This window comes from Falco biarmicus, chromosome 14 (assembly GCF_023638135.1).
Source record: "Falco biarmicus isolate bFalBia1 chromosome 14, bFalBia1.pri, whole genome shotgun sequence".
In the NCBI taxonomy this organism is placed as follows: domain Eukaryota; kingdom Metazoa; phylum Chordata; class Aves; order Falconiformes; family Falconidae; genus Falco; species Falco biarmicus.
Window position 1 is genome coordinate 8,472,083 of NC_079301.1, and position 70,590 is coordinate 8,542,672.

General features: G+C 40.8%; 5 protein-coding genes across 6 annotated transcripts; all 5 read right to left on the reverse strand.

Moving 5' to 3' along the window:
• Positions 1-1,841: 1,841 nt before the first annotated feature.
• On the reverse strand, positions 1,842-12,047 carry VGLL1 (vestigial like family member 1). Of its 2 annotated transcripts, XM_056359725.1 has the most exons (6): positions 10,387-12,047; positions 7,743-7,806; positions 6,679-6,908; positions 5,685-6,101; positions 3,508-3,567; positions 1,842-2,836 (listed from the first exon to the last, which is right to left on the reverse strand). In XM_056359725.1, the coding sequence occupies exons 3-6, from the start codon at positions 6,887-6,889 to the stop codon at positions 2,796-2,798; spliced, it is 729 nt and encodes a 242-aa protein (XP_056215700.1). In that variant the 5' UTR covers positions 6,890-6,908; positions 7,743-7,806; positions 10,387-12,047; the 3' UTR covers positions 1,842-2,795. The 2 variants fall into 2 exon arrangements, with proteins under 2 accessions (XP_056215700.1, XP_056215701.1); XM_056359726.1 differs by lacking the exon at positions 10,387-12,047 and having other exon boundaries at positions 7,743-9,040.
• Positions 12,048-14,022: 1,975 nt separating this feature from the next.
• Positions 14,023-27,173, reverse strand: HTATSF1 (HIV-1 Tat specific factor 1). The gene is made up of 9 exons (XM_056359724.1): positions 26,766-27,173; positions 22,744-22,948; positions 22,373-22,420; positions 20,981-21,135; positions 20,053-20,216; positions 18,307-18,406; positions 17,703-17,792; positions 17,109-17,246; positions 14,023-16,723 (listed from the first exon to the last, which is right to left on the reverse strand). Exons 1-9 carry the CDS (start codon positions 26,931-26,933, stop codon positions 16,439-16,441), a joined length of 1,353 nt encoding a protein of 450 aa, XP_056215699.1. The 5' UTR covers positions 26,934-27,173; the 3' UTR covers positions 14,023-16,438.
• Positions 27,174-32,973: 5,800 nt separating this feature from the next.
• On the reverse strand, positions 32,974-36,920 carry BRS3 (bombesin receptor subtype 3). Its single transcript, XM_056360021.1, has 3 exons — positions 36,490-36,920; positions 33,947-34,298; positions 32,974-33,381 (listed from the first exon to the last, which is right to left on the reverse strand). The coding sequence occupies exons 1-3, from the start codon at positions 36,918-36,920 to the stop codon at positions 32,974-32,976; spliced, it is 1,191 nt and encodes a 396-aa protein (XP_056215996.1).
• A 12,923-nt stretch (positions 36,921-49,843) lies between these two features.
• LOC130158802 (adhesion G-protein coupled receptor G2-like) lies at positions 49,844-54,809 on the reverse strand. Its single transcript, XM_056359845.1, has 5 exons — positions 54,769-54,809; positions 53,792-53,895; positions 52,272-52,393; positions 51,221-51,489; positions 49,844-50,494 (listed from the first exon to the last, which is right to left on the reverse strand). Exons 2-5 carry the CDS (start codon positions 53,858-53,860, stop codon positions 50,397-50,399), a joined length of 558 nt encoding a protein of 185 aa, XP_056215820.1. The 5' UTR covers positions 53,861-53,895; positions 54,769-54,809; the 3' UTR covers positions 49,844-50,396.
• Positions 54,810-57,427: 2,618 nt separating this feature from the next.
• On the reverse strand, positions 57,428-60,510 carry LOC130158903 (adhesion G-protein coupled receptor G4-like). The gene is made up of 3 exons (XM_056360009.1): positions 60,330-60,510; positions 57,746-57,911; positions 57,428-57,638 (listed from the first exon to the last, which is right to left on the reverse strand). Exons 1-3 carry the CDS (start codon positions 60,476-60,478, stop codon positions 57,462-57,464), a joined length of 492 nt encoding a protein of 163 aa, XP_056215984.1. The 5' UTR covers positions 60,479-60,510; the 3' UTR covers positions 57,428-57,461.
• Positions 60,511-70,590: the final 10,080 nt, after the last annotated feature.

Here is a 70,590-nt window from a genome sequence, read left to right on the forward strand (position 1 = left end):
ATCACCACCACGACTGCTGCATTCACAGGAGGAACCGAAAATAACCGTGGGAAGTACCAGATGGCGGCTGCTGAAGGCAGCGTGCCGTCTGCCAAGTCCCGAGCGAAAGAGCGCAGGCACTGAATGGGAATGAAGACCCCGTCGCTGGAGCGTGACGGCAGCATGGCAGCACGGCGCTAGCCTGGGCAGAAAAGCAAGAAACACTCCCCTCTGGACAAACAATAGCATAGAGGAATATATATGTATATATAATTTTATATATATATATAAAATATACGTATAAAAGCATACCTAACGTAGGGAACTTCTGTGAAATGGTCAAACCTCTATTCATACTAAATCATTAAAGGCAAATTGCACAGGTAGGTTAACTATGTTTATTGCAGAAGAAAATAGAGACGTTGACAAACCCAGGCATGCTCTGGGTGCGTGTTGCTGAGGTGGTGCAAGATAAAACACCAGAGCAGTAAGAGCCTCTGCCCCCTGCCCTCTGCCCCAAAGCCATCATTCTTCTGACAGCTGGGGAGAAGAGCAGGCACCCCTGTGCCTGGTGCGGAGCCCAGACCGTGGCTCGCAGCGCTGACGGGGGGGTCCAGGATAAACCCCCAGCCCTGGGGCTGCCCGGGCACTGGCTCCCTTTCCCAGATGTGACACTCAACCAGGTGGTGAGGACACCTTGCAGCAGTGGCTCAAAGCATTACTGCCTCAAGGCAGAGCTGCCGGTGCTCGGTGTCCTTGCAGTAAGTCATGTGCTTATAAAACCAAGGGGTGTTTTCCCTGCCTCGCACTGCCCGGCCCCACTTGGTCAGCTCACCAGAAACACAGGCTTTTATAAGTCACCTTGAATATTCCCAGCTGTGACACGCACAGGACCAAACCGTTCCAAGAAAACCTTTTAAGAGCATAGAAATATACTGTTATATGTCTTTTCAGACCTTAGAGAGAAATTATTTAAGCATTTTCCTTTAGGAGGAATGGCAGAGGGAGGCAAAAATAATACTCCACTATTTTGAAGCAGTAACTCCACTGGAATCACAGCACACACTAGTAAGACAGATGTACAGAGTATGGCTTGGAAATCTTTGCTTCGGCCCAAAGAGAAAGTCAGATTATATTTCCATGGAGCCTTAAAAATCAGGGAATTAAGTGATCTGGGATGGCAGAAGAAAACTACTTGGGGAGGTATTCCTAAACTTAAAGGAGAAAAAAGGCAATTTGGCAGAAATATTGAGAACAAGTGATTTTCCAGTGCTCATCTATAGGGAGGGCAGGATGTTGCTCTACCTTTTATTAATTTAGTTAAAATAGGTCCACTTGTATGTGATCTCAGGTTGGTCTAACTCATGTATTTGCTAGAGCAAACTTGGAAGGCACAAGATGATATTTTCTCAGTTTTTCTTTTAAGACAGTACCATAAACATCTAAAGTTGCTGAACTCAGATTATTTATAAAATTACACAGGGTATTATAACTGACATAGACCAGTGGCAGCATAGAGATATGTGGTGTAAACGGTCACAAACACTTATACTGGCTAAGGATTTGTCCTACAAAATCACAAGCTCTAGGATCTCAAAGGTCAAATTTCCTTAAGCAATTGCATATAGCTGTCAGAAAAAGTTAATTGTGCTCCTTTATAGTAAATAAATCGATAGATAATGGAGAAGGAAAAGAACAACCGCCCAAATCTTTTTTTATCCTTAGGATTTACCATAAAGGCTAAGCCGTCTCTCTTACTGCAGGGATTACATATACAAACCTAAACATCAGTCACATGAGGTTTTACTCACAGTAGCTTCAACAAACATATTTGCCAAGGGCAAGTGGTGAAGTGAGGTGGGCGGGGGGGGGGGGACGGCGACGGACGGGGGACGAATCTGAACGTGCAGTATCGACATACAGTTCATAGCTGCCACTTCTGCACAGAGGAGCACAGACACCACCCCCAGTCAGCCACTCCGAGGTCTGTGGGATGCAGTTACCACGAAGGGATTGATTTTTCCTTGTTCAGGTGGCCAAGCCTTTCAAACTCAGTAATTTAAAATTCAGCCCCACAAACTTTTTATACCTGCAGAGAGACTGGGAAAATAGACCATTCCCACCTCCAGCTTTTTGGTCAATGGTATTTTAATTGCATCCCATGAGGATCCACATTTCATCCCAGATCTAGTGTCAATTCACCTTTTTTTAGAGGATGATTATATATTATGGGAAGCAAAATAGTCTTTGGGCATATGCATATTATATAGTTACTGAAGAATGTGAGTATGATCACAAATTACTGTATTTCAAAACAAATAGAATAACGTGCTTTGCTGATCTGTAAGTCTCATGGTCTAAATGCCCATGGTCTAAAACTATTTTAAACGATATGGAGATATTAAATTAAGCGAAGAAGCTGCAGCACTGAATTTATGCAAACTGCATCCCTGCACTTATCAGTTATCAACTGCATTGAATAAAAATTGTGCTTCTTATCAAGAGATGGTAAACAAAAACACAGAAGGATGAAAGTGCTAGGAGTTCTTTCAAGAGGGCTACATGAAAAGCCTGAAGTAGACAGTATTTCTTCACAACATACTGTCAGGTTTAATACCACTGCTATTAGAAATTATTTAGTGAGTAGAAAAAGATGATTTTGCATTCCCCGAATAGTAACTAATACACGTATTCTTCCAACTGAGAGAAAAAGCACAGAATAGTTGCAGTTCATTTCTTCTTGATTCACAGTTGCAAATAATAAAAGTTCACAGCAAGAACTTTCTCTTTCAGAATAAAGTAGAAACATCCAGTTGCTAGAAGTACAAATCCTGTCTTCTGTCATGAATCTGAATACCTGAAAGACACAGCAGTATCAGGACAGTCAAACAGCACGGTCCACGCAATCTCTTCAGATGTTGTGAAACAGAATTGCACCTCTGGGTCTGATGCAAGATGGCCCTTACTAGAATAACCAGAATGACCCATCCAAAGTATTCCCAAAACATTGCACGTCAAAGAACCGACATCAGGGTATGACAGTCTCAAAGACTAATAAAAATATGGAAGCCTGAATACTTCAGGAATAATTTCTTAGAACAACTCTTCTAGCAGCGTGGTGGGCTTGCTGGTGAAAACTGCAGTAATCTAGCACACAGGTCCAACAGGGACTTCAGCCTGAAGCTCGGTGCTTGAGATAGAAAGCAAGAGCTGTCCTATTTTTCTGGGATCTGAAACTTTGACATCCAGTGCCAAATAGGCATCGTGAAATGGTTGATGGCAAACCACAAAAACTAAGGCAGATGGGGTTAGAAAATCATGTATCTTATTTTAATAGGATCTTTTCCTTCTTCTCTGTTAATGTAATTACAGGAGATGGTGTATCTATAGGTGGGAAGAAAACAAGGTTTTGAAATACAGTCTGGAAGCAAGCAGGGAAGCATCTTTAATTCCGCATGCTTAAGCAAGGCAGCTATCTGTCATAAGTGAGCACTGTTTTGTTCCAAATCTGCTGGTTTTGTTACTCACCTGCAGTGCCATGGCTTACACTGGGATTTTCTGAGCTTTGGTAAGAGCTTGCTTTCCTCTCTTAAAAAAAAAAAAAACAACAAACCACCATAAAATACTGGAGATGAGCAGAGATTCAACACAGAGCTAAAAGTAGACAGTAGTTCCTAAATAAACCTTGTGCTTTTGCAGCCCAGCCTATAGCACAGGTGCTGGGGAGCTCTGTGCTGTCTGGTACAGCAACATACACTTTCACAAATATAAATATCAGCTGTTCTTAAACATGACACAGCGCAACAAGAAGTATATTTAACAGACAGAGCCAAGAAACAGGGACTCGCACAGCCAGACTAGCTGCACACATCCTAGGGGCTTGCCAAAGCCTCCCTGTGAACATGGGCCAGCTACTTCTTATCTGTTCTTTTTGGTTTGCTTGATTAGCGTGTTTGGCATTATACATGTGGTGTTATGAAGCTCCCCAAATATTCAGAAAGGCCCTGCAAACAGCCTTAAAGAAAAGGCTTTAATTGACGATAGCTGGGGAACATCAAGCTATTTAATTTCCTTTTCAATTCTTCCCCGCTCATTTTCTTGCTGAAGTTTTGCAGAGGGGAAAAGAAAGAAGAAAAAAAAAAAAAAAAAGTCCACTGTTGCTAGCACTGCTCCCCTTTTTTTGATCCCAAGACTAGTTTCATGAAACATCTTTTTTGTTGGAGTTGGCTCCTGGGGCTCTCAAGCCTCGATAGGCCCACATTGCCCCCTTGGGGGAAAAGGGCACCTAACCGTGTTCTTAAATTAAATCCTAGAAGTCCAGACGGTGTCTTTAAAGTAGACTGACATTTAGTAGCTGCACGAAGTCTGGGGTGCGTGCCTGTGCCACACACACAAACAGCCTTAGCTAAATCTACCTATGTACCATGAGCAGAAAGTTTGTATTCCAGCTGAAGACGTACGTACTTGCCCTTTTCTATGCACAGAGACAGGCATTAGACACTCCAGCAGGAAAAAGTTAGCAAAACACCTCAAAAGAGGACTGTGGATAAGACTGCTTGCAGATATAAATACTAGTTTTAGCCCCCATTCTGCCAAATTCCTGCTGATGCAGATTAGAAACGGGGTAACTAGTAGGTATTCCACAGCCGGTTATTTTTCAAAACCTAAGACTCAGGATTGCTTCTTCACGTGCCTGGTCCTTTTTATCTAGAAGCACCAAGTAGGATGTACTGTATTTTTCCAGCAGACTCCCAAAACAATTTCACAACCCTTTTTCTTGGAGACCGGTGCCAAGCTGACTATCTGGGTAATGCCCAGGAACAGCAATGCAGATGTACCCGAACAGGGCACCAGGGCTCTGGCCAGCAGGCTTGATCCCAGAGAGCTTCTCAAAGGCAGAAATTACTCACAGCGGAGCAATTTTATCCAGGACACCTCGATACTATGGAGTCATAAGCTCCTGGGAAATGGCCTGGACTCACCAGCCATCTTTATTGTGTGTGCTGGTAGTACCTAAGGGTTGGGATTCCTACGAATTGTTAATAATAAATAAGCAACAACCATCGCTTCTGCGTGAATTGCATTAGCTCTGGGAAATCCACTGCAGAGAGCAAACACAGCCTTTGACACGCAATTAATAAAAAATTTTTAAAAAAGCAATTAGCTGGGAGAACAGGCAAGGTGGGCCCACCAGCCCCTTTACCCTAATCCTTCCAGCTACAGACAAGAGAGTGGAGAGGGAGAGAAACCCCCGACCTTTCTGGTAAGGGCTGCAGTGTCACATCCTGAATTCAGAGCACCAGTAACGCCCTACACAGTATGATAGGTTGCTCAGGGCTCTTACCTGGCCATCCCTTTCTGGTCATAATACAGGAGCATGTGGTACACACCATACCTTCTACCTCTAAGGTAGAGATCCTGATAGCACTGTGAATAATGGTTATATTCAGTTAAAATACCTCCCTAAGTTAAGCCAGAAGGTAAAATATTGTGCAAGTGGGCAATGCGTATTTTTTGATTAAGCCATACCATACAGTTCATCAATCCAAAGTAACACACTACACACCATGGGTCATCTCTTGAAAAAAAATTTCTATGAGCTGGGCTGAAGATGGCTCCAATTTGAGAGCCTTAGAAACAGATGGTATTATTTTGTCTCTTTACATATGATGCCACCAAAGAATAAAGTGATGGTATTTCCTTACCTCCCCCAGGAGCTGAACTTTGACTTATATTTTGTAACCTAGCAGGTCCAGTCATACAAGCAGAACTTGAGTGTTGCTTCATGGTACATTCTTGCATGGATGTTAGGCACCTTTCCTGTTCCAGAAGTCCAAGAAGAGAACCGTATTTCCTGCCAGAGATCGGTTCATCTACCACGTGCAGGTCAGGCAAGGCATGATGATACGCTGAACTTGTAAGACTGGGAGTCCCAATTGAAGGGAAGGGCCATAAATCCGCAGGTTGCGTTGGATGACTCCGCAGAGCTGATGGCTGGTATTGGCCTGCCATACCAGCAGCAGAAAAATTCAGACCAGAATTTGGCATGCTTGTCGCAGAAGATGATGGATATGGTTTGGAGCAATGTGAAGAGAAATTCCACTGATGGGGAGACATGTTATCTACTTAAAAAGAGAAAGAAAGCATCTGAAGACTCATCAATTCTTACTTTTTTCCAAGGCAAATTCCAATGGATGAGAATGCCACCAGATTGCGTATTCATTTTTACAGAAATATATTTTTACTTTAGTGCTTCTCATCTTAAAAATCAATCACAAATTCATATAAAAAGCAGACTAAAGCACCACCACCAATACTTTAAAATAATATTACATTTGTTTTCTTATAGGCCACTAGCATAGGCAGGTTTTTAACAACTGCAAGCTTAGACAAATATATTTTTGCAAAGATAACAAAGTCAGTCATAAGGCACTTAATGCATCTGACAGCAATGGAGACTTTTATCTGAAAAGTGAGGACCCAGTCCTGCCAACAGGCCTATGAAGAGCTTGAGAAGCAACCCAGCATGCACAGGATTTACCACAAGTCCCAGCTACATAATCCAGGGCTTTGTCAGCACGATTTTCTTGCTTTCTGTTTGTGCAGAGTTCCACATTTAAGCACACTGCATCTTAAATTCCTTAGCGAAAGCTAGTCACCCCCATCTAACACCATGCTCAGACATGGAAAGCAGCTCACCGTTCTTCAGGACAGCAGTCTCGCCCTTGTGCTTTGCGCTCAGGTCTTGTGGGTTCTTGGCATTGCTTAGAGCTCTAGAAAAATGTTCATCTACCACGCTGTTAATATCCCCTTGAAAATACGTAAATACAACACTCTGAGATCCCCATTCTGTTTTCACAGGTTCTTTGCTTTTACATGGCTTTGGAGAGAGCTTCCTTGTCTCTTCCATTTTCAACGACGAACAGTCCCTGCAAAAAAAAGACCCAGACTGGTCAGAGAAATACTATTCAACTTAAAGTGCACAGACAGTGGTGAGCCCATCTCTCTCCTGAAACTAGCAGGGCCAGAAGAACTGTTACTAGGAAGATTAAATTATTTCTCTGGGTTTCTGCTTCTTCCACACACCTTTTCTTTACCCATTTCCCTATTATATACTTCTAATATGAAATACTTTTAAGTATAAAATAGAAGGAGAAACCTTTCAATAAATACATACTACATTTTTCAGAATTGTGATGGGAGTGCACGTCTCCCAATCAGACAAATTGAGTACAATTAGTCTTTAACTCATTCAATGCAGTATCTTTTACTGGTGAGTTCCAAGTTTGATGTAACTGCACAATACGCAGCCTTAGCAAGGGATCCTGTACCTTGAAAGCACTGAATGGTCCAGAGATGCAGAGGGCCTGACGGGTACCAACCTTGTATAAGTTCCCTGTCAACACCATAGCATTTGCTCTAGTGAAGAATAAAATGGGCACATCTATCCACTAGCCATCATTTCTCACCCTGCCTTTATAACCCTGCACTTAGGACCTAGTACCGTGCAAATATGACCTGAGGATGGAACTGCGCTGAAAGAACTGAAGCACTTCGACAAATAATTCAGAGGTGGTGTTAGCTGTGGGTGAAGTTCCAGGTGAACTTATCAAAATGCTTTGCCCAACTCTGTTTTTTGCGTTGTTCAAAAAACATATTGACAGAGTGGGGGGAAAAAAACCCCACCCCAACCAAGAAAACATACTCATTGGAGGTTAAAATAACAACAACAACAACTTTAGATAAGGTAAAGTTTGAAGTACCTTGATCACTGTCAGCACAGACCTCCACAAGGAAAAGACTTCCAAGAGTAATTAGTTGCTCTACCTGTTAGAAAAAGACACTAGATTAAATTATTGGAAACTCAAATTGTGGCAAATTCAAGTAAAAAAACCCAACCCAAACCAAAAAACCTTTTTTCGTTCAAAACAACTTACCTAGCAACATGGTGGGTCTGCCAGTTGCTTATAACTTAGTAGCTAGTCTGCTAAAACACACACTGTAGTTCAACCAGAAGTTAGGGATTTAAGGCAGGAATTACTTGAAAAGAGTTTGCAGGCAACAGAAGACTGTAAGACTTCGCGTTTTCCTTAAAAATCTCTGCTGCCAGATATGGTAAGGGTAGGACAAGGCACATCACTGCTTGCCCTGGAAAAGCATCGTTTTTATGCATTTATGTAGCTTCTATCCGCAGGGGAGCTAGTTCCGCAACCAGAGCTCATATGTTCTGCTGTAATCAGAATCATATTTAGCAATGCTCTGGTTAGGAATGTTGTGAGAAGTGCCTGCTGTTTCTATTAAATTTTCCAGTCTCATTGTCAGCTCATCACACCACATAGCATAACAGCAACATTTACCTTGGTAGCAAAACCAAGGCTGTTGTTTTTCAGAGACCGGGGAAACCTTTGGCCAATAGACAGCTGTATCACACAAAACCTACTGAATCATTAGATCGGTGTTTCCATCCCACTGACTCTACAATACGCAGCGTTGCTTAACCTATTCCAATACATTTATCTGATTTATTTTCTAACACCCCCCACACACACACTAATGCTCAGAAACTTCCCAGTAAACATTGCACTCATCTCAAAGGGCAGCAAAGACGGTCTATTTCTTACACATGAAAGGACTGCTCAGGCTGCAAAGCCCAGTATTCAGATATTCAGAAATATGAGGCTTAAGGTTATTTAGCTGTAATCTAACCCTTTTTATGCTTAAGCCTTCATCTACAAACTTCTTGCCCCTGTTTATCATCTGCTTCTATGTCTGGTTTTGCTTGTTACCTCCACCTCCCCCATGTTCTCTGTTCAGTTCTCCCCCCTTCATGGTCCCTTGCTCAGCTAGCCCTAATCACCTGTTGTCAACTACCAATTCACATTCAAACTCTAGAGTTCCTCAGTCCTCATCTAAGAAATCGTCCTTCTTGCATCCTTTCTGTGGCTCCAGCCTCCGGTCCACCTAAACACAACGGTGGGGATAGGACACATACAGGTTGGTCACCAGTTAGGAAATGCATGGGGATACTCTATAACAGCCTTTTGATTCAGAAGACAATCTTTCAGAACTTTAAAACTGACCAAACTTTCCAAAACACAGAAAACTTAAACCGAAAACCCTTCCTCACAATTTACAGGCACCTTCCAAAGGCCCATGAGGGGAGCAGGAACAAGCACAACCCAGCCAAACAACTGGAAGAACTTCAAGCACAGGAAAAGACACTATATTTTCCCAGTCCTGTTTTAGAAAGCAACCCACGGTTTAGGTGAAGAAACTTTCTGGTTGCTCAGCTGGAGGCCAACACTTGCCATTGAAAATTCCAACCCAAGCAGCAAAAGCTTGGCAAAGTCGTTAGCAGCCATATGGCTTGAGAATGGACTCCATCATGCCACCTCGACGGCAAGCAAGCAAACCAGCTCTTCCTACACTGCTCCACCACTACAGATCAACATACAATTTAAAAAGTGTTACCTCTGGCCCAGAGGTCTCTTTTTCCTGTTCCTCACTCAGTGCAAGCCAGCCATTGTGTCTTTGTGCCACTTTATTAACATGCTTAACTTGCTTCTGACATTAATTGTAAGCTCCTTTATTGGTGTGTAGCAGCTGTTGAACTTGTGTGAATTGTGACCACAATGCTAGAACAATTATAAATAAAAAAATGCTAATACAATTTTTTACAGAAAGAATGGTCATTTATCTATTTTTTTTTCTCATTTCCCTTAAAAACTTCTTATGCCTTCCAACAAGCACTCATAAGAAGGCTGGATATAACGCAGGTTACATCTCAGTCCTTTCAGTGACCATATACACATGAGAAATCTGATGTCCCAGGGCTCAGGACTTAGATTTGGGGCACTGTGGTCTTCATTACCTGAATTTCCCATTCTTCCATCTTCCAGCAGGAAGTCTGCAAAAACCGGCAGAAATCCTTCCAATTTGTGTCTGCCACAAGCTGTTGTCAAAATATAGCAGAAGTGGAGCTCAGGATGAAACAGACTCAGCTCACCTCACACTACTCTCAGAATGGGTTCATCATGGCAATGATGTGTGTAATTGTTAAAAGTTACGTGTCCTTTGGGTGGACAAAGATTCATGCTCAACACAGGTTTAAGAGACGTTGTTGACTGCTCACAAGTGACAGTACTTTACAATATTTTTCACATTCCCCACCCTGGCTAATAGTATTCATCTCCCATCGCTGTATCATCAGACAGAGAACTCTCTGTTCTCTATTTCATGCAGCCCAAACCAGTTTAAATTAAAAAAAAAAAATTAAAAAATCCACTTCCCAAGTATTAAGCAACAATTTAACAAACAGGCGTTTTCTTTTTGCAAGTAGTTTTCAAATGGAGGAACATTTGAGAAAGTCAGTGACCATAGATTGAAATTCTCACTGAATTCTCCTACCTTAACTCACTGTCACGAGCGGTGTTACAACAGTAGGATTTTCCAGACGTGGGACGGTCATGCCGCGTCCGGCAGTTTGGGATCCTTCCCCCAGCAGGCTATGTACACTCTCCAGCGACTGCAGGAGGAGACAAGCAACGTTCATGAACTCCCTACATGCTTTCTAGCCTCTAGCTGCAAGTGAACTAGGCGTTTCCTTCAGCCTATCTGCTAAGAATGCATGAAATGCACTCCAACAAGTCAACCAGGTTAGGAGGTTTCAGGAATGAGGAAAATAGGATTGTAAATAGGTTTTGGGTATGGGTTTTTTTTTTTTTTTTGTATGACAATGTGTACACAATAAAGAAGAGAGCGTCTGGACTTTGGAAAGAGTTTAGAGGAAGATGATAAACAAGTTATGGCGAGAACCAAACATGGCCAGGATCATAAAGGATTTTCCTGTGCCAGACTGTATCATGTTCAGTATTAAGTAGGTAACATCAACAAGAAGGAAAAGATCACCTGTCTCCATCCCTGATAAACTGGGTAAGCAATTCTCTCTCTCCTCTTTGATGGATCTGTTTAAATGACTGAAGAAATCTTCAGAAAATAAAAATACCATTCTTGTTCCGTGTTATAGGAAGAAACAGATAGTTTGGTGTGGGTTTTTTTTGTTTTTGTTTGGTTTTTTGGTAGGAATTTTACCAAATTGCAAGCCATTCCAGAATGCTGAATTGGGGTCAGATTTGCCAGTCGCAGCTGGAAAAACACACTGGGGAACTAGTCATCAAACGGGTGACATTATGACTTTTACACTCTAGCTTGTTTACTCACCCAGAAAGTAGGAGAGCACAATCCAATTCCCTCTGCCTAAATAGCTATGAATCCACCCTCTGCCCTCTCCCAGAACAAATTAACTACCAGGCTGTAAGACTTCCCTGGACCGTGTTTAGTCTTTTTGACACACACTTTGCATAGCACATCCTCACTGTGAGACGGGATTCCGGACTATCAGCAGGGCAAGTGCCCTCAACACCTCCATCATTCGTTGATCTCCTCTTCTAAACCGCTTCATATAGCAGAGGTTTCTTCTGCTAAAGCTTTTCAAGACCTCACTCAAGAATTACCTCTTAAGTTGGCAGTTAAAGCACTCATGAGGTTGTCAGATGGCATCAGTTTAAAGCTCCTAGGTGAACACCTCAAAGAACTACTGGGTAAAAGATCATCCTCCTTGTTCCTTTGTAGTATAGCAACTGAAACAACTGATTTCCAGTGCTTTTTAAGTATTCAAAGTGTCAAGGTTTGAAGAAAAATTTTTCTTAAAAAAAATCTTCATTTCTGAAATTAAAAATTGAAATTCTGCTTGTCCTTAACCAATAAAAATCCTGCTACAATCTCAATTGTAACTATGGTGCCTACAGTCATTACTCCCGCTCTATGCAGGGTCTGTTAGCACACCAAGCCAGAACGAAGTTGGAGGCAAAACCCACAGAGAGGGAACAAATACCACGTCCCACTGCGAACACTTACAGTTCTAGCAACATGTCTACGGGACTCCAGTCGGAAAGCTCCGGCATGTTAACACACGCTTTATAAACTGAAGTCACTGTGCACTGAATGCTATGGTTATCTTTTACTGAGGAAAAAAAGTCAGACAAATAAATTATCTCAAAACTGATCAGAAAAGACTTGTTTTGTTCAGGAGTTTGTTTATTAAAAAGGTAGTATAAAACACAACCCCTTTAAGAAACAAAATTGAAGACAAATCGAGGATTCTCAGATGCTGTCACAGGTCTAGATATTATTCAAATATGATTTATTTTTTTAAATGTTGGTTTTCTAAAGGATAAATGAAAATGATCAATTTAACTTATCGAAAGAAAATAACCTGTCAGAAAAATTCCAAAGTCATCTTACTGAAAAGTTTAATCTAACAATATACTTTCATATTACAGAATGAGCAAAAAACAATTTGCTGCAAAAGATTTCATAATTCTATAAATATTTTACAGAACTTTCAGAGTATCCTGACAGTAAGACTTCAAGCCTTGTATAATGAGCACTAAAATACACACAAGTCAAATCAACACAAGTACACAACTTACATAATTCATTTATCATACTGCAGTATGTTTCCTCCAATTCAGAAATAAAAGTAAGAATTGAAAATCCAATTAAAAGCTATAGGGATGTAATATTTTATTTTTTTCTTAAGGATTTTTGTTAGGTTAAACAGTTCAAGAATTCAGGGTACGGATATCAATTTTACTGGAAAATTTAAAGGCAAGTTCGGGTTACTATGAAGCATCCAATACCTTTAAGTTTTTTTTAAGTGAATTAAGCTAAGGATTTGTAATTGCAAATGGATTAACCTTAACTGAATAATGTCTAGGACATGTTTTAGCCAAAATGCACTGCATTTAACATACTAATGATTTTAAGTGAATTGCAATCCTTATACAAAATGTAAGTTGTACGAGAGACTGAAATTCAATTAAAAAAAGTCATTAAAAAAAGTCAGCAGGAGAAACAGATACACATTTTGATGCAAAATGAAACTAATTCTCTCTTTACAGCTGTGTATGAACATTCGAGAACCTGCTACAACTTATGTGCCTTTCCTTTTGGGGCTTTTTGTTTCCAGATGCCTACCTTAGCCATGCTTCCTCAAACCACGTACTCTCTGACAAATACTTGTAACTCCATACAATTACCTTGCCAGCAAACCACTAAACAGCATTTGATTGTAAAGCAAACTACCAATGTATCTTGAAGCTAAGCAACTGATTTTGTATTGCGTGGTTAAGAAAGCGATTATCTTTGCTGAATCATGCTGAAGTATCGGTTAATACTCTTTCCCCACTGTTATATTTAAGAGGCTTCACATCCATTTCGTTACCCTGTGCAAATTAGTAAAAACAGCTAGAGAAACAACTGAATTAGCTAAAAACAACTAGAGGAATCTAGTTCAAAGTTGAGCAACAAGGATTATCCACAAATTGTTTCAACCTGCTGCTAGTTATTGTTTGCATAATATATGGAGGGAAGGAGACAGCTTTTCTTAAAACAAACCTCTCGCCAAAAGCCTAGGGATGAAGGAACATGCAGTATACTGGGATTGGAACCAAAGAAATACTAGAAACTGAGCAAAAATTTGATTTTGTCACTTCTAATGAGTGACAAACCATTAGAAAGCACTTTTAATTAAAGAACGAATACAGTGAAAACTGCATTAGGGTTTTAACTTCTTACCAATTTATGATGCTGCTCAGTCAGGAAAAAAATGTAAGTTTAAAAGCAACTCAGCTTGTTCAACTTCAGATTTGTTAACATTTGGTATTAAACATTACTGCTTTATATGACAAGATTTTAATAATCATACTTCAAAACAGTGATTTTAACTTTTGTGAAAAAAATTCTGTTCAATTTATAAAATTTTTCATTGTTTAAAAAAATGAAAAAAATCAAAAGAATTCAGTCTCACTGAAAATCCGCTGAAAGGAAAGTCACAGCTGCATTAACCTCTCCACAGACTACTAAATGCCTCAATAACTCAGTAGTTTATAAAAATATATTTTTACATTTTACTGGGGAGTAACAGAGGTAGACAAAAGGAAAAACCAGTCTGAGTGTAATGCCGCACTTCAGAACAACATGTTTGCATGAAAAAACAGCTTTTATTTCCTTAAGAATCCTAGTTAATAGAAAAGCCAGTAATGCATTTGGTCTCAATATATGTCGGTGCTTGACTTCACTGTTTAGAGGAAAAGGTGAAAAGACTTAACATCATGTTTGACTTTTGAAGCAAGCCAATCAAATTTGTACACCAATCGGAGAGAGGAAGGTTACTGCACATATAATGATTATTTTTCAAAGTCTTTTCAAACACTAACACTAACCTTATTTTTTTATATCTGATACCATAAGGGTTCATAGAACTGTACAATTCTTTACATACTTTTAAGTTTCCCTGTATCAGCTGCAATTCCACTGTAAAACATGTGATTTAACTGTGTAGAGTGTTACATGACTAGGCTCTCAAAAAAAAAGTTAACGCTATAGTCTAACAGATCTAACGCCTGGAGTCTAGAAGCTGGAAGAAAAAAAAGGAGCACTGAAAGCAATAACCTCCACACTACATTACACTCTCCATATGCAAAAAATTCCAGCCCTCAAAGGTCTGTGGTGCTTATTACCAGTAAAAATAACCGAGGCAGAACCAACACAACTCAGAGATGTAATCTGAATATGCCACTACATGCAGCCACAAACCAGGCAGTATTTCAGATTCCCCAAATTGTTCAAACACCTGTTTCGCTGAAACGTACAATTCACACACTCATAAAAATGAGAAAATGGTCTTTCTTAGCTGGCAAGAGTTACAGGTCTTCTTTATAATGCCACTCAAAAGTGGAAATCTGTCATTCCAGCTTATAATGAGCCCCCAGAATTCTAAATCCTGAATTCAAATATCATCTCTCTTGTAAGACCAGATATTTTGTCACAAAAATATACCATTTATAACCATGTGCCAAGTGTTAACTTAGATGCTCTGGTTGGCATAGCTGCCCACACATATCAATTACACATGAAAACCAAAACACAACAAAACCAAGCCATACTTAAGAGTACCATACAGATTTCTGGAAAAAATATAGATGGTAATCTCAGAGCACAAAGTTTGAATACACCAATTTTCAGTATATTCTGAATATTTCATGATGGAAATATAAGAACTATCATCTATGGTCTTACAATCCAGTATGAATTAAAAAAAATCAAAAGATCCTCCTTACAAATCAGCACTAGTAACCATCCATATGAACAGCATGCTATGAATTTAGCACCAATATATTAATGGTTTAGTGCCTATATCCATATTCTCCTATCCTTAGGTATCAATAGAATCGGATTCTAAATTAAGAATGACTGTGCCCAAAATGACTCCCCCAGTTATTTTTGAAAGCCTGCCACTTATTAAGTTATCTAAAGTTAGAATGTCTTTTTAAACCCTTGCTTTTGGAAGTATTTCTAAGAGGGCTAGTATCTGCTTTTTCCATATAAAGGAATATTATTTGAAAGCATATTTTCAAGTATTCTAACTTTTGCACAACAAACTGTAGTTCAAGTTGCCAAAAGCCTTTAAATTTTATGAAACATGGGAGATTTTCCCCACTTTGAAGAGCCTGTAAGGCTAAGCTAAAAGTGTTGAAGTGAACTCACACTTACTCTAACAAAGTTAACAAAACCCTTTAATATTAAAGCAAAAACTAAACAAAGTAAACACATCAATCAAAAGCCTATTCTGCATACCTACTGCATACAGACCATGAGAGTTTAAGATCAGTCTTATTTCACTATGGCCTAGAATGTGTGTGCTCATGCATTTCTAGTCTCCTTGACATAATTCCAGCCCCAACAGAAGATCTAAACAGGGGAAAAAAAAATAATTTACTAAGTGATGTGATTTAATAGTCTATCTTCACTCAGCTTGCTTTATGTTGGCTACGTCAATGCCGTTTGTATTCCACCTCCCTTAAGTTTGCATACTACTCTTACCATTTGCTACTTAATGCATAGCAACATATCCAATGCATTCACCCTATAACGTATCACAGCATCTGTTCCATAAAATGATCCAAAGTACTCAGGACAAGAATCATTTTTAAGGATGAGATACCAAGTTCCAAGGCATACAGGAAAATTAACAGTAAAATCCACAAGTTTTGTAATAGCTTTGCATTACTTAAGTTACATATAGTTACAAAAACTTAAGGGTTATAACATATTTCACACTTACATAATGTAACACTAACACGCATAGTTAGAACAAAAGAAGCCTGACGAGTTTCACTGCATTCTTGGCAACTTGAGTTACTTTACCTGAACAGCCAATTAATACAAACTTTTAGAACCTCATTAAATACTGCTTTTAATGAAAACTTCAAAGCACACAGTTGATGACATTCTAATATGCATATGTTCCTATGAATATTGTCTGCAGTCACCCTGAAGAAAGGGATAAACTCAAACATCACCCTAAAACCCATGCTTTCATAAAGCATTAAAGATGTTATGTATCTGCTTCAACATCACTGCCTGCAAGGCTGCTGTCTGTAGATGGAGCACCATCTTCATTAATGCCCTCACCATTATTCTCCCTCTTATGGGCTTCATCATTTACATCCTCCTTAGATGTGTCATTAACTTTTGAAGGTTGTCTGCCTTCAGGCAGTTTAACACTACTTGTTGCAGAATCTGAATCAGCCGTAGTTTGTTGCTCCTTTGCATCAGGATCCTCTAAAAATGATCCCCACACCTTGAGCCTTTCTTCCCTTTCTCTTGCAGTCTCCTCCACCTAGTCAAGATACGTTTATACACATCATTAAGAAGTTATACTTGTAAAAATGAATATTTACACAGATAAAGTTATACATTTATATTGCAGCAATATCTCAAGACTTCAGTAGGCCCTGTTGACTGAGCACTAATGATCTGTACATCCAGTGGCTAATCCTGTAAGCTGGCATCTCCAACACATTATTTTTAACATCAAATGGGTCCTTTAAATATTTGCTAAATTGATTAATTAAGGATGATATTTTGGAAACATCCTAGAAGTTTCTGAGAGGAAGCAACATAGGGCAGGGGTGGGCAGGGAAAGGGGATGGGAACACCAAGCACTTCTTAAATCTGTTTTAACTGGAGGAAATATTTGATGAAATAAGAGCATGAAAGGTTACCTGATAATCTGTTACACCATCCCATGTTTCAGCACTGAGCTGACGGCCACCAAACCACCTTCCATTTAGAGTTAGCTTGCACAGATCTGCTTCTGTTGCTTCTTTAAATGACACAGAAGCCACGCCATCAGGGTGTCGCTGTAAGGAGACACAACTTTCATAGAATCACCAAGTGCAACCATTAACCTGGCTTTTAGTCCAACATCTTTTAGACTGTGTACAAGATCGGTCAGGATATAGCTCCTCTCCAATCATACATGATCATGTTTGAAAAATTCAAATGGCAAATTTACAGATTTTATTCTATTGGTACACAGAACACACTTTTTGAACACAGAAAACAAATGTTTCAGCTAGTTTAGCTACAGATAAATGTATTTTTACATAGTTTGCCTTCACACAGGCTGAAATAGGTGCTTAGAAATTCATTTCAAAAACGTTTGATTTTAAAATACTGAAAAATTACGTTGCGTTTCCATGAAATAAACACATAAACCCAAATAAATGCTCCACTCTTATTTAAAGAATTAAAAATGTTTTGCACATTTACATATTACATCGATTCTGCCAACACAACATGTAAAAAATACCTACATCAAATATGAGAACCTTCTTTACTTGACCAAACTTTTCACACTCTGTCCGCAGATCTTCTCTGATCTCATTTAGCACTAACGGATCCTCCTGCAGTGCAAGCACACAGGTTAAATTAAACAAAAGCACTTCTCTCAGCTTTATTTTTGCTCAATCACCAATGGAGTGCATCTGCTAATCTATTAGAAGTTGATGAATTAAGTGTTGTCACACTGCATTTTCAAAACCACTCAGGAGCTGGCAGACAGCCCTTACCTGAATTTAATAAATGGTACTTACTGATCAGGCTATTTTGTGCTGGTTTCTCCATTCTAACATAGTTACTGTTTACTCCTCTTTCCAGCCCCAAAATTAATACTTTCAGGACGCACACAGAAAAAAAGGCAGATTCAAAAAATACATTCTTACCAACGTCTTTTTCTTGCTTTTTGGAGATAGAGAAATGAATTTTAAGCAGATGCTTGGTACAGAAAAAAACCCTGCCTGAACGGTAAGTTTAATTTTGTTCTCATCTGCTTAGAATTTTGCTAAAATTCTTATAGCAGAGTTCAGACAACATTAACTGTAACAGCACAATCTAGAGTAGCAAAGCGCATCTTCCTACCTCAAAGTCCTTTGGGTGAAACATATTCCTGATAATGACAATGCGTTCATGTCGCATTCGAGTTGTGCCATCTTTCTTCTCAGGCCTCCAATCCAGCTGTCTAATGAAATGAAGCAACAGTAAGAAGATATTGTTGCGGCTCTCTTCAGTTTCTACAAGTATTTGTTGAAAAAAAATGATTAATTTGACATTTCTTGCAATACATCAACTAAAACATTTGTTTTGACACAGAGTTACATTATTCTTTTACAAAATGCAATAAACACCCAGTTTTATCACTTCTACAAAGCAGTTGAGGTTTTCAGGTACTTAAATGCTCGTAGAGGGAATACAAATTATTTTAAAAATCAAAGTATTTCCTTAAAAACGTTAAAAAAAATAATCTTCAATTCCTTCCTAATATCAGCTCAGATACAGGAACCAGCTGATGCCAAGTATAATGAAACTATTGGTATTTTACCATTTTTTCCTAACTTACTTTGTAAAAAAAGGGATCCACTATTCCCCTTGGTAAAATTTAACTGCTTTTATTCAAACAAACATGCAAGAACACCTTCAGTCTTACGCAGGCATTGCTGCAAGATGTATTTTGTTCCACAGTGTACACAGCCACTGCCACAAACTAGCAATGTAACCCAGGGCATCTGTTCTATGACTTTGCCTTCTCACGAAAAATGTTACTTCTCGTAGAAATGCCTACTTCATATCCTATTACAAAAAAAAAAAAAAAAAAAAAAAGGACACATTCACTTACACTTTAAAAACTCACAATCTTATATTGTGGGGGAGGAGGGGAGAAGTGGAATCTTAAGTTCCTTCCTGTACCTGCTACTTTAGCTGAAGAAAACTTGGATTTCCAATTAAGGTAGTTTTGCAAGTAAATTATGCTCTTCCACTCAAAAGGAACACCAGCTGAAGTGAGTTTATTCACACAAATCACTGTCAAATGCAATTTCACTATTTTCATATGTCTCTCTCCACACTGGAGACTTCTTACAGCAGGCACTGCAATGTACCTTCAGGGCAGGTACACTTCAAGCTACTTTTATTTTTAATTAAGATACAAAGTAGCCTTTGCTCCCTTTTAATTTGGCAAAATGCTTCTGCATCACTATTAAAAATGTTTAGTGGAATGCTGCTTTCATTGAAATATTGGGGAGTCCTATATACTCAAACTTCTTTCTTCTTTAGTCCTCATCATCTTGGTTCCAAAAGGCAGAAAAAAAATTTTTAAATGACAAAAACAATGAATCTAGGTACAATTGAAAAAACAGTGTATTTCATACCAGAGAGAGATGTCTCGGGGAATCTACAGAGATACTTCAGTATTTGCTCCTATGGCAGCTAACATCTCTTGCCCTTTGCAACTAGTACAGTAGAAACAATACGTGGACAGCCAGAGTGTTATTACCTTATAAAATTAAGTCTAGATATCGTGACAGGACTTGCGGTCTCACACACTGAGAAAAAGTCTTTTATTTCCCCAGCGTTGTAATACTTTCTTCTACATCTGAAAGGATCTGGGTTCCCTATGTATTATTTTAATGTGTCAATCATAAAGAAGTTCATTATGCCAACATTTAATTTAGAAGTTTCTTCCCTCCAAATGTATGTTAAGAGCTATTTCACTGTCAGATAAAAATTCAACTTTTGCATAACTCTTAGCATTGCATTTGAAAGAAAGCAGCGCTTCACTAACAGCACTTAGAATTCAAGCAATATTTAACTGAAATAAAAAATACAAACTTCTGCTGTTGGGACAACTTCTTCTTGTAGTCTTTACACTTCTTCTTCTTTTTGCTTGCATCATACTCCCCCTTCAGTTGAAACTTTGCAACTTCAACATGCAATTTATAGCCTCTAATTTCTGCCTCATCCAGAAGTCTCAATGCAAGTTGAACTGATTCTCTCTAATTGAAGATAAAACAGAGGACAAGCTTTAAAATACATGGCACAGTCAAATTATTCCAATAAAATTTCATAAAGAATATTCTGCTAAGAATCAATTCTCTGTCACCGAAAACCATAATGCCATCTCTTCCAAGTCTCTTGACACACAGCTGGCACTGCTTTTTTTACCAAACCCCTGTATTTCTTCACCACTGCTATAGCAGATGAATGCTCCCGAAAGCAGCTGCATACATTTCATTCAAGTATTTCAAAGAAACCCACGTGCAATGGTCAAGCAAGCTGAAGAATTTAAAAGACATGAAGGAAATATTACTGCAGCCTAAAATTTTATAGTTTAATACAGAATGCAAGAACAGTCCTGAACCTAACCAGTTCTCAGCTAAAAGCAGTAAGTACAGGACTACAGTATGTTCCTTCCCATCTCATTATTTTGTATTCTTGGCCACACAGTGGCATATTTTAGAACTAAAAGGCAAAGAGGTCACCCTTTTCATGCCGTAACCACCAGCACCCCAGGCAGGAGCATGCAGACACATGTTCAGCAGGTATTACGGACATTTTCAGGGGGAAGGTAGGCATGGATAGGAGGAAACAAACAAGGTGCACAAGCAGATAACTGGGTATTTCTGGAATAAAACTTTAAAACAGACACCTAAACTCTTAAGTTATACTTCAGGTATTTCAAGAATCTTCTATGATTCAGAAACAGTGGCCACAAGTATCTGCAATGGGAAGGAAAGCTGCATTTCAGTGCATCGCTGACCTTTAGATAGCAACAGAGGCCATCTCCTTTAAGATTTCCTTCTTTATCTTTGTACAATTTGATTTTGTGTTCTTCTGTCTGAGGATCTCGCATAATGATACCACATTTTGACATGACTTGTACAAACTCATCTTTTGTAATGTCTGGAGGTAAACCTGCAAAAATTAAAACAGAAAGCTTGAGTATGTTCAATTCTTTTAAAAATTGCATTAGAAAAAAAGACCCCCAGTGTTTCTTTAAATGAAATATCAAAATTAAGAACAAAATTTTACATACACTGTAAGGAAGCACTGCCCTTGGGACCAGTATTTTTTATATTACCTTTTAAACATTACATCATACTAATAATTTGCCAATCCTTTTATTTTTTAATAGGTGTAACACATAGCAACATCTTTGTGCTCCCTAATAGGCAGACCTAGAGCTTTAGAGCTATACATGATACTGACACTGCACTGGCATGATACTGACAAGGCCCATGCAAATATAACTATCCTGCCCAAGTTTCAAGTTCCAGTCAACCTCCAGGAATTTGAGGCACAACCCCCCCCCCCCCCCCCCCAAAAAACAAACCAAGAAAACCCAACTTATGAACAACTATTTTCTCCATGCACAAATTCGACCAAACAAGCCAATGATGAGCACAAATTCGACCAAACAAGCCAATGATGATGTATGGAGTTTTTAAAGTCTCACCTTTGAATTGAGAACAAGAAAAAGAAACAAAACTGAGAAGAAAATCATGTGAATGTTCCATGCTAGTTTGTCCTGAATGAAGATTTTTGAGAACTCAAGTGTGCACATTTCTGTGAATGCTCAGAACCACCAAATGTACCTTTGTGCATGCACCTAAACATAGCACCTCAGCATCCAAACCAGGTAGAGAAATACCATAACAAATGCACAGATAGTTTCATTTAAGCTTCCCTGTTACCTGCCCATTCTGTTCCCAGCATTTTCTTGTACTTATTGTTTCCTCCTTCTTATCTAATGATTTAATGATGTATTTATTAAATCAAATAAAGATTAAAATATTAAGTGATGTGTATAGTCAATGCACTAACTTATAAACTTGTTCTCATTACCCAATTCCTTAGGAGCTTGCAGAAATTGATTTTCTTGGCTGTAGCTTACTTAAAAAAACTAGTATTAGTGACTTGGCTGACACAGCTCACAGAATATCACATTTAAAAGATAAAAGCATGGAATACGTCCCTTATATTATTTCCCCATATGGGCAATTTAAAGGTCACAAAGACATTAAGCCGTCAGGAACATAACATTAAGTAGCTTGCAAGTGACAGACTGAAAGATAATACGAGAACTCAGTGAGACCTATATGAGTCTCTTTTTACCATATTTAGCTCAAAATAGATAAACGCTATTACTTACCAGTCACATAAACATTTGTGTTTCTGTCTTCTTCAACATGAAACCATCCTAAAAAAAAAAAGATTTAATACTCAGTTATGCCAATATATTAAACATGGGAGCATACACTAATGTTCGCATTCCATCAGATTTCTAAGAATTTTTGCTTGCTCACAGGAAAAGCTCTTAACATGCCTTACATTTGCCTTTTTTCCCCACCATGTACACAGACTTAGGAGAATAGCTGTGAACTACCATACAATTTTTAAACCATTCTGGAAGTTTTCAGAACCACCCGTATCTTCACTGTGTGTAACACTGAACAATCGCCAGTTACCACTCAGTACTACACAGGTTACAGCTTACACAGAGCAAAACCGTTTGGTACCTACCTGGCTCAAGCTTTCGTTTTTCTGGTTTTTGTTTTGGATCTGTTTGTTGTGGTCCTTTCTCATTTGCTGATGGTTGTGTTCCTGATGTCTTAGAACTTACTGGTTGCTTACTTTCAGTTGCTGTGCCAGAAGCAGAAGAACTGTCTTTATCATCTGCATGGAAGCCATAGTTGGCATGGTATGTTGCCAGGAAATCTTCTGTTATCTGAAAAGAAATTAGGAAAAATAATCCAAAATTTTGAAGAATTCAGGTTTGTAAGTGTTTTAAATTTAACTTAGATAGATGATGGTCATTTTCTAATCTGGCAACACAGAAAATAACAGTATTTTAAAACTGTCTTTTAATCATCTCTAAAGCCATACATACAAGAACAATCAGTTCAGGCATTATCTGAACTAGACTAACACACTAACCCCATACAGCACACGAAGTTTTAAACAAACGTTTCACTTCTGCCTGTTTTCAAGCAATGTTTTCTGCCTTCCAGACAAATTGGTATTGCCTGAAGGACAGAAACCAAGGGCTCCTGACCATGTTGAAGAGATAAAGTGACACTGACAGTAAGCCAACGACTTCTTCACAGATTATGAACGACTGATATTTGTAGGCATCTGCCTTTTCATAGAAACATTTTCAGAGGTGACACATTTGCACTTATAGACAAGAAATATTGCACTTAGATGGAGAGGTAGCTTGACACACTGTTTATAAGGCTGTACACCCTATACCCTATTAATACATAAATAATTAGCTTGCTCTTTTCTACAGCGAGACAATATCTGGATAAAATGTAAGATTGGCTAACGTCTACCTTTTAGAGACCAAAAAATCCCTACAAATTACACCCAGCATTTCTAGCCAGGTAAGTTTTAATACCAGCCATCAGCCATAACATGCAATGAGATAATAAATCATAGCTGCTTTTGCTAGCATCACTGCACTACAAAGTATTTTCTGAAGTTACACACTCTGAAATGATTTATTCCCAAAGCTGAGCCTTAACCTTTGAAAATTTACCTGACACTTACCTGTGCTGCACTTGCTTCATCCATGTTCAAAAGAGAACAAAACTTAGTATCATTAAGCTATTGTAAGAGAACAGCACAATGGACAGTACTAAGTGTCAATGATAACGTAATCTTTTATCTTCCATAGTGATTTGAAGCTTGATATTTCAACTCTAAGCTTTTATTATGACAAATCAAAAATGCAGAATGCACAGGCTTGTTGTGAATAACGCAAGATGCCATGGAGCCTCATCTAACTTAAAAGTCTAGCATGAAATAGCTCCTACACTAAAGAAGATCTGCAACACACCTCAATCAGAAATGTAAGTGGCTGCTCCTATAGACACGACACAACGCCAAGAGAAAGGAAGAGTACAACCATCTTTAGTGAAGAAAAGAAGACTCTGTGTTCTAATCAGGTTCATTATATTTGACACTAGCAATCTTAGCAAATCCTTGGCTTCACAGTTGATGAAATCCAGAGAATTAACATGCTTCTAAACTTTCCTGTGAACAGTATTACTCATTTTCATCAGAGAACCTACTGATAAATTACTGATTAAACCTGCAGCAACTAGCCACCTTCCTGCAGCAGTATTATTTTCAGCTTCATGGGGAACCACCTTCTCATGTAAAGCTAAATTTATTCTTAGCAATTTACCTAACACAGACTTTCAAATTTTGCCAGTCTTTTTTTCCCCCCGTAATACGCTATCATCCTACCATATATACCATTACAACTACTTCAACATAAAATGCATTTTTGGAAGCATAAAGGAATTCATACAAGTATAAAGGCTTTTGTTGGAACTTAATGTGGTACCATGTCTGCACAGAAAACAGTCACAGAATTTCTTTCTTGGGGCTCCAATCCAGTTGTGGTGGAGAACATCACAGAAAGAGATCAGGTCTATCTCCATACCCACACAGTTGTACAGTCTGGAGCAATTAAGCTTATCGAAAAAGAAATACAATACTACAGGACATGCTAGCATGCAAATAACTACTGGCCACACCGAAATGGAAAGGAATAGATCAACCAAATGAAGAACAGATACCCTACACCTAAAGAAGACATCCATCTTTTTTTTCATAGCAAGTGATGAAGGCAGATGAATTCAACATGCAATTCTGTGCTATGTCTGTGAAGGATGATAAAAACACCCTTGTATCCATCAAGACAGTACCATTGAAAGAAAAATTATGAAATCATTACAGAAAGTTGCAATCGCTTTTATTAAAAATTCGCCTCCATTTTTTTCCGGAAAATATCAACAGTTAGTATCATTAACTTTTTGCACTTCTTTGAAATGTGCTTTAGAAGTTCAGCAGATGCCCAATTCCTGAAGTAGAGTAGCAGTGTAATACTAGTCTGTAGATTATGATCACTCAAGACCAGTCAGAATATTTTAATCTTTTGTCAAAGAACACTAATAAGAAATTTTATTACTGCTCATGGAGTAGAGAAAGAACTACAACTTCTGGCTGCTGCGGTCTCTTAAAAACTATTTAGATAAAACATTCTGTTGAATAATCATCAGCAAAATGAAGAAACCTGAAATATGGTATCTAGCTCAATTCCTATCTACGACACATAGTGCTTCACAATAATTCTTTACCAACTTCTACTATACATCATTTTTACTAAAGAACTTTGCTGTTCCTATATAATCTGTCCAACCCTTAACGTTATCTCCTCTCCAAGACACAAATTTGAGGGAAGAAAGGCATTTAGAAAAAACTAATGTCCTGAGGAGACAAATTTTTAAAAGAGGTGAGCAAAAGGGGAATAAACAGAGCAACGGGAAGGAAGGACCCTTTTACTATGTTTACTTGGATATAGCACTCCGCAGGGAGCCAGGGATACTCGGTTATCCACTGCTCCATTTTCTGAGTCTGGATTTTTCACATATTTTTACCCCTCCGTAAGCCACCTGCTACATGGACACCTTACTAGGTTTACAGACATATAAACTTGGCACTACGGGGTTCACTCTCACTCAGATTCTCTGAATTGCAATGAATTCAGAGCCACAAATAAGAACTGGTATATTATGTTTATCAAGTATAAACAAACGTCTTAATGCTTCTAAATTAAGTAATTGCCCTCATTGATTGTTATGCAGTAACAAAACTACTGTTTCACTTGCAGATCAGTAATTGGCTCAACACATTAAATCTGTGCTCCCTCTCACTTTGAAGAGCCACGTTGTTAGAGTAAGTTCATTTTCTATACATACAATATTTAATTTAAAAAAAAAAAAAACCAAAACCAAGATGAAAAACTGCAACATGTTTCCATTCTGTGGAATGCCTCTAAACCAAATACACTTAATTTTCAAGTGCATTTCCAAGACCCAAGGAGAGGGAATAAGGCATCTTTTACACATGCATTGTTTCCAAATAGTAATAAAAGAGGGATATACTACTCCATTTTCACCTAGACCTCTTTAACAGACTAGGTCACTTCTTTCCTGCCAACAGAAAGAGATCACCATAGTTACTGTGATAAAGAAACCTAAGCTTGTCAAAGGCAGTACCGATCCGTTTTGATCCATAAATATAACTGTGACTTCATGCCAGGCCCGAGCAATTCTACAGATTCACAGCCAAGGAGAAGAGCCAACCTGCAGCTCGTCATAACAAAAGAGCAGAAAGCAGCCGGTAAGGTTACAGACAGATGGAGACAACGCCAGCTGCCGTGGGTCTGCCTGCACATAACGAGTGTTTCAGAGCCTTCGCAGCCGACGCCCGTGTGGCTGGGTGCAGACAGGTGAGGCACCTCCGCGGTGAGGAGGCCCAGCATCAACAGTTCCTCGCTCTCACCGTTCCCCGAGGAAACCTGGGCACGCCAGGGGAAGGGCTGCCCCACGGCGGCCTGCGGGCCAGGCAAGCGCCACGCCGGACCCCGCGGGGGCCGCAGCCGGGCCAGGCCGCTCCTCACAGCGCCAGGAGGGGAGGGGGCCGCGGTGGGCCCGGCCCGGCAGCCCTCAGGGAGCTCCCCCCGCACCCACCTTGGGGAACCAGGCCTTCTTCTCCCGGTCCCACTCGTAGGCGGCCCCATCGGCCGGGTCCACGTAGGTGAAGGGGTCGGCCTCGCCCTCGCCGCCGGGCTCGGCCTCGTACTGCTGCTGGAGCTGCAGCTGCCGGTAGAACTCCTCGTTCCCGTCCTCGCCACTCATCCTGGCCCGGTCGGCGGGCCTCGGCGGGGGGCTGGGCTGGCGGAGACGCCCGCACCGGGCCTAGGCACCGGCACCGGCACCGCCGCCTGAGGCGCCCGCTCGCCCCGCCCCTCTCGGTGGCGGGGCCGTGGAGCGCGGGCACTCGCAGCCGGGAGCGGCGGGAGCGCGCAGACCCCCTACGCCTCACGCGGCCGGTGACCGCCCCAGAGCCCCGCCGCGCGCAGGAGCGGAAGCAGCCCCCCACCCGCGTACGGGTTTTTTCCGCCCTCCCGCCCCTAACCCACGCTTCAGCCACTGAGCGGCGGGCTGACTGATCACGTGAGAGAGACACAGCCAATGGGAGGGAGAGAGGGAGGGAGGCAGGGGGCTCTTCCTGGAGCGGGCCGGCCGCCTGGGGGCGCGCGGTAGGGGGCGGGGTGTGCTTTCCCGCCTCTGGGCGGGCCGCGGCCTGCAGTGATGGCGCAGAGCGAGGGCGGTGGCGGCAGGCTGGGCCGCGCAGGGGAGGGCGCTGCTGGCTCCGGCCTAACGCCTTTTCCTCAGCCTGCAGTCTGTCTCAACGCAGGCAGGGCCAGGGCCTTGGCGTGAGCGCGGCTGGCCCTGAGGCTGGGAGATCCGTCTCGGCCTGCTGTGGGCAGGGAGCCGAGCCCGGAGAGGCCTTGCGTGGAGGCTGGTTTTAGTTACATGGAATCTTTTAAGTTGGAAAAGACCTTAAAGATCATCGAGTCCAACCATTAAGCCAGCACTGCCAAGTCCACTGCTATGATAAAATAAAAGCCTGCTAAGGGCCATGAAGCACTGAAAGTATTTCCCCCCTGCTGTGCCTTGGGCAGCACTGAATGGTCAAGTTGCTGCTGTCAGTTGCGCTGTGCAGTTAGCTGGCTGCCATCTGCCACTGCCACTGAAAGTCTGTATCCACACCCTACCAGAGGCAAAAATGAAACCAAGAAGAGGTAGGTGAGATGAAAATGGCTTGCTAAATATCAAAAAAACCACATTGGTTCTTGCTTCTCCCTGGGCACTTGTTTGTGGTGCAAATGGGTTGAACAATTAAGCCTCCGGGGAAGAGGCATCTGCTGCCTGGATGTACCGAGGTATCTGTTGTCCACAGGACGGGAGTGTGACAGGCTGAGGGTGACCAGCTACAGCTGTTGTGCTCCCTTGGGGAAAGGGTTGATCCATTGGTACAACGCAAAGGATGAAGCTTGTCTTCAAAATTTTGCGTTGGTTTGCATTAATGTCTGCATAAGTCTCGCAATGAGTTCTTAAGCATTGTAGTACTCTGTGGATAATTAAATATTTTAAATCAAATTTTCTTACTCAAATCAGTTCTCTTGAAATAACTTAATTCAGAGCCATCTAGTGGTTTTCACGGTGTCATCCAGGCAGCATTACACCAAAACCAAATTCAATTGCTGAAGTACCTACTTCAAAGTATTTTTATTTAGAAGATGAAGAAGCACACTTTAAGTTTTGTTTTGCAAAATTTAACACAGAGCTATAAACCCCAGGTATTAAAACAGTGCATGTGTTTTAAATGAAAATTTAGCTGAACAGCCCCATCGAAGCTGGCAGTGGCTGGTTGCCAATGACAAAGCAATCTTTCTACTCAGAAATAAAAACAATATTCAGTACAGAAGTTTTCTGGAAATAAGTATTCCAGGAACAAATATATCTTTGCTGTCATACAGACTGGAATGATAATAAAATCAAAGACACAATCCTGAGCTTGCAAAGCTCTGTAGGGAGAGACCGACATCATCTAACTGGCTGGTCAACAGACTGTCAGATGAAATTGCTGAGGATATAAATATAGACTTCTAGTAACCTTTGGCTATTACACAAAGAACATCCAGCCTGGTTAATGACATCTTTCATGCTTCAAGAATTTTCTCTTGGCAGGGCTATTACGATAGTTGTCCAAAAATTGTTTTGTGATCACTTATAAACTGACAGCTTAAGAGGCATTTGTATTAGCTCTCAAATAGGTATTGGATTTTGGTGAGGAACATGAGAGGTTTAATATAAATTGCGCTTACTTAGAAAAATTGGGTAGATGTTTGGAGGTAGGGTAATCATAGCCTTAAACATTGTAAGAGCAATGCAATTTAAGTCTTAAACTACTTGTTCGATTTTGGCAAAGTTTGTTACTTCCATAACCTGAGTAAATGTGGTGAAGTTTATGCCCACACAGTACAGATTTCCCTAGTGTGCAGATCTGCCTACAGCAAGTGACTGGGGCACTGTCCTGGGGAGCAGGAGATCCGAATTTAATCTCAGACCGATGAAAGTGAGAGCATGTTTGTGTGCAGCAGGGTTAGTGCATGGTAAATCTGATCTGCACACTTTAATGTAGCTATGAGGACAAACTACCTCAAATTCCCTCACACTTTCCACAGATAACAACATGCGTGGTGGCAGCCACTGTGGCACAGTATCTTAATGTGTTGCCACCATCTGTCCTCTTCCTCTTCAGTAAAGACAGCACAGTGAGCCAGCTCAGGGAACTGATTCGGCTGGAAACTTGTCATTTTTTGGGTCAAGACAGCTTTCCTCTCAGTCACATCCTTGAAATATTATGATTCATGGCTGCACAAGCACTGCTGCAGCAAGCTGCGTGTTCTGGGGATGGTGCGAAGAGCTCCAGTGTTACTCAGCTCAGATAGTCTGAACTATCAAGAAATGGCATCGCTTGAGCGTCAGTGGGTAGCCCATATTTAACTATGTAAAATAAAACAATACTTTCTAAAAAAGAGGAGGGTGAGCATTAAAATGGCTATAATTTCATAACTGACTTTAATATTCTGTGCCATGTGCTGGAGATGCAGTCTGTTACACTACATCCGTGCTTTGACACGGTTTTGTTCTTTTTTTTGGAATTTTTGTTTTTTAAACTAAACCAGCATCTTGTAGTGACAGCACAAATTAAGAGAACTGATATTAAGCCTGTTACTAACACAAACATTATTACATTCGTATGTATTAAAGCTGTTAATGCGTGCATCTCAGTCACAAAACAAACTGTAAGAAAGGTACATCCTAGAAATTGTATTTATTTACTCAGTAAGACTCCATATGAACAAGACCTTTGATAGCGTCTTGCCTTTCAGTATTTTTTGCTTTTTTTCTACCTATTTTTTCATTGTAGATATAAATAGTATACTAGTTATTCATGCCAGTTCTTTGCTAAATAATACTCATTATTTCTGTAAATAGACATTATTCCTTTATGCTCTTATACAATTACACTTGTATTAGCTAGGGGTGAAAGAACTGGTTTTTAGACCACTAGAAAAGATTGCAGAGGAAACAACTCTTTTCCCCTAAATCCGGGTATGGTAATGTGGAGACATTTTATGGGTAATTATATGGGGGGAATAGACGGAACGAATAATACCAACTTCCTTAGATAAAAATAAATGTTGACCAATATATCACTCCAATACAACATGTCATGAAGATTTGAAAGTACAGAATTACAAAAGCATAAAGTACAGAGAGTAGTTAAATTATGGCTCAAAATATTGCCAGTCTTTAACCAAAACATGTGCAGCATATAGCAAAACCATCAATTTTATAGCAGGATATGTTAGCAATAGACCATCCAGTTAGCGTAGTTACACAAGCAAAAAGTAGCTGCATGCAAAGCAAGGAAAATGATGAATTAGGAAACTGTGGTATTAAGGGCTACTGTGAGGTGTAGCCAAGGATTTTGCAGCGGGAAATTTGGTTTCCAACAGAGACAAATTGTGAAGTCCAGAAACATGTGGCAGATTTGTTTTCCAAAGGCTTTAATAAATTGGAATGAAGAATGACGTAAGGAACTCTACTGTGCGTTGATTTTTCTTTTGTTTAGAAGTCCCTACAGTAAGATCCAGGAAGATAAAAATAGGCTCATAAGTGTGTAGGCTTAATTACTTATTTCAGTCTCACCCTGCAGCTCCATTGAGAAAAAAGGAAAAGGGGAAAATACCAGTCCAATATGTTTGTTATATTTGCACGTAGCTCACTACCAGGGAATGTGTTGTATTAAGACCAAGAGAGTAAAATAAGGTCTCTGGAGTCTGATTTGCCATAAATCGTATTTCTGTGCTGTTATATTTCCATTTATTTCAGTGGTCCTATCCTGGTCTACAATTGGTACAATAAAAGGGAGAATCCCTTTGAAAATGAGTGTTTATAGCCTTGCAGCTAGTAACATGAAGAGTGTAGTAAAATAAGGCCAGGCATGATGGCATTAAAATGGACTGTCATTAAACTGGTTTAATATGGTGACAGAGGTTGTATTCCAACACCCTTGGGATTTATCATTTGCTTATATTATTATGATAAGGGCAGTCAACAGAGAGAGATGAAAACAGATTTTCTCATCTTACAGTGAACTCAAATAACGGTGCCTTGATGGATGTATGGATTTCCAACAATGTGTTGTTGGGGCTCTGTGCAGCTGGAGGGGTGTTACATCTTCAAGGATTAGTTAAAATTGAAACTTCTGTGACTGACAGCACTATTTTGTTTAATTTATATGTTGCAACCTCTCTTCTATACTTCAACACACAAATTCTTTTTTGAGATAGAAGTCCCTTAGTTTAAGCAATGGAAAATATATTGTGCTTTCTATCACTAACTCCCACAGAAAATTTTGCTTCAGGGTACACAAAATTCATAAAAATAAGTGTCATTCAACATTTTTGTAATGTGGGGTAGGAAGATTTGCCTCCTGTATTTCCTGATGGGAAGCCAGTCCCTGCCAGCAGTGCTGCTGGGCTTTCTAGGGATGCCCAGGCTGCTCGTGGTAGGCTGTCACTGACCTGCCTCTGCGTACAGAGTCACAGTATCAGTGGATTTGAGATTAGAAGGCCTATCTCGTAAGGACAGTCTATCCTAATATTAAAAAGGGTTACAACTTGAATAACTTGAAGAATAGAAAATTAGTACAATAGAAAAATCAAGCTCTCCCAGCATGCTTGAAAATGTGCAGACCACTGAGATACAACCATGTACACTACAGCAGGAGTGGATCTGCAGGGGTTGGGCTGACCCCTCGCGCCATACACTTTTGGGGGCTTTATTTCAAATTCATTCTAGTCTGGTTCTGTGGACTGGGGACACAGTTTCGTCTGAGGGAAATGTGGGTTATGCACTCCAGACCACTCTGGGAGATGAAGTAGGGCAGGAGGGGACGTTTGAGCAGTTCACTTCAAAAGCGCACTGTAAATCCAAACTAGAAATCTAATACAGATCCACCCCAATTTCTTGATGTTCAATCACTATAACAATAAAGAACTCTGCGCTGTTGAGATCTTCTGCCCATAGATTACCAAGAATTTTACAAGTGCGGTTAACGATGATTATAGCTTTTTAAGAGAGGTGATCACCTGCTGGTTCCCTTGATTTCCTTAGGAACTGACAAGGGCACCTCTTTACACAGCAGCCAGCTCTTACCCAGAGTTTCAAAGTCCCCGACAGAGCAAAGGCTGGTGTGGATTTAGCCCATGATGCTTTTTCTTTTTTTATTACACCATACTTCAGACCTTAGCTTTCTTTCATTTTAGCATGCTTTCTGATAAGTTTGCCAACTTTCAACATTTGGGACAAGAAAAGAAATAAATAAAAAATCTGCCTGGTTGACCGTGTTATGAAAATGCGTGGTTTTGCTTGTTTGCTGTAGATGCAAGTAGTTGACAGAGGGAGCTCTCAGTCACAAGTCAAGGAAGTCACGAAGACAAAACCATCCTCGCAGCCAATTCTCGCACCAACTCTGCTGACTCCTGTCCTGCCCAGTCCAGGAATTCCAGTTAGGGATCCATGTTCATGCTTGGGAGCATGAACAATCCCTTTGAGCTTACACTGGAAAGTTCAGCTGTTGCAGCTTCTTCTCCCACACAAATTGATTTCTTTATGGTATATTTGAAAAAATTGAGGAAATCCTGACAAAAACTCTGTCACAGACAGGGCAAGGCATGGCATCTCTTTCCGTGATGCCAGTAGTAGTGAACTGATGGCAAAGGCTCAGTTTCTGTCCTTTTTCATCCCAGACGGACTAAACACTTTCTTCTTCTTTTGTGATACTATAATCTGTTAGCAGTGTAACACTGATTTCTGAGCCATGCGTGCTGCCCGTAACTGACAGGGCTCTGGTAGGTGTATTACTGTGGGTAGCACTGGGAGGCTTTGTACGAAATGTTGCCTTGCAGCATGAGACTTGCTTTTTAAAATGTTGCCGGAAACTTTTGCTCAGCCAATAAAGAGCAAAAGGATTGACGCAGGAATTGCTGAAGGCCAAGGCACGGGAAAAAATAGTAGCTATCAGATGAAAGGTGGAAGCATCTACAGAAGCATGGTATGTAAAAGAGCGGTATAGGTAGAGGATATGGTTAGGCAACCAGCAAAAGGCAAACAAAGCAACAAGCACCAGCACTGTTTTTGCAACTCTCTTGCGGGATTCAATCTACAAGAAAATAATGAATATCTGGTATTAATAGCAATTAGTAACACATGTTTATGTAGTTGGTGCTGAGTTTCAAAGGGGTCTAAAAGTCTAAATGCATTAGTAACCAAAAAACCAAAATGGAAAAAAAAAAAAACCAACCCCAAGAAACCAACAGAAAAATAAATCTATTTAATAATTTTTGTAACAAAGTATTTCCAGTGCAGAGCACATTCCCTTTCCATTATAAATCACATGGCAATCTCATCTAGACTAGGGTCTAAAAGTACAATAGTTAATATGTCAGCTCACAATTCCACGTTTTAACTCCTGAGTTTAATGGGGTCATATTAAAGCAAAACAAACCCCATCCCTCCTTTGGAAAACATGCACACTCACACAGTAAAGTTAATGAGTCAAGAGCATGTGCTGAAGTGCATAGCTGAATTGGGATTGCTAATATGGGCTGAGTTTATGGAGCTTTTTACTCCATTGTCAGGTAAAGGATTTGCACTCAAGAATTCAGACTTAATCAGCACGATAGATTTTGGAAAATTGGACACTTTAGTGCTTGGTCATAGCTTACCTGCTTACGGGCATGACCATGTTCTTCTGCTGGCATGTTGGCTGTACTTTTATATAAAGTTCTGGCGATAAGAAAATAGTAGACAGAAATGACAGCTAAGGGTACAATATAGAACACTAAGAAGCAAACCAGGGAGTGAGCTTCCTGCAGGATCTTCTCAGATACAGGATAGGGAGCACATGCCTCAAAAGTTACATTTTTCTCAGGGTTGGTGAAAGAATACAAATCTGAAAAAACAGCCTCTGGGATAGCAAATATCATGGAGATGATCCAAACACAGCCAGCTTTACAGCACGTCTTCAGGAGCGCATCCGAAGTCTGCAGTTCCAGGGGCTTAACGATGGCTCTGTACCTAAACCCAACCAACATCATTGTCAGAACAAATACAGAAATAATGCAAGCAGTGACAGTGCAAACTTCTTGAGGATAAAGCCATCTCTGTTCTTGCTAAAGTGAAGGTAGTAGAATCGTCTTGGAAATGAAAACAGATACTAGCTCTTTGCAATCAAGATGGAAATGTAAGAGTTAGCTTTAAGCATGTATTTTAATGACTTGGCTGGCAGGACTTATCATTAAAGCCTTGCTAAGTAAAGGTGACTTCTGCTGTTTGGGTTAAGATCAGCAAGGGCAAACATTTCTCCTACTTCTACGACATTGCCTAGAATGGTAAATGAGGGAGTTAGCATGCAAAATTGGTATGGAACAGATTAACTACTTTATAAATACATGAAACCAAGCATGTACACCTCTCCTTTCTTCCATGTTGTTAAGATCCCAGCTGAGTGCAGTGATCTGACTCAAAGTAATGCTCCAGTATTCATTCATATTTATAAAACTGGAGCTAACAGTGCTGTTGATTCATGGCTGTGATTCTGCAGCATGTGGACTGAGTCAGACGTATGAGAAAAATCTGGGTAAACGTATAGATGTGTGAAGAATTGACATCGTACAGGACCAAGACCTTGGAGCTATGATAGATAGTCCAGTGAAAACATCACCTTAATGTTCAGCAGTAGTAAAAAAACATACTCCAAACCCTAAAAAAACAACACAAAAGCAAAATGGTTGGAATTATCAGGAAAACAATGGAGAGCAAAAGAGACTACTGTGCAATTATCTGTGCCTCAGGTTCATGCAACTTTTGAACACCGTGGGCTGCTCTGCACACCTTAACAAAAAAACCACATACTAAGTATAGAATATAATGTGAATAGCCTGGAGAGGTGGGTAGGGATCTCTGTCTCTTCTGGGCACGAGACCCAGGGCCATCGAATGAAGCCACGTGCAAAGCAAAATAATGTGCAACAGGCAGTGAAAGTCATTGCTAAACAAGTTCAAGAGGCTGAACAAGGTTCTAGAAGAGAAATCTATTGAGGTTATTAAATAGACAGAAACCACATCTGCTCAGGAGGTCATCGGAAAGCTTAAGTTATAAGCGTAGTGTTGGATAGTGGTTTTTATTCTTCCTGTGTGTCTTTTCTTGTCCTTATACTACTACTGCTGGAGGCTGGTATTGGCCCACATGGACCCTCAATCTGACCCAATGTGGCCATTCGTATGTTGGCTGATTTTTTTTGGTAGTACAGTAACAGCAGCATTGCTTAAATTCTGGACACATGAACTACTTGCTGTTACATACAATCCACAATTGCTGGCCACAATATGAAAATCATTTTCTCTCTTAACACTAAAATTAATTTGAGGGCTTTCCTGCTCCTTGACATGCTCATACTGATTGAACTGAAATCTCACGTTAGTTTTGTTCAGTTTAGTTAGTTTAGTTCAGAAAAGAAGTGCGTGGAAAACTGATTGATCAGCAACTCCTGACAGCAGTCAGATGGGAGAGCACTGATGCCTACTAACAGTGCTGTTGTCGTCACCTCAGTTTAATTTCAGGACCTCTGGGCTAAAATATCTCTGGAAAAGATCTAAGAAGTATAAGAGAAAATACTAAAATTGTATCTTGTTGCACTAAGCACTTATCAAGTGGAATATTAATACAATATTGCAGTAACTATCAAATTATAAGCCATTCATTTGTCCCCCAGTCTGTTCTGTGTTTTCTTTTGGCTTTTTACCCCACATGTCAATCATTTCAGTTCTAGAATTTTAGAGCCTCGCTAAGTGCGTAGGACAAAGGATTTCCACTCAGTCATTTTCAGTTTTGTTTTTCCTCTGCACTGACTACTTTAGTGCACCACTAGATAGCACCAATATACTGTCTTTTCCATGCCTTAAGCAATTTCCCTTTCCTATGCAATTGAGAAAAAACCTATGTACTATACTTCAAGCTATTAAAAGGTCAAAAGACTTGGAAGAGTCTTTCTCACTTCACGTTAAAAAGAACTGCTCAAATTTTTAACACACATTTTAAAATTAAATGGGAGAGCAGTTGGTTGGGTTTTGGTTTTTTCCTATTCTTTTCCTATTGTCTATTATAACGTGCCATTTAATATGGTGCAAAATGATCATTTCTGCTCTTTTATTAATTTCTAACTTCACACTTGCGGTATCTCCTGGCAAATCAGTTGCATCAGACCCACCTGTCAGCACTGAGAACAGTCAGGGTAAACACTGATACTCCAACTGAGGTTAACTGGATAAAAGACAGCAGCTTGCACCCAATTCTTCCGAAGAGCCAGGTATCCACAATGTAACGTGTTGCATCTATAGGCACACAAGTTAATAAAAGCAGTAGGTCTCCAAATGCCAGGCTGGTGATGAAGATGTTTGGAACCGTCTGCATTGATTTAATCTTGAAAAAGACTTTGATGAGTATAGCATTTCCAAGGAGACCCACTGAAATGATCACAGCATATGTAACATAAATTGTGCACAGTATTTCTAATCCTGGAAAGGAGTCTTCAGTCCATTTTTCATTTGTGGTTTCATTATCAGTGATTGATTTCAGTTCTGTACCGTCTGTAGATGCACACAAAGTCTGATTAGCTGAATGCAAGTATACTTGAGACATTTCTTTAACTGTTTCTTCTCCCCAGGATGGACTTAAATTGATCAAAAAATTGTTTAATATTTAGCTTGCAGCATATCAGCAAGGTCAATAGAAAGGTACAGATCTGCGTCTGAAATTAAGATTCCTGTTGCGCATTAACTACTTTCATCCCCTTCTGGGTCTCAAAACATGCCTAGGAGAAATGCATACAGATCTTGTTCTGAACTGTGTAGGAGGTGGAGAATTTTTTTATTGGCTTTTCAGCTAGTGGAGCAGAGAGGGAGGAGGAAAAAAGAGAAACGGAATTTCTTTAAAGATATTAGCTGAAATGATGTTTTTTTTTTTCTTGGAGGTATCTGGCAAGTAAATCTTGTATTGTAATCACTGTAGTGTCAGAATTTACATATTATCTAGCAAATACTTGTAAATGTTTTTCAAAATATTCTAAAAAAGAAATAAAATGAAAACTTGAAATAGTTTCCTCAATAGTACAGGTAAGAATAGAATATACTAACTTAACACAAAACTCTACAGTATACCTTAATGGCAGATAAAATATCTCAGAGTATAGAGAGTATTTGCTGAAAAAGCCAGAGACAGCCTGTGCTTGTCTATGCTCTGATTAGTCTTTCCATCACAGAAATGCAGTGACCTTCCAAATGGCAATAAACGATCAAAATTTATGGCCATAATCCTGCTAACACTTACATTAAAGCTTAGGTTTGTCCCACAAACAGTCCCATTGCCATCAAAAAACCACAGCTTATGCTGAAGTTTGAATGGGTTTAATAGATAGTTGCTGTTATTTTGCAATATGTGTTTATTTGCTTTGGATAATACAACTGATGATTGAAATCTTCTGGGAGAAAAATCACTTTTCATGATGCTATATCAATCAAACATGTTAGTACTATGGGTTTTCTTATGTTTAGCTTAGTCAATACTCAAATCTTAAACTCTGCTGTGATGAACTCCTGATTAACTTCAAACTAAGGTTCAAGGAATGTGACCTGTTGAGTTAAATCTCCTGAAATTAAGAAAGCGAAGATCTAATTTCTAAATAGCGAAAGTGGAAAAGGTATCAAAGGACTGAGGTTTATGCCTTGAAAATGAAGATCAGTAGCTGGAGTATTCTTTCCTCCAGGTTGTTCTTCAGCTGTGACATTCGAGTGGAGAAGGTACCCTGCTCAAATCACAAAAGCAAGCTTATAGCCGAGTCCCTTTATCTTTAGCGGCACACACACAGACACGCAGACACAGAAAACCAAGTTTGTTTCATTTACTCAATAAAAGCCTCCTTTAAGTACTGCATATGAAAAGTCTAATTTTCCCTTTCCCAATCCAAATTCTTTGCAAATAGAGCTATGATTTAGATATCAGGCGGCGATAAACCAGATGGTAGGCGGTAGAATCAGATGGAAGACCAATGATCAGGCCAGGTGGAAGAAGGAGTCACCGATACAAAAAGGATGCATGGGTTAAAAAGTCCAGTTACAGATTTTGAAAGTGCTTTTAGAAGATAAGTTCTTGTCACGATCGACCATAATATGTCCTTTTATGCAGGCACAATATGTAGGTTGCTCACAGATTTAGGTGCCTTTGAGGATGCCCGATTATGTTGTCCACCCACACCGGCATAGTACTGTGCATTATATTTAATATTGAGTTCAGCAACTGTAGCAGATTGTGACAGCTTAATGTCAGATAGTTATATAAAATGTTTAGATTTCCTGTATAGGAGAAGTAGGGTATCACCAAACAATTGGGAATCAACTGCTCTCCACCAGGTGTTGAATACTCCAGGGTGGCATCTGAATGAAACATCAGGTGTTGAGCTGAAACTGGAATTTAGCTGAAAGAAACCTGTTACTTGCCTTGAATTGCACTAGAGGTGAGGAGCTGATGCACCAAAGTTCAGCTAGCAGCATAGATCCCAAGGGATTAGAGCTGACAACATGAAATCTGAGGCTCGGTTTATTCTGTCACTGGATCATTTTGTATGGCAGGATAGAGGACCTGAACTGATACCCCTCTGTGTAAGAGAGAATCCAGAGGACTGGAGGCTCTTGAGCTATGAGATGCTCCCAACAGTTGGTTTGCGGGATGATTCAGGTACAAAGGGCAAAACAACAGACCTCCCAAACCATATTCAAACCTCCTGAGCCAACATGTGCCCCAGATGAAAGCGACCTCAGCAAGTGACAAGAGCTTAAAATTCTGTTTGCTCCTGGTACTTCATGTGCTGTTTATTCCAAACTGGACATGGATTCATATATCTCAACCTGAATGCTCGGTCTGATGCTTCACACTTTAGAAGCCCAAATTACCTGGAAACACAGACATGTTTCCCCTTCTCTCTAATAGGCACAGTACATACGTCTAACCCAGCTCACAGCAGCATGAAATTCTCCTTGGTTTTCTCTTTCTACTGAGAGATTGTATTTTTCCCAGCTTTCTGCCTTCTTGGGAGAATCTGGAAGAAGGCAGCTCCTTCGTTTCTCCCAGTTCTTCCTACAGTCCTTGTATTACTGCAGGTTTTAGCTAGTTGGCCAGGTCCTCTCTTCATGGATCATAAGATTATGTCTTAGTCAATCGTTAGGAGGTGAAAAATAATTTGAAAAAGCACAAAAATAACATTCTTTAGACCCAATAAACCCCTGAAGGACAGATAGTATGTTTCAAATACGCAATTTGTTTAGGATGGTAGCATTTCAGTGTTTCTGTTCATCAGTTTTATGTGCTCTCATTAGTATCGTGGGTAGAAACCAGGCAAGAGAAAACACACTGTGTTTTTAACATACATTCCGATAGTTTTCAGTTGTGCAAATCCAGCTGAAAAGGAGGAGAATGGCATCATTATTCCAAACAGTAAACAACTCTAAGGCGTTATTTTAGAGCTCTGTCTTCTGGTGCAAAGAGAAAAGCAATTTGGGTAATTCTGACTATTGTTTCAAGTACCAAGCTTCACAGAAAATGTTTCTTTTGAACTCCATGTTGAAAAAAAAAAAAAAAAAGCTAGTACAATACTCAAGAGCCTATCATTTAGCTGTATTTTTAATGCAAATTTTCTGTCTTAATGCAGTGTGACTGCTGACTTAAGTCATTTCCATGTGCTGCGTAGTGTCACCCACTCAGGAAGATCTCTTTTGGAATCATTTGCTCTGCACCAAGCCAAAATATGTAGAACACAGCCAAAATCTTAACTGCCTTTAAAGAAATCGATTTGCCAGAATTGTCATTATTTTCTGTAGCATATTTTTGTGATTTCAGTATGCATTGGTCATAAAGCTTTGTAGCTAGAGTGCTAGGAACACAAAACTGATCTACACTGAACTACAGCTATAGTAGCTAGCCTGGGTTTTGGGGGATTGTTTTAACCCACTTTCTTAAGTCATTATTTGTATAATTTCTGCATAGAACTATTTAGTTGTCTTAATTCTTCTTTTATGTCTCAAACCAATTTTCGACCCTTGCTTTGATTGTCTCTCTCAGCAATTTCGCCATCTGTTTATTGCTGACTGATCTATCTTTCTGTCTCTCCACTGAGCGAACTGATGTTGATGTTCCTCGGGTGTTATCGGTAGAGGGATACCAAAGAGCTTGTCTATCCTAGTCCTTAATTTTGGTAGACTTTGTTGCGTTAACTTCTCTTATGAAAGGCTTTTATCAGATTAAGATTCCTTCTATGGATGAGCTTGATTGCTCTCCACGTGCCCAAACTGTTCAGCACAAAGCAGGACTCTGCGGTGGGATCACCATGGGTACATTCCTCTTCTCCCCGGGGGCAGAAAACAGTTTTTAAGTCAAACGGTCTGCCCAGATCAATGCAAATCTTTCCCTTCCAGCAAATCTCAGTAGCCTTCCTTTTAGGTTGTCTTCTTTTGACATGAAGATGAAGGAAGGCTTTTTGTTCCTCCATCAAGAAATCCTTTAACAATTCTGGCTTATAAACTAAACTCTGCAGTTATAACTAGGATTACGTTATCTGAAATATTTTTTTTTTCCCCTAGTGTTTTTTGAACTGGCTTTGCCACCTTTGTGTTGGGAAGAGGACTTACTGCTCTGGAGACAACATTCTTAGGGATGGGTGTGCGTAATTGCCTTGTTTCTGACTTGCACCTGTGTTGCAGCTTTAGTGTCCTCTCTTTAAACCGAAATTGCCAATAGCATGACAAATAATGGCAAGAGGAGGGGACAAAGAGCATCACAGCTCATGTCAATGAAATAGTAAGAATGAAACTTTTATCTGACAGCCATTTAATCGGCTGTAGGCCTTGTGTGAGTGTTCCCAATCCATTTTCAAGTTCTTAGGAAGGCAAGTATGAAATGGGAAAGCCTGAATGCGCACCTGGAGTGAGCGTCGGTGGCAGAGACAGTGCTCTATGTTTAGAGCAAATTACTAGCGCATCCAGGGCTGTTTCCAGTTCTGCTCTGTCCTACTGAGAGAACAAGAATGAGTCGTTTTTATGGGCTACATCTGAGTCCCTGCTTAAACAGAGAGACCACCACCTGCCCACCTCGCCAGGCATCCATTCCAGAGCCGTGTCAGGCAACGGGACGGAGGCTGTGTAAGGCACTGCCCACGCTGGATTTCTTCACTCATGAGTACAAGAGCTTGGTTTTGGTGTCTGCCAATCTGATGTTTTTCACCACTGAATGGGAACGTCTTCCGTATCCTGTATTTTGATTTTTTACCATTGCCCAGTGTCCTTCTGTTGGAGACAAAATAACTACTGAGCTGCTAAAAGGGAAGATACCTTTTTAGGACAGTTTAATGAGAACTTTCTTGGCTGTGTTACATTCATAGCAGAGTGTAACCATTCATTGTCAAAGACTACCCATTTAGGAGAAAAAACTACATGAGCTTGTTACGGTTTTCTCTCTCTATCACCTGTGTGGAGCTGATTCTACAGCGGGGGCAGAGGGAGTTCTGCAGGCACTCGGACTCAGGGCATCAGATCTTGCAGTGATGTTTGATTGGAACTGCGTCCCTGTGTTTTGGAACTGAAGATGAGCTATCCAGTTACACTTTCAGATGCTACAAGACTTATCAGCATGTCTGGGAGCAAAAATAACAGCATCCCAGCCCTCAGTGGTGCGAAGGTGAGATGGAAGGTCAGCTTGGATGAGCTGTCAGGAGCAGCGTTTGGTGATACAGCAACAAGATAGGTATCTTGGTTAAAATCTAGGAAAATAGTTTCTGATTTTGTTACAATGCCTAAATCCAGACTATTCAGTGGAGTTGGTGGGACTCGGTCTGTCTGTGATGGGATCTCAAATGCTGTCATTAATCAGTGGCTCCAAATACCTTTTATCCTGTTTCTCCATTCTTGTGTCCTTTCCAGCCTCCTTTTCCAAGGGTTTCCTCAGCCAGCTTCAGTATGGGAATGGCCAGTGAAACTGGTGTCATTTCTCAGAAAAGAGAGAAGAATAAACACTGGAATGTATCCTTGAATTTCTTCTGTTAAAGGAACAATCAGGCAATGAAATAATATAGCAAGCATAATTCTTTTGGGTATCCTTGAAACTCTCAATGATACATTTAATTTAGAACCATTAGAGTGCCATTACATGCTAAATACTTTCTGATACCTAAAAGCACAGAGTATTGTGCATTAAGACTTAACAATCATCTTATGCAATAGGTAATTATCTTCCCAGTATTTTCATTTTCAATCTCAAATAATTTTCCATAATGATATTTCTTTCATTGTGCCAATAATAACTGCCTGCTAAATTTAGAAAGAATTATGCATGTTGGGTGTAAGTATTGCTAACCTGTATTGCTAACCACTCTTGTAGATTCATAAACTGTCAGAAGAAAACTTAAACAAGATGACCTTTAACTGTCATCCTCTGTAATATTTATCTATCACATGGTTATCAAAGTGCTGTACGTACACTGAGCTAGAAGGCAGCTTTAGTCACTTGTCCATGCGGAGACATGAAGAGTCCCCAGGGACCCTTGAGTGAGCTGCCCAGACCTTGAATCTGCATCCACTGACCTGGTACAAAAGGTGGTGGAGCTTTGTGCCAGTCTAAATAGCAAGATGGGAGTGGGGAGGATTTTGCCCGAGTCACCACAGCTGCTGCAGTGATTTTACTATCACTTTTTATTTCTTTTGCATCATCTAACCCATTGTTAACAACCCACTGAGACCTGACATTGAATAATTGTCTTTGTAGATAAATATACTCTCAGAAATCCTTCTTTCACTGGTTTAAAAAAGAGCACGCATTTCCTGGTGTATGTATTCCTAAAAATAAGCAATCTAGGAGTAAATGAGAATGACTTAGAAATCAAAGGAGCCTAGAGATTGCTGCTTTCTCAGAGGGCGAGCAGAGTCAACTGATACAATCAAAGCCGTGGGGAGGAGGATGCGTTTGCACCGGCAACACACCGCTGCCCATCAGGTCACGTTCAAGCCAGAGCCGTGGAAGCTGTTCCCATCACTTAAAATTATTAGGATGTGACTCAGAAGTGCATAGCAATTTTTTATTAGATTTGTCTTTGTGTGTGTCCTCTCCCTGTGAAAACCATCAATGCACAATTCTGTGACAGAACGTCAGCAGAGATGTGTTGGAGAAGAGCAAATGTAATGGTGCCGGCGTGGAAGATATTATTTCAGCCGAAAGAAAATTACATGTCTTCATTCTGGCTGACAGCCTAAACAATGCCATGCTTGAAACATAAATGATACACTGTTTAGCTGGAAAAGCCATTAGGCCTTCTCAAAACAAATAGCGCTTTGCATTTTACATAAGCCAGTTGACAGGTCTTTAAAAATTTACTTCCAGATTTTGCTTTCTGAAAAAAAAAATCAATAGCAAGAACGACGACCTGGCATTGCTCTGCACTGTGCAGCTTGCTCTTCCTCCCGCTGCTACACCTCCGAAGCAGGAAACACACTGACAGATTTGCCCAAGAAATGGCATTTCCAGCCATTTCTCGGCAGCCTGAGAAGTCTTAATTTTTCCAGCACTTTCCTGACTGCTTGTTCAGCTTTTATCCAAATCTTTGTTGCCTCTAATCACTTTATAATGTTATGAGAGCTTTAGCAACAACTTTAGAAGATCAGGGTACATTTTGTCTTTTATCAGGAATGTAATAAAATAATTACAGCATGCAAGGGACAAGGCCAGGCCTGTGTTGCTCTCGTATTGATCCTCTTTTGCTGCCTTTTCATTTTAAATTAGAGTAATAGAAAACAGAGTTGGGAAGACTTTCAGCAGATCTTCCAGTCCATCCTTTACCCTAAGGCAAAATCAACTTTACTTATACCAGTGCTGGCAGATATTTGTCTTATCACTATGGGTGTTTTTCAAGACCTGCAGCGATGGCAATTCCATGTGCTGTGTGGACCACTTATTCCTTAAAATTAGAAATTGTTACCTAATGTCTAAATTTAAGTCTGTTACCTTCTGTCCTGTAAAGCCTATGCAGAAAGAATGACCGCATGAAGGACAGCGAGGTTCAAAGCAGTGTGGTACAGAAAGAGGCAGGGTCAGGCTGTCCATCCACGTAGACTTAGCAATGCCACAGCAGAGACAAAGTGGTGTAAAATGGACTCAGGGGAGGACTAAAGCTCCAGTTCCTCTAAAAACCTCTGCAACCTCCTTCTTTACCCTGCTGGGGTGTGCAGCAGCCAGGTTGGGGGTGCAGGGGGGGTGTCAGGCATAGCTTTGGCATGCTGCACCATGGCACAGCATGGCATGCTGCTCATTGCAAAGCAGGGAAAAATTGTATTCAGCAGCAGATTATGGAACAAAGAGTTTGCTAATGAAAATAAAGAATACAAGCAGAAGATGATAGTTCAAGTGTCCAACATACGGAACTGTATATTAAATTTCTTTCTTATTGAAAGCAATTTCAAGTTAGAAACAAGTGGGTATGAAGTGGAACTTGTTTGCATATTTTTAATGCCAACATTTCTCCCCAAAAGCCAAGGAACTGAAGGTGATCTGTCTAACTTCAAGTAATCTGGCTGTAGCTACTGTACATTGAAATATTAATCTTTTTCCACTAATTGCTGTGTGGGAGTTATTCACAGAATGAAAGAACCTTCTGTATTTGCTATTGTACATACCAGTTCCATTATATTTTTTTACTTCTCTGTCATCTGTACAGGTTAGTATTTCACTATATTAGCAATCACAAAAAATCTTTACTTGAATGATACAGAGAAAGGCATTCAAAACTGAAACTAGGATTCAGTTGAGCAGGCAAGTTACCAATTCAAACACATTTGCTGAAAGCAAGCCCCTCTTTAGTAGGAAAGTCTCTTTTGAGTTAGGAAATGAAGTTTACCTCCTGCTGTATTCACAGCAAAGTATTACTAAAGGGCAGGCTTCTTAATCGCCACCCCCAAAGTTGGTAGGATCTTATCTGCTGGTTTTTTGCTGTGGATTTTTTTTTTTTTTTTTCAGGAGGGATAATCTGAAACCTATATTGCATACACAGATACCCATTAGAGGTAGGGGTTTCAGTTTTCTTGTTTCCACATTCCATTTGAAAGTACTGGGCAATATTTTCAAACATTTAGATAAACATCTACATCTCTTTAGAGATCTAAATCCAAGTCAGCAGTGCCAGCATGTCTGAAAATAAAAACATACAACTGAAAGGAACATCTTGGAAAGCCGAGACCAATTTCTTAATCTGTAAGTTGATCAAAGTCCATCTCAGAAAAAGTAAGGGAAGATACTGATTGAGGAACCTAGACATCCATGCCTGAGACGGTCACCCAACAGGCTCAAAAATATGACCTGAAACTCAATATTATGGGTGTGTTAGGTTCTGAGGATAAGTATAAGATTAAGAAGGGAGCAGAGGGCTGGCAGGAAGGTGTAAAGAGGAAAAAAAAGAGGACAAACTATGAGAAGGACTAATGATGGGGAAGAGAATGTTTCCAGTCTCTGTTAAACATGAGGGCTAATCTTGGAATCACAGGGGGACTGAATCCTTACGTGATCAGTACTGCCACTCCAGTGAAGCCTAGAGAGTTGAATCTTGGGACATTTTAGCTGCGTAATTGTGTTCAGAGTGGTGATTGTAACATTAGAAGTAATTATTTAGATCAATGTTTATTTCTACATGCCACAAAAGAGAACAAACATTAGATAATCAGAAGAAAACAAATTCAGTATCAATGAAAGAATCTTGCTTGCTGTGGATAGTGCAGCCCCGTGTCCATGGGTAGTATTCTTTGTGAACAAGGATGTTTGGTCTCACCATCTTCTGGAGGTACGGCACTGGGGTTGTAATGAACTTCAGCTATGGAAAAGAATTAGGAAAAAGATTCCATTATAATAATACCAGTTAATAGATTTAGAAAGAAACTTGTCTGTGCAGAACTCACTGATTTAACGTCTTTGGGGAAATAACAGAAACCAGTGTGTTTCCGACCCCAGGCAGGAATGTTTGGTGCTTAGGTCAGGATTCCTATAAAGACATTCCTTTTTCAGAACACGGGTCCGCAACAATTTCTCCATTTTAGAAGGCAAAGCATCCTGCTGGGATTCTTCTGGATTAAACAGGCTGAAGCAGGTCCTGTTCATCTTTCTGTAATCTTCAAGACCTCTTCTCTTTTGGGAATGCAGGAGAGAGACTATAGTGCTCCCTAACTGGAAGCAGGTCCCTGAGAATGAGAGCCAGCCAGCCCAGGCAGGGCATCTCGCAGGTGCCTAAGGTGGGAGCTGAGCAGGGTCCCCTTCCTGCTGGAGAAGAGCCGTACCAGGATCTTAAGGGCTTTCTTACTTCCCTTAGTACAGCAAAAGCCATCTGCAGTGTGGTCATTAACCCCAAACTGGAGGCTGGCACAGACAAAGCAGCAAAAAGTTTCCCATTTCTCTCCACTGGTTGGGATTTGACAATCACCATATGGAACCCATGCGTTCTAGCCCATGCAGAGCATGCTGTTTTTCTTACTGATCCTAAAATGTATATCCGGACAAGTCCTGGGACGGAAATCTGAACCACTGAAAGTTGAACTTGTTCCATTAGAACTTAGGCTCCACGAGGCCTGGGATGGTGATATGTGGTTTAAAGGCTTTGGTGTAGATCCAACAGTTGCACCTGACCCACTCCAGTCTGAAATCAGAATGGAAGGCACAGGAATAAAGTTCTGGATGGGTGTCACATCTCAAACCACTAGGAAGCAGGGAAGAGAAGGGTCTGTGCTTGCTTCTTGTGTCGTCCTTGTACCTACCCTGAAGCCGTGGGTCTCCGTGCAGCACAGTACACAGTTCCTGCTGGTAATTTTGACACTGGCTCCGTCCCAATTGTGCCGGTGGGGCTGGATACCTGCAATTCAGTCTTCTGTTTCCCCTTTTGGGACCCAGTCTAGTAATACTAACTTGGATAAGGTCACAGCGAAGAAGACAGGAGGTACACAGAGGAGCAGAGTGGCAGCCTTACCTTTATTTTTTTTATATTACCCTTATTGTACCATACAGCATCGCGCTGGCTCATGGTCAAGGGGGGATACTCTATGTGCTACTTGGAACATTCTTGCTGAATTCCCCCTGTGCAAATGGAAAGCTACATATTCCCCAGCAGTACACAATGCACAGGACTACTGTGTGCAGGACACGGGTGTTAACACAGCATTTTTAGTCTGGTTTCCTAAAAAGATTAAACCAACGAATCTAGCTTCTCCTTTGTTATACCCATTCATAATGTCAACTAATTTTGATAGCCACGCAGAGGTACTGAAGTTATTAATTTCTTCCACATTTCTGTGAAAAATCAACGTCACTGGGTAGCCCAGAATAAGCCATAGCACATGTTATTTCTTGCTGAGCTGGTAGACAGCAGAATCTTAGAGTAATTCAGGTTGGAAGGGACTTTTGGCAGTATTCACTCCAACCTGCTGCCTAGAGTTGGATCAGGTTGGCCAGGCATCTGTCCAGCTGAATTTCGACTCTCCAAGGAGAGAGACTTTCTCGACTGCCTCTCTGGACCAGTATTTAGCTACCCTCATTGTTAAGAAAAAAAAATTTCCTTATAATAATGGGAATTTCCATAGCTGCAACTTGTGTCCATTGCCTCTTGTTTTCTTGCCATGAGCCTCCGAGAAGAGTCCGTCTTTTCTCTATAATCACCCCTCAGATAGTCAAAACCAGTGATTACACCTCCCTTCTTCCCAGGCTGAGCAAACCCGGGTCTTGTGCATAAAAAATAGATACTAGTATGTCCAATATCCTGCATAAATTTCTGAATCTCAGCTTTATGAAGACTGGAAGGCCACCAAAAATATAGCTCACATAAGGGAACACAGAATGGCACGTGAGAACTGAATTAGAGACCAAACTGAAATATTTTTTAGAAATCTACATTTTCTACTGCAGGCTGTCACCCCATCATCGTATCATATAAGCAATTAATGGAAGAGGATAAAGACCTGTTAAAGAACAGTACAGAAGGGGCATTGAGGGGAGCATTATTTCTTACTGTAGAAAAAATGTAACACCAGCAGCAGGCAAAGACTTAGGAGCCAAGCTACACAAAACCTCTCTGCTTACCAGAGTAATTACTCAGATGAAATCTTCCCCAGAAAAAGTGCACTCGGCACTGCTTCACTACTTCTTCCTTCATTAGGCAGTGAAACACAAAGATGAAGAGCCCTAACGAAGAAAGAATTTATATTCACAGGTTTTCTGGTCAATTCTCCGACCTGTTATCCCTTTTCTAAACCCGTATGCCTCTCCGTTACCGGTACGTTAGTGTGGGCAGAGGGTGGTGCCTGGGCTGCTGTCGCCTTGGCCCAGAATTGCACTGAGCCCGTTGTGCATACGGAAGGGTAAGAGCTTTCTGCAGATTTTCTCTAAGAATAATCTGCAAGTCACCGTAGATGCTATCAACCATTTTTATGCCCCGGTGAAAAGGATTGTGCCGGCTGCAGAAAAGATGCATTTATTGGGACCCATGTTTCAAAGGGATGAATTCGTGTCTTTAATAGCGCATCTATCACAGCAACGCTATCCAAGCAACACTATTACCCCACTGTAATGGAGCTTTCCCATTAAAATAGTTAAACACTTAAAATAGTTAACACGACAGCTGTATGAGCACTCCTCTTCCCCCATGTTTCAATTACACGATGTTACAAATTTATTTCTATTCCACGGCCCTAAACGCTTGTATTTATAGCAGTACCCCATTCAGAAATTACCTTGCAAGGTGTTAAAAATGCTGAAGAGATACAAGAAAAATATCCTCACTGCTCCCCAGGCAAAAAAGGCAAAGCCCCAAGTTAAGCCCAAAAGGAACATCAAGCTGAAAGCACTTTTGAGATCTTGGAGAAAACCCCGTCTCCAGAGCCTGGATCTCTTGTGTGTCCTTGATTTCATGGAGCGGATTTGGAGGAGAACAGTGATGAACATGGCTGTATTCATCAAAAACACTAAGACGACATAGGCTATGACGGAGATGTAAAACACTATGTTCTCCTGAATCCAGCAACTGCAAGAAAGGGAGGTATATATTCCATAAGGAGTTTTGCGAGCAGTGAAGCTAATGAAGTCTGGTTTCCAAAACAGGTATCCCGTATGGTTCTCCAGTACCTAGTAAGGGGCATTCCCTAACGTCCATTACTTTCCCTCAGCGAGGACATTCATAGAATCTGTCCACTTGCCTTTTTTATGGATGTTATAGAAATTCAGTAACTTTGAGACTTTAATATCTCTGTCAAATTCAGATAAACTCGACAATTGTTTCACAACTTAATAATGTATACACACAAAGACACACTGCCTTAGGAAAACCAAGTTAAATACAACATAATTAGGAATCTAAGTAACAGTATAGCACAGAGATGAACACTGGTTAGCTTTTCCTCAGACATAAATTAGTGAGTTCTACTGCCTTTTTGCTAAAGGTGAGTAACAATTTTCCCACTGAGGTGTGTTTTCCTCTCTGATGGGACAGAATTCAAATTTTGCAGGTAATCTTCACCAGCAAGTCATCAGATTGCAGAAAGCAGGTGAAAAAATGGAAGCATTCGTTGCTATAAAACCCTTTTTAAAAAGGATAAAGGAATGCAGTGTTTTCCCACTGGAAAAGAGAGGAGGTTGAGATGATTTAAATAAAAGAATTTGAAACGATGAAGACAATTATCAGAATTTACATTAAAAAAAAAACAATATGAAAAATACTAGAGCAATTATTCTGCCTTTTGGTTTTACCAGAAGTCTAGAACATGCAGGAGCATATACAATTGGACTGAGTTAATGTCATGTAAAGAAAGAGGTTTTCCAGAAAGTAAAAATTGAGTTGACTGGCAGAAGCTTTCCCTGCCCTCAAGCCTGGTCCACTGATATGAGAGTTACTCCATGTAGTAGTCATACATCCAAAATAATCCAGTGAACCAGAACCATAAACAGAGGGTTTAAGATGGGGGAGAAAATATAAAAGCAAGAGAGAAGTTGTTGCCTTCTGGTTATTTCTTGTATCTTTGAGATACTCTGGTGACCATCAAAAAGCTTAAGGTATTATACTTACAAATTGGTGAATGGATTGCTCTCAGAATGTGATCTACTGCCATAGAAGTCTTTATTTATGAGGAGCACAGTAGTAATTACAATAGCTGGTATTCCTAATATGGAAGGCAAGAGAAAAATAAATATTTAGATTAAAAAGAAAAAAGGGAGAATATGGAAAGATGTCAGATAATCTCTGATGAGTGATTACAACAGGCATGTACATTTTAGGGTCAGACTCTAACCCCTAGAGCTCCTTCTGAAACAAATGTAACGAAATGTGTGGCATGGCAGGTTTAATCTCCTTATTTATGTAAATTACAAATGAGTAGGCATAAAAATATCTGTGTTTGCAAAATGTTTGTGAGTGTTCAAACATCTCCAGAAGGGATCCAATCTGGTAAAATAAAACCAGCTGATTATTACAAAAAGCAGAGTGTCAAAAGATAAGCAGACCACAGCATTTTGTGTTAAGACCTGATAGAGAAAGACTTTTGCAGAGTATTTTAGCAGTCTTCCCTTCCACTCATTTCCCATTTCCTGTATTTATTTCAGTTCTGGCTTTTCTGTTGAACAGCTGCTGCCAACACCACCATCATGGATGGCTGCCCCAGGTACAGTTGTGTGCGCCATCAGATATAAGGACAGAGAAGATGATATATGATGCACACCACTCGAAAGCCTAGCCCCCCCCCTTGAAACAGCACCTAATGGTGACCCAAAAAACACAGACCAAATTCTGCTCTGGGTCAGTGCCTCTGATAACACCTTTTCTAACATCTGAGCCAGCATTTGGGGTCTTTTTTGTTAAATTTCTCCCAAACAAGAAGAAATCTACTTACCCCAGCCAGCAATACAGCATTTTAGCACGTACATTGGGATGTAAACATTGAACACTTTTACAAGAGCCAAGTAAAAGTGAACAGACTCCAGCCACATCCACGTGAAAGCTGCAAGAAGGAAATAGTGAAGGAGCACAGCCACAGCGATACAGACACCTGGCTGGTTGTATGAGGACAGCCAGGAGTTGGTGAGGAAGACCATGTTCAGCATCAGCAGCGCGGTACAAAGATTGAGCAGGATTTTTGAAGGATTGTCTCTCCGCAGCTTTCTAAAAAGATGAGGAAAGTCCACAAGGTTATCATTGCATGAGTTGCTCACTAAAGCAAAGCAGCACAAATACGTATTTGTCATATTATAAATTGGCTTCTTGTGTTATGAGTTGTGTCTACATTAGTGTTTTATATCCCATCCCTAGTGTGTTTTTGAAGCAGATCTCCCAGCCTGAAAAAGCAGAGCTTCTACATACACAGAGACCTGCAAAGTTTTTCACGTTTGGTGGAGGAGAGACAGAGTTCACATCATCTTTTTACTACTGCATCAACTATTATTGTTGTTGCGATATTACTGGATTATGGAAGCACCCACAGTTACCTGAGTCTAGGACCCCATCGTGCCAGGAGCTACTGGCACATACAGTATAAAATGAAACCTTTCCAAAAGGACAAAACACAAGACCAAGAGAAGAGAAAAGTTTTTCTATTTTACTGTTGATATCATCCAATGTACAGCCTATACACAGGGAATATTCCAGATTCTTGAAATGATACCTTACCCATGTCTATGGGTAAATTTATGAAATGACAGAAATTTAGGAACACCGAAGTTGCTGAGCAGTTCAGACTTGTGCTTGTATTGAAGCCTGAGCATTTGAATCCCTCTTACTTCACCACACTCACAGGTCACAAAATAAAGCACCGTTTGTCACTGTCAGGTCTCAGTCTTCCCTCCTGTGCATCACAGCATCAAATACTACCAGCCATTCTGACAGCTGCTGCAATTTCATTATTGGGAAAATATTAAAAGCAGTATAAGAAAAACAATCAGACTTACTCAAGGGTTAGGTATGTCGCCAGTGTTATACCCAAAAATAGGGAAGAAGCACCACATCCTGCGTAGCTTATCAGAGTTAATACACGATCATGTGTGATGTCTATCTCTGTCTGGGACAGGTCCTATGTTACAAGATAAAGAATCACAGTTATCTGCCATAGCAGGTAAAGAAAATTGCATCCCACATTTTCACACTGATAAATAGATTGATTCCTGTTCGGCTTACTGCTACTTTTGGAGGGTTTCCATTAATATTTTTGTGTGTTTCTTACTGTATAGTCCTACAGAATAACCAGTGAAAATGCGCAATATTTAAAGTACCCAGTGATAAGTTGTGAAGCCAGAAAAGCTGTACTTTGGAAACCACAAATTCAACAAGGATTCCAGGATCTTGCCAGAATTATTCCACTGGGAACTCACTTTGTAGAAGAAAGTCTACTTTGTTTCAATGGCAGCTGCCACACTTGGGAGCTGCACAAACCTGCTAAATATCTTGGAGCGTGGGAGGATCTGCCACATCCAGAAAGCATCCCTCTGCAAAAATCAGCTGGGAGGCTGGGCCCTGCTTCTCCACAGCTGCTGCCAGCCGGAATACTGAGAGAATTTTGTTGTTCTCTGCCACAGTTTCTCTTCTATTTGATGAAACTTCGAAGCTCAGACTAGTAACCTACATCGCTGATGTACCATTGATGGTGCTGTTGTACTCATAACTGGGGTGATCACTGAAGTGGCGGTGCAGAAAAGGCGCGAGCCTGAATTCAGACTGAATTCTCTTTGCTTGAATGGAAACATTAACAAGTTGTCTGAAATCTCTAGCATCTAAATTCCTTCCTGCCAAAGTCCCATCTTTACTCCCAGGGAGGGCTCGCGTGCCTCGCTGGAGCGGGGTAGTGCTGGCCTCCTGGGGAGGCTGCACCAGCATCCCGGGGCAAAGGGATGGCTCTATCCCATCGTGCCGGTTGTATCCTGCTGGGATTAGACAGCTTTAATCTACCCCGTTTGCTTTGAATTTGCCTATCGCCTTGCATTTGTTGCAGCCCAGTCTCAGGCAGTCATCTCATTTTTTAACATACGACTTTTAGAGGCAGTTTTCTCTGTATTACAGAGAAATCAGAGATGATAGCTAATGACATCTCCCATATTTATATAAAACTTCCCTCTCTGATGAAGCGTAGATAAAACTTTCAAAAAGATGTAATGTCATTAGTTGCCGCTGGCAGGTAATAAATTTAACACAGTATTTCCAACACAGCAAATAACACATTAATTTTGATTAAGTTACATTGCAAAGAAGTACAAACTACATCTGTAAAATGAATTTGCCTTGAAGCAAGTGACATTTAGAGGACTTTATACCATAAAAATTATTATAACTGTTATGTTTGTTATTACTGGTTTTGGCAAAATTGCAGCTATCTAACAGCTTGCATAGATGTGAATTTCCCATCTCTCCCCAAAACCAGTGATGACTTTGTTTAGTGCCACGGGACATTTTTGGAGATGATTCACAGAGCACTTACCAGTAGGACTCCAAAATGGGTAAGATGGTTACAAAAACAGATTGTGTAATTCATATCTGTATATTCCATTTCACACCCCGATGTATTCCAACCACCCAATCCATCTGTGTAATAGAGAAAAAGGGATTTTTAAGCAGAGTTAGTCATGCTCAGTCATTTATAGCTCTGCAGCATGCAGGATGTGTGAACATGAGCTCAAGTTAGTACAGATTGCAGGGTCATTTAGCAGCACACAAGCGAAATTTCACACAGGAACACATCTTACATGGTTGCCTGAGAACCTCAAAACTTGGATAAAAGCCTTTGGTGGAATGAAGAAATATTTAAAGTCATTTACATGCCTGCACACAGAGAAAGCAAGAAGGTAAGGAAGAGTGCGCTGGACTAGATTACACTGCAGGATGTGGAAACACAGAAGGCAAGAAATATTTACAAGGCAGAGGATTTGTTTAGGCAGAGTGTAGCATTGAAAAAGCCAGATCTTCCCTGGTAAGATTAGATTTATGACCCTATTTATGTGGTGTGCATGACACATTCAGAAGCTAAGATCCCGATTTTGTTTTTAAAAAAATTCTAACACTTTAATTGCAGAGAAATCCTCTCCTACGTGTTCCAAGTTAACCCAATACACAATTGTCTTTCTGTGTCTGTTGACTACCTGAGCCATATTCAAGACTTGGCCACAGCAAAGCCCCCGCTGACTTCCCTGAAGTAGCTGTGAGAAGTCATCTGACATTTCATTGCATTCCTGCTTTTTTCTTAGCCTAAACCTTCTTATTCATGTAGATGCCCCACTGTACAACGCCACACATGTATCCCCTAGTGAAAACACTGATTGCTGAGGTATCAACATCAACAAAAATCAGTAACACAGACTCAACAGGACAGCCTCAATTTTCAAGCTGCAATGCCCAGGACCCAAAGGCTCTGTGATGCTGGTGACAGAGAAGCGTGGCAGCTCTGTAAATAACACTTACTGTTCTTCCAAAAGTCCCAAAAGACGCAGTGCACTGCTGCATTACCCTGCAAGCAGACAAAAAGGAGGCTGTGACATTTGTTCAGTACGTCTGTATGCCGTCTGCACTTGCAGACGGTGCATCTTGCCTGTAATCAGGGTTTTATAGCTGTGGCAGTTTGATTTGATTTCCTCTGTGCTGCTGGACCAGAAAGCCCATGAATGTCTGCGATTACTGCATGGTGGTGTGGTGCCGCAGAGGGTCTGCGGGTCACTGGAGGTGTCAGCAGTTCAAGGGCAGCTGGGCACTCGGTGATTGGGAACCAGATGTGGTATTGGCCATCTCATCCATGGCACTGAAAACCAGCAGAGGCTCCCAATTTTTACTTCCCCTTTACCAAGAGAAATCCTGGAAGTCAGTGAGTTTCCCAGTTTTACCAGTCTTTTTTGTAGTCTTTTAAGGAGAGCAGAGAATCTGACACGTTGTCCAGCCTAGACCAATTCCTATGTCTGATCTCATTGGCTTCATGTGGTACCTGAGAGGTCACGCCAAATGACTGGTGAAATTCAGAAGTTATGACTAAGACCTAGAATAACAACCTGAGATTTTATACAGTAAAAAACCCTACAATTCTCAACACAAGACAACCTTTATTTTACAATTTCAGTGTTTCCTCTGCATCTCTGAAACCAGGCAGGGAAGACACCTAAGAGATGAACAGATTTAAGTAAGTATTCAATGCAGTGTTTTCTCTTGGGGGCATTGTAGTTTATTACTCATAATGCTGCAGCAAACTTTCCCAAGGCATAGATTCATCTTCTTTTATTATTATTGTATTACTAATGAAGTTTAATAAAGTGCAGAGTTTACAGAAAGCCACCCTAACAGATAAGCTGTTAAGATATGTTATCTGTAGACTGTCAAATATAATTAGGCAGAGAGTCAAAGATGTAGGTTAGGATGATATCTCATTAAATATTTAATTAGGATATTCTTAAAAGGTCAAGGAGAAAAATCTGAGAGGTGCCAGATGGTCTGGTGGAGTAAAAATGACAGAAGAGAGGGGCAATCTAGAAGAAATTTCTGGGTATATATTATTTGCTAGAACTGCATGGAAAGAGCATGTTCCCATAAAAGCAGCATTTTCAAGCCCTCATTAACTTGAACTTTAATTAAATTCATCTCAGTGAATAATTTTGTTCTGCCCAAGATTTGAAATATATTGGTGTGGAGGCTGGACCATAAATACTGGCAGCACAAAAATGCTAAGGTGGCACTCCATGGACAACATTGACCCATGCCCATTTAAAAATAATTTAAGGTAGATTTTAGTTTTGAAACATAACTTTGAAACAAAACAAAGCAAAGGAGTTTCGAAAACATCTGTGCAATGTTTTGATTTTTTTTTGAAATCTACCTCTTTTGGTGACTAAAACAATTTGCTGAGTTTGGAGCAACTACAAATCATTTCACTCACATCCAAAACCTGCCATTTTTAAGCAAATAAACTATTCCTTGAAAAAAAATTGTCCAGATCAAAACAAGGAAACAAAGAAAATGAACTTTGCTGCTAAGCACGGATTTAGAGTGGAGGCCCATGCTTTTCTAACCTGCAGGAATTAAACACTGAGATCTGTGTGGTCTGTCAATGTTTTGGTTGATATGTCTTCGAGAGGTCAGACAGGAAAATGTTTTAATCTTATTTATGCTGTTGCTGGTTTATTGTCAGGCTAAGTGAAACAGGCTGTACTTCAACACATCTCTGATGAAATGAACACATCCTACCGTATTTTGGTCTATGTGCTGAAGAGTAATTGTCACAGGCTCATTAAGGTTCTGAACTGATGCATTCTCAATGCTGGCACTCACAACGTAAGTATTCAACCTCCCCTTTGTTAAACTGTCATCCTGCAGCAGAAAAATACACACATGCAAAAAGACTCCAAGCTCTTCCCTGCTTCCCTTTTTTAAAATTGTATTTCTCTGAAAAAACGATCAGCTGAACACCATGGGATGCCTCGTGTAATTTAGCTACTTGCTACTTCATTAGAAAATGTAGTTAGCTGCAAATTCAGCGACAGTCTCCACATCAGCTGAAGCAGAACAGTTTCAGATGCATCAGCTGGATTGAGAAAGCTCTATAATCGTTTCAGTACATCAAAACATCCAGTTGTACATCATTAAGCTCATTAGACAGTAGACACAATTGTGAATGCTTCTTCTGCGTGAAAAGCATTGCTCAGCACACTGTATGCTTCGTCACACCAAAAGAAATGTCTCTTTTAAATTACACTCACCCACCCCCCAAGTAAAGAAAATATAGCAAGTACTAGAATAGTCCTAAATGCTGCGTATCAGTGCTGCTATTGTTTTAATGGAGACATAAATCTTGAAATTATTTTCATGATATTTGACATGTACTATGCATGTTCCTTAAGTGAGAGCTTACTATCAGAGGAAGACTAGGGTGCGTTCTTTTCCTACAGAACAGAAGTATTAGAACGTCTGCTACAGAAAATGAACAAAAAGTCTAAGGTCTACAGGCACCTCTCAGAGCATCCTTGCTACAGAGAAGGTTTTGCTGCCTGGGTACATTTTCCCTGCACATTCCTTAGTGCTCCATCAGTCTGATGCTAAATGTGCCCAGAACCGATGACACTATTGGGATTTTTCTTCTGTACACACTAAGAACAGCCGAACTGATAACTGCTGTGTTAGCATTCGTTAGGAGTCGTAGTTACCACAAAGAGTGAAGTAGTGCCAAAAAACTTAAACTGGATCTTTGAATGCTTGTCTGGGTCAGCGTGCTCGATCCCTAGGAATTTCTTCAGTGATTTTGGCAAAAACACCGAGGCCATGGCCTTTTTGAATGGGTTTTCTTGAACATTGATCTGCAGGAGAGAGAGGTGGCATGCTCAGAGCTGCCTTCCTCGGTCAAAGACACAACAGCACAAAAATAACAGAAGGATTGTCTGGTTCAGTCATACTTTGCTCTCACCTTGAGATCCATGCCTCTGTTGTAGGAGGTAACGCCAAAGGCCAGCCCTCCAAACACGCTGGGATCTGGGTGCATCACCAGCAAAGCCAAGGAGGTGGTTATAACAGACGCCTGTCTTTCTGTGTAAGTCACCTTGTAGCCTATCTCTTCAGTTGTCTTCAGGATACTTTACCAAGAGCAGCATCGAGAAAGAAAAAAAGAAAAAGAAACATCTCTTGAAACGCTCTCCTAGCTTCATAATATGCATCCAGGAGATAACCAGCTAAAAACCTCTGCTCTGATTTATGATCATAAGAAGTAATCACTGGAGTGGAATCAGTCCATTTTGGGGTAGATAGCATTTTTTCTGGCAATTGTTTTCTTGTCAAGTGATGGCAAGCAGTTGAGTTAGCATGTTTCAGTAGGCTGGAAGCCTGGCAGGTGGGAGAAACCCTCCTGTGGGGACAGCACAAGGTGGTTCTGGGAAGACCTGAGGCAATATTCACACCCAGTCAAATACGGTATTTCATCTGGAAGGCAGTAGCGTGTAAAACCTACTAATTTGCTTATTTGCAATCATCTAATTGTACCCTCAGGTAAAATATCAGAGCCAGAATAATTCACTCTGCAAGGGACCTCTGGAGGTCTGTCCTCCCACTCCCCACCTCCTCCGGGCAGGGCATGCTTTAAAGCTAGGTCAGTTGCTCAGGGTCTTCTTATCCAGTAAAGCTCTGAATACCTCTGAGGATGGAGATTTCACAGGCTTTCTGGGCCCTGCTTTCGGTGGGGTTTAGTCTAAGTAGAGAGAAAAGGCTGGAACGTAAAGGAAGCAGCAAATTAGGGTTGTTTAATGCTCACGGGTATTAAGAGTCAGAGACAGCTCTGTGTCTTGCCTGGACTCCCGGCAGGCTACTCAGCAGCATGCAAGAACGGGTAATACTTTGCTGAAAATGTGCAAGACAGCTGGCCCCAACAGGCTAAAGGAAAACCTTCCCGGCCTTCTTTGGGCTGGTGTTATCTTCATGCATCGTCAGTCCCGGACACACAAGGCCCCCATGGGATCCTTTCAACCACAGCTGCCCTAGAGCCACCAAGTCTGGAGTTCAACTTTCCCAAATTATCTGGGATCCCAAATCTCTACTGAGGCCTGAAAGAAGGAGCATAATAGCTCTTGTGAGGATGTCATTCTAGCACTTGTCAGGTATCACCACAGCGGCTGTGCTCTCCTCGGTTTTAAAGTAAGGTCTGATTTAGAGAAAAGTTTAAATACCCAAGACTCTCTGCCCACTAAAGTTGTGAAGACATCGTTATTACAACTTGTACATTCCAACTCCGTCTTCGTTAAGGATCAGGAATCCAGGGCCTATGAGAATATCATCCTTGTCCCTAAAACCTTACATTTCACAGGAGGAGCATTCAAAGTAATGGATATTTCACTTAAAAAACCCCACAGCCTATTTGGGAAGGCAGAGGTGTTGAGTGCTGGCAGCTATCACAGCCCCCACTCCCCACGCTGCAGTGCAGTAGACTTTGAAGAGGGAGCACACAGCCAGAAGGATCACGATGCTGTCTCTCTGACAGATTTGCTAAGCTATTTCTGTCTACTCCTCCTTGCGGACTCCTGACTTCGGAAAGGCAATGCAGAGTTGTTCAGTGCAAAGAACTGGGCCATTGCATAGGCTGCACCCCACCTAGAACTTCAGCGGAAAGCTTTTCTCGCTTTTAATATTTCTTATTTTAATAGTTCTTATTAAAATATCGTTTGACGTTACGTGAAACAGAAAATTGCAGATGGGCACAGTCTTTCAGATGAGAGATGCTGAAAGGCTTTTTAATATGATGAACACAGCATCTCTCACGCTGCTGGCTAGCGTTGGGCCGTGCAAAGCAGAATAATCTTTCCCCTTTGGAGCCTCAGGCCGTGTGGTGAGAAGTGGGTGAGCTGTCTTGCCCAAATCAGAATTGGGCAAACCCTGTGTACCTGCATTTGCCTTTGTAAAGGCTGGCAGTAGTTTTCTGAACAGTGCTCTGCTCAGCAACAGAAGCCAGGCATTTCAAAAACAGGTAGTTGAGTTACCTTTAAGATCTCAAAGGAGAGAGATGCTTTTAAAGTTATCTGGCAACCTCGATTTTACCATGTGTGAGAATTGCATAATGGATGTAGGATCCTAAACGTAGATTTTGAAGTCTAACACTGAATAGCTATGTTTGAAAAATCTGTATCAGCACAGGTACAGCACCCCAGCCTGGTGTGCTGGCAGAAGGAATGTGGGTCTCCAGGCTGACCTGCCAACAGATCTTACTGCTGAGCTGCAAAGATCACCTCTGAGATGAGACGGCATCTAGGCAGCCTGCCCGCTCTGCCTCCAGGCTGCAGTGCCCACAGAGAACAACTCTCTGATGGTGACTTCTGCAGGACTGGGACTACTAAAAGCACCTTTGACAGCACAAAAACCAATTTCTACTGCCAAGAACCTCAAACATGTTTAAGGTCCAAGCACAGAAATTGCTAACTCTTGTGGTGATAGTTTAATAGACTGAATGAATTACTCCATGGTGCCGTTTTAGCTTAGGAAGCCACTTCTGGGCAAGTTATCTTACTTACCTATTGGTCATTTTTCTAATGTTCTGATCTTTTTCTTGCAGCAAAATATAGTTTAGTATAGACAATATAGTCTCTGCAAGTGTCATGCTCATATCTGCAAGCCTTGTGATATCAGAAATTTTACTTGCAACGATTTCTAATTCTTCCATATGCAGTGTTGCATCTGGCAAGAGGTATAAAATACGCTGTACAACATCTTGTGCATTCTCTAAAAAAAAAAATATATAGATTATTTATGTGGCATAGCTATATAGCTACATGTCTCTATGATAAAGCAAGGAGTTAGTTTGCTTCTCCTCTCTTCCTATATAGTCATAATGCTTCTAATCTATTTCAAAATTATGTCTTAAAAATAAGTCAATAAGCCCTCAAAATGTCAATGAAACAGGCAAAAACTTCAAAATAAAATCTGGATATTTCAGATTGTATTTTAAAGGAAGAAATAAATGTACCTCTCATAAGAATATTAACACCTGCGTTTGAGTTATAAAGGTTATCTGTAAATAATATTTAGTTTTAACTTTGGTCATGTTTACAAGCATTTGTGAATTCAAAATTCCATAAGATCTGTCCTTGCCCCCAAATGCTGCTTAACTGGTATAGCAGCAGAAGCAAATTCTGAATGGTATAGTTTGAAAGGTTGTATTTGCCATTCATTGTCTCATCATCCTTCTATAATTTTTTTATAGACACAGAGTTTTACACCCTGGGAGTCAGACAGACTGTATGCAACTGCAGATATCCTTCAATGATCTATTATTTGATGCCACTGCTGAGGTGGAGTATTGGTTTTGTTCACCATTCAAACCACTGGCACTATTTGGCATAGCTTAAAACAGATACAATCAGGTGGTAAACATCCCCTTCGAGCTTATATGGTACAGCACAAACTTTTTAATTCCATACACTGATTTGTGCTTCTTTGTATGAGATATTATGAACTACTTTGATGTGGTAACAGAGTATAGACAAGCAAAACCTGTCACATCATTCATTGGTTATTTACTTAGTTCTAAATCTAAGTGTAGAATTTAAGATAAGCCTTCAAAGAGAAAGCTAGGGAATTTTGAAGTTAATTCAGAATTAATCTAATTAAAAACACTTTAAGATGACTGGTCAAGTAGGATGCATATAAAATAACTGTATCACTGCAGTTCTTCACATGTCCAACATAAGCATTACCCAAATATAGCTATTTTTACTTTGATTCACTGTATCACTAAAGTATCTGGTGCCTTACCTTCTGTTATTGTGATATCATGGAAGTCTAAAATATTATTTGGAAGTTCTTCCAGTAATTTACATTCGGTCATATTTGGTTTCTTCCAAAAAGCTTGCTCGAGTTCAATATTAATTGCACTGAAAAATGAAAACAGTCTACATTGTTACAAGAAAAAAGATATAATGCTCCTCATATTTTCCATTCAGTAGCTAAGAACGTAATTAATTAGCCCAATTTTGAAAACTGCAAGTCAGATCTGACTTAGACTCATTTAGCAGAGTGGGGGCAGAGCCCAAGTGCCAGAGCAACCTGAAGTGCATCTAGAGGTACTGGAGGGCAGAGCCATGAAGGGATTGCACAAAAAGCTATGGCAAATCTGTTTCCCCTCCCTGCGCGAGTCAGCTTCCCGTTGTGCTGCCTTGCACTTGCGGCAGGTGATGGAAACGATGCAACATTCCCGTTCCCTGCAGCCCATGCTGGACGGGCACTGCTGTGTGCCACGACAGTCTACCATCTGGTTTCCCATCACACAAAGCCTGGCACTCCCTCCTGTTTCCCCTGCAAGAACCAAAACGCAATGATCTCATCCCTCACCAGCTCCTCTGAGCAGACTGCGCAGGGTTTTTCCTGCAGCTGACCTCCACTTTGGTAGCTGGGCTTGTTAGCGGCCAGGAATAATTCCCCTTGGAGGCTGTGTGTGAAAAGCTTTCTGGACAATCCATTAGTGCTGAGGAAGAAATACATAAGCTCTTTAAAAAGATTTTTTTTTTTTTTTTTTTTTTTGACTATTAAAAGACACACCCACCCCCCAACACCCAGGGACCGGGCTGTTCTCTGGACCTCCCTTTCTGATGGGAATAAGCTGTAAATTGCAGACTGGATAGGAATATTTTACCAGTTTACTGGCTGCAAGAAAACTTTTTGTTTAAATATTTCATCAAACAAAAGAGGAAAAGATTGTAGAAAAGCAGACAAGATCAGGTAAAGTGTTAGCCTCCCAGAATCACAAGCTGTTCTTAAGGACAGGCTCCTCTAATCTATCTGAAGGTGCTTTCACCCTGCCCCTCATTACTCCATCAGTGTTTTTCCTCCAGGCTTGTAGTTTTCTTGTCTGCAGCTAATCTTTTGTAAGTCTTTGGTATAAAATGTGGTTTTGAATTTCAGGTACAGGCCGTTAGCTCTTCTCTCTGGCTTACTTCTGTATTTTAAGGAGCGACAGAGACTATAACCGAGCCAATGAAGAGATTAGTTGCCATTTGAGCCGACGTGCACTGGTGTTAAGCGAATGTCAGCAGTGGGTTTGGGGCTGGTGCTTGGATCCAGTCTCCCTCAACAGCCAGGCTCTGGGGCACCGGCTGTGAGCAGGGACTCTGGGGTTTGCAGCCGTGTCAGCCTGACCTTGCCATCACTGCAAGCCTTGGGATTCAACTTTTTGATCTGGCTGTCACTGCATGATGTTCTACAGCTTGTGCATCAGATGAGGTCAGGCTGGCTGCCTGTAAGGATGTTTTCTAGCCCAGCATCCCCACAAAATTTAAATTTGATAAAACACTTGCAGCCAGAATTACAAAACATGTCATTTCCAATGAGGTTTTAATGAAGGATTACCTATTGACCTGACAGCCACATCTTCAGGTTTCACATGTAAAGATAACAGTCCCTCTTCATAAATGTCGTTCAACAACTGTTTGATCTTGAAACTTAGCCCTTCTTGTGTTTCAAGTGATGTGGCCTTTATAATGGCCTTACAGATGTAGCTACAAATATAATAGATACACAAACAAGGCTGCCATATTAGTTACATTTCACAATTATAAGTGGCTACAAAATTAAGGAGTAAGCCAGAAAATTATATTGAATTGGATAATTGATGTCGGTATTTTCTTCACCATAAAGTGCAGTCCTGTGGCAAATGTCACTAAATGCCACTTGTTATAGCTGGAAATGTTTTCTAAAGTAAAATTATTGGGAATACATTTAAAATACATAAATAAAAAAAAATTATAGTTTCATAGTAAATACCTCAGAAGGTTTCCTAATAATTTTATCTTAGCAAAGGAACATCTCTGTCACAAGTAAGCATTTTCAACCACTTTTTAAAGTTTGAAGCGAGCTAGTCATAGAACGACGAGGTAGGTGCTCGAGTACCCCTGTGTCCACACAGCAGTGACAGACTCCAAGGCTCCCTGGAAAACTGAGATTTAACTAACTGCATTCAGTATCTCCGCTGGATTCCAGCTCTTTCTTCTCAAAATAGCTGTTCTTCTGGATAACTACGTTTGCTGACTTTAGGAGGTTTGGAAAGAATGTATCATTCTTGGTGTGGCTTCAGACATGGCAGAAAGGTGCAAGAAGCCAGGTCTTGGTTGTGGGTGGAGCACCTCAACGGACCTCTAATTTAATTTCCTTGGGGCTGTGATGTTTCAAGCGTTTCCAACTCACTCCTGTCTCTGCCAATTTGTTGCCCACTCAGCATTGCCTTTGTAAACCATTTGCAACCCCTTGAAGGTGATGGGAACCCAGGTCCCCCTCCTTTTCTGGCCTGAGGTCGGAAGGCAGTTAGGATTCCCTGCAGAAGAGGTGCAGGATTCATCCTGGCAGCCTTCTCGGGCACTGTCCGCTCACTGTTCTGGCCCCAGTGAGGGATACTGCTCACAGCCAGCTCTTCTAGTGCAGCACAAACCTCCTGGTTTGCCGTGGAAGCACTCTGAGCTTCCCAAGATACGGGGAATGAGAGGGAAGCCTTGCATGCTCAAATACTTTCCCCAAATCAAGCATTATTGTGGCTTTAACTCCACATGTGCTTTTCTGATTTACGCAACTGAAGGTTCCACAGTGATTCTGAAACTAAAACAGCTGAGGAGGGATACAATTCCTCCTTATCCTGTAAGTGACATCAACTATGGAAACCCAGAACATAACCATGGGTCTTACCGCTGTGACATCTGCTTTACTTTCATCTTCAGTTCACATGGAAAGACACAAAAAGTCAGAAGCTGGTTAGAATCAACTGGCACAAGTTGGATTTTAAGGAAAGCAAACAGCAGAAACTCATTGCGCTCATTAAAATAGAGCCTATTGCCTTAAATGTTATTGGGACCTGACTCTCTCCGTTTCACAGTACTTCCAGGGGTACATCATGATAAAACAGAACATCATGGTGCATTGATGCTGCCTCATGCAGAGAGCAGAGCGGGTCTGTACAGTCAATGAGTGTGCTCACCAGAAGGCTACTGCAAAGTAGACTGCCTGCAGATGGTGCTGGGCACGTCCAGCACTCCTTTCTCTGCACAGAACACACCAATATCTATGGGGACACAGTGGCTCTGCAGCCCAACTGTTTACATGGGACACACCTACCAGACTGTAGGTCAACATTTAATCATGTCAACAAAACATAATAGTATCAAGCATTTAGATTGTGCAACTACTATAACCTCTATGCAGAGATAAGGAAAAGTAAGTTTTAAAATCAGAAAATAACAAGTTACATACATGAGTCCTCTTATAGGCGCTGTTTTGTGGATAATTACCCCTGCAAGCAAAAGAGAGAATAATTATTGCATAGTAGGCATATAAATATAACATGCCCCATTCTGCTGTCACCTAAAAAAATAAATCAATCATGCAACCACAATAAGCCAGACCTTGCAGCAGAGAAGTTATCTTGAATTCAGCATGGGTATATCCACATCAATCGCCAAGACCAAGTGCTGTAACCGATATGCACCCTGCCAAAAAACGCTTCTTCCAGAATGGGACCCACCCTTCTCTTACGGTTTTCCGAATCAGACTGACCTCATGTAAACAGTGCCGTGTGTTACTGTATTGTCACTTGTAAAGCAAGCAGTAACTGTGGAAGTCAGAAAAGAAAGTAGGACGTTGAAATATGCGTCAATTAACAAAACTCCACATCTGTACAAGTGATACATTTATGAATTGCTAAATATCCCTCTCAGCTGCTCACAGTTCGGATATGAATACAGCTGGATTGGGCTAAAAGGTATGAAACAGAGGAGTCTTGTGCAAAACATGTTGTTTCCGAGCAGAGTTTTGGAACTGTAATATGCTTTCATTAAGCACTGCCACACAAAAGCCAGCGTGTACCTACTTCCACGAACTAGACAGCCCGCAGCGGTCTGCGACCCTCGCTCTGTGGATGGATGTGACCCCACGGCTCCTTTGCACTCACACGCCATCGCTGAAACAGGGCTTCAGAGCTACTAATGTGAATGATCCCTGCAGGTACCAGTGCTCTGCCCTACTTTCCATGTCCTGCAAGTCCCAAATTTTTGTACTTTTGGAATTGCCAGGAGGGCTCACCGGATACATCAGCCCACCTGACTCATTGCTCACACACTGCAGAGGCAGCGAGGTTTAACCTTCACCACGAAACAATAGATCTGGCCAAAGATCTCAGTTTGGCACCAGCTACTTGCCTTGCATTATGCAGGATATATATTTCCAGGTGAATGAGCCCAGTAAAAAAAATGTGGGTGTTCCATGTGATCGCAGTTGTACAGATCTGGAGGTTTGGTTTACACCCTTGTCAGGGGACTGGTCAGTTGTGAAACGAGTATTTGGAACCTGGCTGCAATTTCGCTCAAAGGACAGAGGGTCAAGGTGATGCCACTGTACAGCCAGAGGCTTGCTTACCTGACTTCAAAGTCTGTCACAACAAATTCTTCTCCAGTAAATATGACATTAAACTGGAAAGAAAACAACATTTTCATTAACTTGATTTATTGATATTTTATCTAGACCTGCTTGTAAATTTAGAATTGTCATCAAAATTCTAAATCCTGGTGAAAATGGCTAAAAATTTTTGCAAAATGTCAACACTCTTCCCTTCCTTCAGAATTTCATTTTATCCTGTTAAAAATGCGTTGGATAACACGATTCTGAAATGCCACAATATTGTTACACAGATACTCCTTTCTGTGTTGTCCTATCAGCTTGCATTCTGCACCAGCTGTCCTCATCATCTGATACTTGCTAGAAACACATGAGAATGAGAAAAGCAAGCTACTCACCCAGTTTTCAAGAAGCTTCCTTGCATCATAGTGATTGGGGGGTCTCTCAGTTTTGTAGAAAAGAGAGAAGTTCATGTCAACATTAAAGAAGCTGACTGTAAGAAGAAAGCATAAGTAAGATGCATCCTGTAGTTTGCACGGAAGGTGCCTGCACCCCTTCCCATCTCCTCACCCTCTGCTGAACCCCAGCTGTGCTTCCCATTCCCATGGGGTCACCAAGGCTCTTTGGGAAACCCCAGACTCCAAGTGTCCAAGTCTAGATCACTGCTACATTGCTAGGAATCTTATGAAAGAGCCTAAGGGCCCAAACACGTGGTCATCACAGTTTAACAAACAAGTTGTGGTTCGTGCTTGTGGGTGCACCCAACTTGGCTTCTACTGCCTGCCAAGAGAGCACAGGGGGAGACAGGAGGGTCTGCTGACATACAAACACTTTGCTAAGCAGCAATAGCTTAAATATATGTCACTGAGTCTTAAATTGTCACGTGCGTGGTGTCAGTGATGATCATGTCAGCATTTAAGACAGCCATTTAGCACTTACGTGGAACGGTACCATTGGTGCTACTGGTTGGAGGTCCATTGGTACTACTGGTTGGAGGTAAGGGAGGCAGCGTGGGAGCCCTTGTTGAGGATGCTTCACCCGAGCCTGCTGAAAAGAACATTAAAAAGCCTAAGAATCCGCAGTGGCAAAAGCATGAGGAAGAGCATAGTCCAGGCGTGAGAGAGGTGCGAGTCCTTCAGCAAAGGTCATCATAAGAAAGAGCTGCTGCTGTTCCACGGACCTCTGCAGGGTGAAAATACACCTGCGTGTAGGGCTGGGGGGTTATTTCTCCAGGGGTAACTACAGCATAACAAGGGAGAAAACAGAATTTGCAAAGTTTAGATCGCAAGGAAGACCAGAGTTCATGCAACGCTATCTTTTTTCATTGCTTGTGTTGGAGAGCGGTTATCTTTCTGTTCCCTTCTTGCTCATGTAACCTGTGCCAGCCTTCAGGAAAAGGCATTTGTCAAATGCTGAACACGAACAGGTTAACATGCAGTAATGCATGTGAGATGAGCATTGATAATCATGGTCTCTGGCTTAATGATAACCTGGCATAAGGATTCCCATTATAAATGCTGGCTGTTCTGCCTGCTGTTTTCAAAGTAAAGAATTCCAAGAATTTGTTTGTAGCTAATTTTCCTTGAAGTGAATCACCTTGTCAAACCAGATAGGAGTTTTACATTTCACATGCAATCTGCCACATCACCAGGCAGACAGGGACAAAAACGGGTGATGTTTGTCACATGTACTACAGAAAATTGCAGTGAACCGAATCACCGTGTAACAATACAGACCTCAGTGTTGAAAGAAAAGCAGGATCACAACACTTTGCTCTAGAGGTACCGTTTCCTTGCTATGCTGGTAATTTGTGTTTTTTCCTTCACTCACATGACTGTCAGAGGCTTGACATTCTAACTCTGACTAAGAGAAATAAATTTAACGTATGAATACAAAGCCAAATGTCTATGAACACTGTTGGAAATAAGTAGGATAAGGCCACGCTTCATAAAACATTTTCTCTACTGTAGTTCAAGGTAAGGAGAATCATTCATGCTTAAAATACAACAGCCCGTCTCTGACCCATTCAAATCAATGGCAATACATCCACAGAGAATAACAGAAACAGGGGCTGTTACCAACTTGAAGCCTCCTATTTTTATCCTAAATAGCTTCAAATTAGTTTGTGAAGTTGAAAGGACAGATGAAGTCAAAAGCCCCTTCTGAACAGGCACACTACAGTACACAAGCATCTGCTTCCCAGACAAACTAAGCCACAGGCTGTGCACTCAGCACAAAGTCAAACCGGAGCAGGAGGACAATAAATCTAGCAGAAGTCCAGCTCCGAGTTGTCTCTCCTAGATTTGCTTTTGTAGACTAAGCTCAGACCCTTCAGTCTTCATCTCAGACCTTCAGCCTCCAAAATACTCCTCCAAGGTGCCCGTCTGTGCTTTGGTGTCATCTCATGCTCTAGGAAACAGTAGCTTCACCCCCCCCAGCACCATCAGCAGAGGCAGCACGCTTAAACCTGGCAGAGAGCTGAGCCAGGAGGCTCCTCCACACCTGGAGGCAGCGGCGTGGGAAGCAGGAAAGATGCACGGGCTCTTCCAAAGATCAAACTGTCCAGTGATCTGCTTTTGCAGAGCAGTGCTCTCTATAGCACAGCCTCTGCTGCTCCCAGGGCATACAGAAAGCTGTAAAAATAGCAAGCTTGCTTTTCCCGTGATGCTTGATGAATCTTAGGTTTTCATTTGGATGTCTCTCCTTTTTACTTGGGCCTTTTGCTTCTTAGATAGTATTAAACTGTTGGAAAAAGAGAGGACTAATTTACTCGGCTTCACTCTTCCACTAAAAAACACTAGCAAGTCCAGGAGCAAGCTGCCACATCACCATTTCAAACTTGCTGCCTGCAGTAGGTCAGAAACATGACCCGATATAATGGATATTTGCTGATTCTTTATTTGGAAAAGATCCGCAGGCTCAGATCATATAGCTGCAAGACAGACCTAGATATTCAATGCACAGACCTCCTACCAATAGCTAGCTGCTAACGCTTTTAGACATACACATGAATATGCAGAAAACAAGAAGCCAGAAGTATCTACTAAATTAAAAGCAAAAACCTAGAAATGAAAGAGAACAACTCCTTGAAAGAAAACAGAAGGACCTGAAAGTAAGGGGATGTGCTTTTTCCTACAGCACCCATGCATGCCAAGCCCTCCCCATCCTCACAACACCTACTACCGTGAGAATACAATGAGCAAAACCTGGAGTACCTGACTCCCAGTGCTGCGGACAGGCAGATACTCCAGCATCCCCAGTGCCTTTCATCCCACAGCTTAAACTTCTAGGGGAAACCTCTATGCCTTCCTGTGGTGTGAACGGCAGAGATGGATTCTGCACGCACCACTGCGATGCTACAAATAATTAGTCCCTGGTTTCAAGCTGATAGAAAACGAGTGTCTCGTTATAAGCTTTTTTTAAGAACTGCTGTCATAGAGGCAGTGTGATGAGAACACAGAAGGGCCAACGCTGTGCAGACATGCCCTAGCACTAGAATAAATTCTTTTCTCCTTCCTTACAGAACTACAGACATGGTATTAGGCTATGATTTAGCAAGCCATAAACCAAACTATTTGCACACCCAGCGTTTAACTTGTCCTCCTGCCTGTTACAGTGCTGTAGATCCTCTCCAGACGATAGGAGGAATCTGCACATAGCTGGGTGATTACAGGCTCCGCTCTGTTCCGGTTGTTACCAGCGTGATGTTTCAAAAACCATTGCCTCAGGGGTGATGTACGATTACCATCCAGTGTCAGTCAGGATGAATCAGAAAAATCTGCTAGGGAAAAAAAATTAATAATAGAGAAATGGCCAAACAAAACCCAAACATTCTAATCAGAAATGTAAATCACAATGCTGTTTTCATCTCCTGACAAATGAAGCATAGTTACAACTTCACAGTTTTTAATTTATTTCTCTTTCTCGTTATCACCTGAAGAAACGAAATATCTGTTTATTCTCACACGTCAAGGATCATTACCAGCAGGCAGGTGTGGGACTAGACACCTGCATCCTGTAACTTAATTTGCTTTAATTAACATGCATATAATTCCATTCACGAAATGAGGGCTAAGGCGTGATGACAGATGAGATCTGAAGCTAGAAAAATACTGTACCACTGACATTTTTAAAGTCCTAGTTATGGATTTTGATTTGATAATTTAATAAATGGGGGTTTTGGCATCCTGTAAATATGTATGGTTTCCAATAGAAAAGCAGCAAAAATTAGACCAACCTATGAGAGAACTGTAATAAATACATTTCTTTATTATTAGCAGTCTTTTTCAGATATTGTCTATTCATCCCTCTCCCAGATTATTTAAAATTAAGAAAAAAAAATAATCAGTGCGTGGGTGAGGTAGGGGGCGGAAGAGAGGAAGACTGTGAGTCAGTGAGAGGATG

Bases quoted from the DNA above. Each gene is read 5' to 3' on its own strand.
- VGLL1 (XM_056359725.1), bottom strand. From the start codon at position 6,889: ATGGAAGAGACAAGGAAGCTCTCTCCAAAGCCATGTAAAAGCAAAGAA. The intron at 6,102-6,678 runs GTGAGCTGCTTT...CTTTTTAAGTAG, and splicing joins GACTGCTGTCCTGAAGAACG to ATAACATGTCTCCCCATCAG. The intron at 2,837-3,507 runs GTGAGTAACAAA...TGTGTCTTTCAG, and splicing joins TGTAAGCCATGGCACTGCAG to GTATTCAGATTCATGACAGA.
- HTATSF1 (XM_056359724.1), bottom strand. From the start codon at position 26,933: ATGAGTGGCGAGGACGGGAACGAGGAGTTCTACCGGCAGCTGCAGCTC. The intron at 17,247-17,702 runs GTAGGTATTTTT...GTCTCCTTACAG, and splicing joins AGAAGGTTCTCATATTTGAT to CGACACCCTGATGGCGTGGC. The intron at 16,724-17,108 runs GTAACCTTTCAT...TATCTTGACTAG, and splicing joins ATGGTGTAACAGATTATCAG to GTGGAGGAGACTGCAAGAGA.
- BRS3 (XM_056360021.1), bottom strand. From the start codon at position 36,920: ATGTCTCAAGTATACTTGCATTCAGCTAATCAGACTTTGTGTGCATCT. The intron at 34,299-36,489 runs GTGGGTCTGATG...GGTTGGGTTTAG, and splicing joins ACTGTTCTCAGTGCTGACAG to GTACAGAGCCATCGTTAAGC. The intron at 33,382-33,946 runs GTAAGCTATGAC...ATTTTCTTGTAG, and splicing joins ATGGTCATGCCCGTAAGCAG to ATTGAATCCCGCAAGAGAGT.
- LOC130158802 (XM_056359845.1), bottom strand. From the start codon at position 53,860: ATGGAATATACAGATATGAATTACACAATCTGTTTTTGTAACCATCTT. The intron at 51,490-52,271 runs GTAAGTCTGATT...TCATCTTTTTAG, and splicing joins GCGACATACCTAACCCTTGA to AAAGCTGCGGAGAGACAATC. The intron at 50,495-51,220 runs GTAAGTAGATTT...CTTCCATATTAG, and splicing joins ATGCTGTATTGCTGGCTGGG to GAATACCAGCTATTGTAATT.
- LOC130158903 (XM_056360009.1), bottom strand. From the start codon at position 60,478: ATGGAAGAATTAGAAATCGTTGCAAGTAAAATTTCTGATATCACAAGG. The intron at 57,912-60,329 runs GTAAGTAAGATA...CTCTTGGTAAAG, and splicing joins ATTAGAAAAATGACCAATAG to TATCCTGAAGACAACTGAAG. The intron at 57,639-57,745 runs GTGAGAGCAAAG...TCTCTCCTGCAG, and splicing joins ACAGAGGCATGGATCTCAAG to ATCAATGTTCAAGAAAACCC.